We start from the raw sequence: 70,430 nt of genomic DNA on the forward strand, positions 1-70,430 counted from the left end.
ATCATGCATTTCACATTCCAAGAGCAATGAGGGCACAGTAAAGATGGATGGTGCAGTGGAAAACCACGTTGCTGCAAAAAACATGCCAATCTGACTTGCTACTGAGAATTAAAGGAACTATTCGTTTTGCCAAATATTCCCACTCCAGAAGAATTCCTTTCTTAGTGCACACTAGAGACAGAAAGTCTTTGGTTCAGCCTGATGTTGATGAAAGAGGGAAGATAGGAAAATCCATCTCCTCTCCTTGCTCTGTTTGACAAAAACCGGCCTTCTAAGCCAGCTTCTTCTGATATTTTCTGGTTTGTGTTGTTCCTGATATTTTCCTTGGTAAAGTGAAGACATCACCATAACGGCTTTGTCCTTAACCTCCAGAACAAATGTCTGAAAGGTTGAAAATCCCAATTCTATCCCCATTGCCTAGGGAATTCTAGTCCTATTGTCAGGTGCTCTGCTTTTTGTACCACTTTTCAGTGTATCGGTTCATGATATAGCTATTGTTTGGTATTGGCAAAACCTATTTGCTGAGCCTTTGCAAATTCTCTGGTGATCTCAGCAGAAAGATTCTTTTAGAATTCTAGAATCTCAGATTTAGCAGGAACTCTTAGAGTCCAACTGTTCCCATGACACAAAATCCTTCCTATAGCATCCCATGAGGTAGTCTAACTTCTTCTTGGATAGTGAAGTTGTAGGTGTTGATCAGAATTGCCCAAATGCCTAAAGGAAAATGTAACAAGAAATAATAATTGTTATTATGTGCTGTCAACTCAATTCTGACTCATAGCGACCCTGTAGGACAGAGTAGAAATGCCCTACAGGGTTTCCTAGGCTGGAATCTTTACGGGAGCAGATCACTAGGTCTTTTCTCCTGCAGAGTGGCTGGTGGGTTTGAACCACCGACCTTTGTTTAGCAACCAGATGCTTAACAGTTGTGTCACGAGGGCTTTTGCAATAATAATAGGCACCATTATCTGTGATAAGAGTTTTAGATTTATTATCTTTAATCCTGACAACATTCCTACGGATATGATTTTACATCCTGTTTCACTGATGAGGAAACCTAGACTCAGAGATGCTAAATGACTTGCACAAGGATATATTGTTGTTGCTGGGTGCAGTCCAGTCGATTCTGACTCCATGCGACAGAGTAGAACTGCCCTGTAGGGTTTTCTTGGCTGTAATCTTTACGGAAGCAGATCACCAGGTCTTTCTCCCACAGAGCCACTGGGTGGGTTCAGAGCAGCTGAGTGCTTAACCGTTGCACTACCAGGGCTTCTTCAAGAATATATATGTAGTTGTAATACAAGCAACAGTTCTTTACTCCTCCTTGGAAAGTTCTCCAGGGAGAAATGAAAATGTGAATGAGCTTTTTACCTCCTTAGCTGTTGCCAATCCGTTCATACCTAAGAAGCACCTGCAATTTTGTTTTTTTTTTTTTTTGCTGCTATTTAATTTATCAGTCTACCCAGAATGCTTCTGAAACCCAATTAAGCGTCATTTCTCTGAGTGGCAGAAGGGCCAACTAGTGGCTAAAGCGGGTGCCTCCAGACTGTGTGGTGGCTGGTGATATACAGTGAAAAGATCATTTCCACTGTTCTTTTCTGGGACCCTTTGTCTAAGGATCCCTGTTTGTGTTTCATGCTTTAAGCAACACGTTCTGTTTCCTTTTGCTTAGTGCCCCATGTGCTTAGTTTAAATTGTCAGGAGCTCAGACATGACAGGAAATCTTTGAGTTAATATTAATTGGAGGGGAGGGGTCACTGGAGAGATGACTAACTACCATATTTTTGAAATTGCCAATATCAGGTAATCTGTGGAAGGATTACCAAGGAGAGATGAAGAGCTGTAACCTTAACTTTCTTCTGAGCGAAGGATGTTGTCAAGTAGAGCCAAGGTTATTATCCATACACTGGAGACAACTTAGCCACTTAGGAAATTCAGACCTTTGAGGTATAAGCTTTTTTAAAAAATTTGACAGTCTGTCTTTCCTGGAAATACATATTATTTGAGTATTTATTAATGGGGAAAATTTAAACATATCCAAACCAAAGTGTCATTCCTGTTTTTTGGTAAAATCTTGAGAGCTGGACAGGTTAGCATTGTCCTGGCATTTGTTAAGATTTCCATATTTTTGGCCAGGCGTATTTTATCAGATTGTCTAACCAGAACACAAATGAGGTTATAGGTCCTGGTGATGTAAACTCAGCCAACAAAGACTGAAACTTTCATTTTCTCAGCAAGTAGTCTGAGGCACAGCTTTAAAGCATATACAGAAGCCTTTCCCTTAACCCAAGAAACAAATGAGTCTCCCAGACCTCATTTCATTGAAAAGTGAGGACGGTGGATAAAGTCAAGCATAAGGTTTAGCCCAAACCTTCATATGATAAATGTTCACCTGTAGAAGAACAAATGAATGAATAACTTCATGTCCAATTGAATTTGTCAAGCCTGTTCAAGGTAGAATTGACAAAAGAGCAAAGAAACCTTAAACTGTTAGGTGCAAAAGGGGATGTATTGGCTAATATAAACCATGAGTATAGAAGGAGAGCCTAATTTCATGTACAGATGGCTCCAGGGGTTCCAGTGAGGTCATGAGAATTAGTCTCCACCCCTTTTCTGCTTTTCTCTGGGAAGCTCACTCTCAGGCAGTTTCTTTCTTCATGGAAACAAGATGGCTGTTTGAGGATTCCGTTGTATCCTCTAGAAACCCCAGTGGAAAGAGCTGCTTTTTTTCCAGTAGTCCCAGAAGTAGCCTGAGGTTCAAATTCACATGACTGATTTGGCTCATATGTTGATACCCTAAACCAATTGGCTGTGTCCAGGCCTGTGAGTTGGGGTGCAGGATGGGGGGTGGTGAAGCATATGAACTGAGGTGGGAATAGGAGTGGTTCCTCAAGGAAAATATAGGCTCTATTACCAGAAAAAAGAGCAAGGGTATTGGGAATGCAAAACAACAAATGTCCACTAAAACAAGTAAAAAAGAAAATTAAACACAACTCTTGGAAGACCAAAATTCACATAGTCTGTAATGCTTAGGATAACCGCAACTGTCCCTAGCATACAACCCCCCCTCCCAAATGTACATACACACAGACACAGACACAAACACACACACAGACACACACACTCCCCCCCCCACACACACACCCCCTCTGCCTCCTCCTCCTGGTCAGTGAATTGTGGCCAAGCTTCTTGTCAGTTTCTCTGGCTATCACATGATACCATGAATGGAGAAAATATAAAACAGGCTTCCACACAGCAGACTAGACAACCTTTACTCCCGTTTCCTGATCTATTTCCTATTAACAACATTTTTAAAAATTTATTTTGTTGTTGTTGACAATATACGCAGCAAAATATACACACATACACCAATTCATCAGTTTCTACACGCACAATTCAGTGACATTGGTTACATTCCTATTAACAACGTTCTGATTTCAGGGGCGCCGGTGTGTATTGAAAGACTGTTGCAAAATTCTCGACAACACAGTATTACCGCCAGAAACTGTGGTGCCACCATTCACTGTCTTCTCAGGCTGCCCAGGTAACTTTGGATGTTGAGTATTTTTATTTTAACCTCTTTAAAACTCAAGGTTATTTTCCATCACAAAAGTAATACATGATTCTGTCTCTAATAATATGTTGGTCTAGCTAACTTAAATATTCTCTTGCTAAAAAGTACCTAGAAATGCTATCTAAAATATAACAAACATGTGTTAAAAAGCATAATTGGAGTCACAAGAAAGTTACTAAGAGTCAAAAAAAAAAAGAGAGGGAACAAGCTGTAAGCATGCCTGGGTGATGCCATCTTTATGATAGGGTGGTTTAGGTTTGATACTCATGTGGGGGTGGGAGGTAAAGCCTTGGACCCACACATGGCAGGCAGTTGAAATGAGATCCTCAAATACAGCTAGTAGCCTTTGAAGACCCCAATAAAAGGTTAACGTAGAACAAATCTGCCCACCAGCACAGGGAAAGTGCAAAGAAGCTTATCTCCCTTGGCCTGGGCTCTGGGTGGAAAAATAAAAAATCTGTCTAGAGAATTCTAGCTATGGACTTTCTCTCACATTGGACAAGGAATCCCCAAATTGAAAAGCAAACATAAAAGATGGTTTGAGACTAATAATTCACCTGGGACACCTGACAGAAGCAAATACATTGCATCTCGACCCTGGCTGACAGAATGTCCATAGATAAAGCTTCTCAACTCCATGCCCCTACTTCCCACCTCAGAGCTCCAAATTACAAAACTTCTGAGGAAACAAAAGTAATACATGCTCATCCCAGAAAACTTGGGAAACCCTAAAAAGCAGAAGGAAGAAGAAAATCCCACATTCTACACGCCCAGCCCAGGACATCCACTGCTACTGTCTGGCTCATTTTTCTTAACAGTCTCTTTTCTTCTACGTATTGTTTTACACAGTTGAAATCATGTAGCATGTACAGAGTCACATTCACAAACTCACAGATGGAGGATGATATGAAGAGAGAGATTTGATAGATTTGATATGACAGCTACCATTGGGTGGTTTAATTGTTTTTTCAATTAAAAAATCTAATCACTCAGATCATTGAATTTGAGTTGCAAAGATGTACAAACTCATTACTCACATTTTTTTGTAATTGCGTTTTAAGTGAAAGTTTACAGTTCAGGTTATTTTCTCATACAAAAATTTATGCACACATTTTTATGTGATCCTCATTGCTGTCCCTATAATGTGACAGCACACTCCTCCTTTCTTCCCCAGGTTTCCTGTGTCCATTCAACCAGCTCCTGTCCCTTTTTGCCTTCTCATCTCACCTCCGGACAGGAGCTGTCCATTGAGTCTTGTATATCTACTTGAGCTAAGAAGCATACTCTTCACGAGTATCATTTTATGTCTTATAGTCCATTCTGGTCTTTGTCTGAAGAGTTGGCTTTGGGAATGTTTTCAGTTCTGAGCTAACAGAGAGTCCGGGGGCTATGTCTTCCCGGGTCCCTCCAGTCTCAGTCAGACCATTAAGTCTGGTCTTTTTACTAGAATTTGAGTTCTGCACCCCACTTTACTCCTGCTCCATCAGGGACTGTCTGTTGTGTTCCCTGTCAGGGCGGTCATTGGAGGTAGCCAGGCACCATCTAGTTCTTCTGGTCTCAGGCTGATGCAGTCTCTGGTTTATGTGGCCCTTTCTGTCTCTTGGGCTAATATTTTCCTTGTGTCTTTGGTGTTCTTCATTCTCCTTTGCTCCAGGTAGGTTGGGACCAGTTGAAGTGTCTTAGATGGCCGCTCACTAGCTTTTAAGACCCCAGACGCCACTCACCAAAGTGGGATGCAGAACATTTTCTTAATAAAGTTTGTTATGCCAGTCGACCTAGATGTCCCCTGAAACCATGGTCCCCAGACCTCTGCCCCTGCTGCTCTGTCCCTCAGAGTGTTTGGTTGTATTCAGAAAACTTTTCAGCTTTTGGTTTAGTCCAGTTGTGCTAACTTCCCCTGTATTGTGTGTTGTCCTTCCCTTCACCTACGATAATTCTTATCTGCTATCTAGTTGGTTAATACCCCTCTCCCTCCCTCCCCACCCTGGTAACCATCAAAGAATGTTTTCTTCTGTGTTTAAACCTCTTCTTGAGTTCTTATAATAGTGGTCTCATACAATATTTGTTCTTTTGGGACTGACTAATTTCACTTAGCATAATGCCTTCCAGATTCATCCATGTTGTAAGATGTTTTGTGGATTCATAGTTGTTCTTTATCGTTGCGTAGTATTCCATTGTGTGAATATACCATAGTTTTTTTATCCATTTGTCTGTTGATGGGCAGCTAGGTTGTTTCCATCTTTATACTATTGTGAACAGTGCTGCAATGAACATATATCTATTCATGTGATGGCTCTTATTTCTCTAGGATATATTCCAAGGAGTGGGATTGCTGGATTGTATGATACTTCTATTTGTAGCTTTTTAAGGAAGCGCCAAATCAGTTTCCAAAGTGGTTGTACCATTTTACGTTCCCACCAGCAGTGTCTAAGTGTTCCAATCTCCCCACAGCCTTGCCAACATTTATTATTTTGTGTTTTTTGGATTAATGCTAGTCTTGTTGAGGTGAGATGGTATCTCATTGTAGTTTTGATATGTGTTTCTGTAATGGCTAATGTTTACGAGCATTTTCTCATGTATCTGTTAGCTGGCAGCTGCCTGAATGTCTTCTTTGGTGAAGTGCCTGTTTGTATCCTTTGCCCATTTTTTAATTGGGTTATTTGTCTTTTTGTTGTTGAGGTTTTGCAGTATCTTGTAGATTTTAGAGATTAGACCCTGATCGGATTTGTTGTCGCCAAAAATTTTTTCCCAGTCAGTAGGTTGTCTTTTTACTCTTTTAGTGAGTCTTTTGATGAGCACAAGTGTTTGGTTTTTAGGAGCTCCCGGTTATCTAGTTTCCCTCCTGGTGTTTGTGCATTGTCAGTTATGTTTTGCATTCTGTTTATGCCATGTATGAGGGCTCCTAGCACTATCCCTATTTTTTCTTCCATGATCGTTATCATTTTAGATTTTATATTTAGGTCTTTGATCCATTTTGAGTTAGTTTTTGTGCATGGTGTGAGGTATGGGTCTTGTTTCAGTCTTTTGTAGATGGATATCAAGTTATGCCAGCACCATTTGTTAAAGAGACTGTCTTTTCCCCAGTTAATGGACTTCGGGTCTTTGTCAAATATCAGCTGCTCATAGGTGGATGGATTTACGTGTGGATTCTCAATTCTGTTCCATTGGTCTATGTATCTGTTGTTGTACCAGTAGCAGGCTGTTTTGACTACCATGGTGGTATAATAGGTTCTAAAATCAGGTAGTGTGAGGCCTCCCACTTTGTTCTTCTTCTTCAGTAATGCTTTGCTTATCCGGGGCCTCTTCCCTTTGTATATGAAGTTGGTGATTTGTTTCTCCAGCTCCTTAAAAAATGCCATTGGAATTTGGATCGGGATTGCATTGTATCTGTAGGTCACTTTGGGTAGAATAGACATTTTCACAGTGTTGAGTCTTCCTATACGTGAGCAAGGTATGTTTTTCCACTTACTTAGGTCTCTTTTGGTTTCTTCTGGTAGTGTCTTGTAGTTTTCTTTGTATAGGTCTTTTACATCTCTGGTTAGATTTATTCCTAAGTATTTTATCTTCTTGTCATTACTCAAATTCTTTAGGGAGGAAATTGGCCATTGTGTTGTTTCATGTATCTGTGCTTTTGCAGAAAGGAAGAAGAGACTTATGTTTAGTAATTCTCCAGTTGTTGTTTGTTGTTGTGATTGTGTGCTGTCAAATCGCTTCTGACTCCCAGTGACCCTATATGACAGAGTAGAACTGCCCCATAGGGTTTCCTAGGCTGTAAATCTTTATGGACCAGATTGCCAGGTCTTTTCTCCTGCGGAGCACTGGTGGGTTCAAACCACTGACCTTTCAGTTAGCAGTCGAGTGCTTAACCACTGTGCCACCAGAGCTCCTAATTCTCCCCCTACTGGGTTCCAACTATGGAAAAGTTTAGCTGTTCTTAGCAAGTGCTGGACCAGAACAGTCCCAGCAATTGTTTTAAGTGATTGTCAGACAAGCATCAGATCTGAGGTGAGAAGGATATTGCCAGAGAAGTATCTCAGTTGTCTGTTAGAAACTTATTCAAGTTCATTAGAACCAATGGTTGTTGAGCGTTGACGACAGAAGGCAGGGAAGCACAACTTGTTTTTTTCAAACCAAATGAACGCTGTTTTGGAGGTTATGATGGAGAATTCAAGTTGCATGAGTGAGGAAGCTGAGGCCTAGAGAGGTTAGGTTGTCAGAGGTGGCAGAAAGTGGGAAAGCGTTAAGTAGCACGTAAGACTCCTTATTGTTTAGTGTCCAGTGCTTTTTCACTTCCCACGTGCCAGGATATTTCCCATGTTTATGTTATGTAGTTTTACAAACAAATGCTAACCATCTGGATACTGCTATTGGCAATCCCCATCTTTCAATACAGAGACATAGGGTTGCAGGAAAACTGGCACATTTTGGGAAGGCAACACCGCATGAAATCGAGTCATCGAACAAAATGAAAGACAAACCATCCGGAAAGAATCTGGGTCAGGAGCCAAAAACTCAGATGCCTACAGGAGCCAGGCAGATAATGTGAATAACTGAAGTAGTAGATGTCATAGCTGTCTAAGAATGCAGGCCTAATATTTTGAGATCTTCTGATATTTTAAGAGGAACTAAAAATCTGAATTTTTATGTGAAATCTCAGAGCTTCTAAATGTTGGCTACTATTTTTAAAACCACATTAAATACTATGCAGACCCAATATATGTTTGCAGGGCTAACATGGGCAGCTAATTTGCAAAGGGTGCCTGTAAGAATTTTGTATTTTTTTAGACTATTTTTTCTATCTTGTCATATATGCTGTATGTATGTATATGAAAGTATAGGAGTGTGTGTATATAATATGGATATATGAAGAGTTGATACCTATATATCTATACTACTCTCTAAACTGTTATAGAACTTGCTTTGTTCACCTAACAACATGTCTTGGACATTTTTTCTTATCAGTATATAGATAGTCACTCCATTCCTTTTAATGGTTACATGTTTTTTTTTGTTTTTTTTGCAAAGTGAAAGCCATTCTTATTATTAATAGAAAGCAAACAATAAACACTAACAACAGATTTTCAAAACAAGAACCACTTGCCCTTCCCAGCATTACCCATGTCCATTCGTATGTCACTGGGCAGGCACACCATGGATCAGGTCACATGCTGGGTTCATGTCACCATGGCCTCCAGCTACTGCCACGTGGCTCAGGGGGCCTGCACAGTTCCCAAGGCTTCTGCCATGCTACCCAGGCCTGTGGGGATCTCTTGCTACCACACTACCCGGGGAGGAGGCATGCAACCCCTGCACAAGGCAGACTCAGGCCTCTCTTGCCCTGCACAAGCGTTACAGCTCTTTTAGCTCCGCTGGCAAGCATCCTGCCCAGAGGAGCCTGTAGGAATATGTAGTCCTGCCGTAGGAAGACCCCTGCACAAGATCCTCCGAGGCAACCCCTGCACAGGGCACACTCAGGCCTCTGCGCTGTATAGGCGAGTGTTACAGCTCTTGTAGCTCTACTGGCAAGCCTCCTGCTCAAAGACGCTCAGCTCTTACCCTGTGAGCTGGCAAGCTGACCGCCATTGTCTCTCACCATCTTGTACCATCTTCAGTGTTACAGCTCTCTTCTGGGCCTAGGAGGTTCTCAGCACAGGGACCCCAGGTCCAAAGGATGTGCTCTGCTCCAGACTCTTCTTAATGGTAGTGAGGTCCCCCTGAACCTCTGTGGGATTGGCCCTTATATAAGTTTACTTCTTGTCAATTTAAAGGCATGATGCTCCCAGCAGGACCACAAACTGACCAATCACCTCAACAGACATAAAACCCAGAAAACGAAATCTGTTGCCAGTGGTCCATTCTAACTCATAGCAACTCTATAGGACAGAGTAGAATTACCCCATAGGGTTTCCAAGGAGCAACTGGTAGATGCGAACTGCTGACCTTTTGGTTAGCAGCCAAACAATTGGCTGTGCCACCAGCGCTCCCAATAGACCATAAGTCACTCAATCTGCATAGTCCCAGCCAATGATTTTGTGGGAGTTATAAAATCATGGCTAGAAAGGCCATATAAAAAGATTCATTGCACTTCATGTAGTTTGGTGGCTTTTCCTGGGTTCATCAAAATCTGGTTGCCATCCAGTTGATTTCGATTCATGGTAATCCCATGAGTGTCAGAGTAGAACTGTGGTCCATAGGGTTATCTTTCTTTCTTTTTTTTCATAATACTTTATTATGTTTTTGGTGAAGGTTTACACAGCAGTTTAGATTCCCATTCAAAAATTTCTACACAAATTATTCAATGACATTGATTACGTTCTTCACAGTGGGTAAACATTCTCATTTCTGTTCTCATTATATGTTTTTCATTGCATTGCATAAATGTACCACAGTGTATCTAATTAGTCCCCTAGTATGATCCAAAAAACAAACCCATTACCATTGAGTTGATTTCAGCTGATAGTGACCCTATAGGACAGAGTAGACCTGCCCCATAGGGTTTCCACAGAGCAGCTGGTGGATTCAAACTGCTGACCTTTTGGTTAACAGCCGTAGCTCTTAACCACTGCACCACCAGGGCCCCCCTAGTATAACAGATCATTATTGTACTTTGTCACCATTAGACTCTTTGCTGCATTGAACACTCTTATACACATATCTTTGTGCAATTGAGCAAGATTACCTGTAGGATAAGTTCTTAGAAGTTGTATTGTCAGGTCCCAGCATAATGAACTTCTAATTTTTTGCTAGATACATTAAAACCCGTGAAAGTTGGAACCTATGTAAGGCGGAAGCTTGTCAGAGAAGGAAAACCCAAATATTTTCCACTAATAGAAAGTGATAGCAAAGTGGTAAGACTGCACCCTGTCAAAGGCAGAAAACTTTCGAGACCTGGAAAAACAAGGCAGTCCTGTTGAGTTCCACCTCTCACAGGTTTCACAGTATTTCTAAATTGCCCTTCAAAAAGGTGGTATGAGCGAACACTCTCACCAGTAGTGTATGAGAGTGCCTTATCCCCTGAGATTATTAAATATAATTGCCCCATCTTTTGTCTTTCATTATGACATTTCTGTCCTGCTCTCTTCCATGATTTGTCTGTATCTAACGTATTTGGGCATTGGATTCAGCTTTGTTGCATGGACAGCAGGGCAGTTTTTTACCCCACGGGCACTCTCACTTTGACTCGCTCAGTAGATATCACACCAGAATCCTGGGAGTGGACAAGTCTTCTCTGGAACAGCCTTGGATATAGTGAGAGATGCGCAACTCTTCGGATCATGTAATACTATACTGACCTCTCTTATCTGGAGTATAATTTTCATTTCGAAAACTGTATTATTTGTTTCACACACACAATCACATCATCAAGAAGATATGGTCAGTGGAATACTCTATTAGTACTGAATATGGATAACCTAGCATTTAGAGACTCATGACTAAAGAAAACGGCGTTTTAGGGGTTTAAACAGAAATCAGAGCTGTAAGCCTTCCATGGCTCCACTTGGTTGACCAGGTCTTTCTTTCCCCAGGACTCTTCTCAGGGGAGCTCCCGGAGTGTACCCAGGAGCTGATGATTGACGTCACCAAGAGCTACTACCAGAAGTTTTTGCCCCTGACACAAGTCTAGTGTCTCTGCCCCGTGTCTTGAATTTGCCTGAGCTCTAAGATGAACTTGGGGATACAGTGAGCCCATCGTCACTTACAAAGAGCTCTTATGTGTTTGACACCTCCCACCCACCCTCTTTTTTTTTTTTTTTCTTAATTCTTCAGAGTTTTTCAATCCTTCAAGGCTCTAAGCTCTTAAAAATTTAGTAACAGAACATCTGGAGGCATTGTCTCCAAATGCTCTGCTTAAACTTTATTAACTTGATACTGTTATCTTCGGAACAAAGAACCATCTGTTCCCGATGCCCTGGCCTGGTGGTCCTGTGGCTGGATAGATCTTGCCTGAAACAGGCCACCCGAGCAGGAGCACTTTATCAGAGCAGGGAGGTTATGTAGCGGGTGTGCTGTCATGGCCTTCAGGCTGCCCACAGTGAGCTCACACTCACACGGATCACTCTCAGCTTCCCTGCTGCTAACACATTGGCTGGTGGCCACATTGCTCATAATTCTGGAAAAATGTGTTCGTGAATCTTCAGAACCTAGATTCCTGAAGGGCACTAAAACTTGAAGGGAGGGGTGCTTAGTGTTTCTTTTCTTCCCAGAATGACCTTTGCTGTCCCCAGGGTGGTTAGTAAGAGACTTTCTAGCATTCCATTGTACGGTCTTTGGCCTTCACTAAAAGGAGGGACCTTAGCACCCTAGATTCTGTGTTGCAAAGTCCCAGGTTTGAGTCTCCCATGTAGATAGGCTAGTTTGGCAGTCACTCCTTATCTGAAGATATTTTGGGGCAATGATAAACTATGCCTTATCCCATTGTAGACATAGCATTCGTGATACTTGCTGTTTGGCTAGAACCATTCAGCCCACCCTGTAAAGGCCATAAAACCCACATAGTTCAGACCAAAATATCTGTACTTGGACTCAATCACATATGTTCTTGTGGGGCTGTTAGAACTGTCTTGTGGGCACAAGACCCCAAGGATTCAGTGAAGTCACCAATGCCATTCTTACCACCTCCTTCTGGTCATACAGCCCTTCCTGATTCTGCTCTGACCTTGGCTTAAGAAGGAAGATTTAGTAGTGAGGGGCTGAGGAGGTTGACCTTGCTTAATGTCTGGTTCTGCTGTAAACAAATAGGGTAGATGCCTTCAACCTTGAAGGTTAGAATCTTGCAGGAGCCTTCTTGACTTAATATCCGGCTGTAGGGTTTGCAAATACAGCTGTATGTAATCATCGCTGCTAGTTCAGTGTAAAACTGCTTTCTGGTTTGTCACTTTTTTTGTGTTTGTACATTAAAAGAGCCATCCATGAAAGAAGTCGTGTGAAGGTATTACTTCTCTTCCTCAAGCAGGTTAATATGTGCCAGGGGCTGGGCTGTGCATTCTACATTCTCAAGATTGCTTATTTCTCATGACAACTCAGTAAGGTGGATGTCATTCCCATTTTATAGATGAGAAAACAAACTCCAGACATTAGGTAACTTGCTTTAAATCAGTCATCGGAGAAGTGACTGACCAGGGAGTCACACCCATGTCTGTCTGGCTCCATGGCCTGTGCTCTTCAGCTCTGTCTTGGAAAGACGTATCTGCTTGTGTCCCATCTGACACCAGCAGTCTGTTAATGGCTGCAAGTGTTTTTGTCTTATTCTGGCATCTTCCCCCAACTCCCTTCTCCTTTTGTGCCATCAGAAATTGGCAAAGCTTAGATGCTCCCTAGGCTAACCTCTTGCTTACTGCAGAACTCTTCTGAGACATGTCTAATTACCATCCAGCCTGTATTTGAACATCTCCAAAAGGAAGCTTGCCATGTTAGGTGACTGACTGCCCAGTTTGTTGGTAAACAACCAAAATCAAGAAAAAATGTGTAAGTGTGTGTGTGTGTGTGTGTGTGTGTGTGTGTTGTTGTTGTTTTAGCCTCTTACAACAAACATGATTTTAAAATCTTTAAGTATTCCAAGCACAGGGCTTCAAATATCCAATCCAAATAGTGGAGAAGGAGAAGGATATATATAATGAAGTAGATCTTCCCCATCCAGAATTCTAGTCCCACGTTCTACTTCCCAGAGACAACCACTCTGAACAGGTTTTGGTCCTACCAGAGATGGTGTGTGTGTCTGTGTGTGTGTGTGTGTGTGTGTCTGTGTGTGTGTCTGTGTGTGTGTCTGTGTGTGTGTGTGTCAACCTCTGTTTTTATTCACACAAATGGGAGCATGCTATTTGTGCTATTCTATACCTTGCTTCTTTTATTTAATAATATATCTTGGCGATTGTGCCATATTAGCACATACAGGGGATAATAGCAATTGTTAACATCGAGTGTCTTCCATGTACCAGGTACTATTCTGAACTGCTTACTGATTCCTTTAATCTCAGTAACTGTAAGGTACAGTTATTGTTCCCAAGGTACACAGGCTAAATTAATTGCCCAAAATGCTACAGCTAATACAATGGTGAATCTAGGCATTCTGGCTCCAGAGTCCATATTTTCAATCACTATGTTGTAATTTCTCTATGTTGTAACACTTTTCATTGCCCAAAATTGTGTCATCTGGCCAGCCCTTGCTTTACAGAAAGCTAAGAAAGTGAGTACTTTGCTTTGCTAGGCAGGCAAGAAAAAGGGATATTGGGAATGGGCATTGGATGAATCAGCGTGTCTGCCGTGGCAGGAAGCCTAGTGTCCCCTCTGAGGAGACTGTCTCCTTGCAGTGTGCCCTGTTGTTCTTGCAGCCACATTTGTGGCCTGACTAGTTAAATGGGAGCAGGTTACTTGGGAGAATTTTCCTGCGTGCAGTCATTAAATGGTGTCTTAAACTTCTGTACAATGCAGTTGGCACTCTACAAAGGAATATGCAAAGTAGATTAGACAAAAATCCAGTTAGAACGCTTTGTTGCAAGTGACAGAAATCCAACTTGAACCAATTTAAGCAAAAAAAGGGGTTTTACTGGCTTATACAACAAATGGAAAGGACTAGTTTGAGATGCAATGTAATGGGTAATGGGCCAGTTCCTTAATCTCTCTGCTCTGGTGTCCTAATCTGTATAGTGTGAATAACAGTAGCAGTAACCTCATAGCATTGGTGTGGATTAGATAAGTTACTATATGTGAACATTAAGGACAGTTCTTGTCACTTAGAAAGTACTCCATAAGTAATAGCTATTATCATTGCAGGGACAGCTACATCCAGGGATTTAAACCCCATCAGGGCACATTGTTTTTTATGTCTTCACCTGCATGTTAGTAAAGGTAGTGACGCGGTAACAAAGAGATCACCAAGATACAGTGGCTCAGACACCACGGAAGTTTATTTCTCTCTCACCCAACAGTGCAGAGGTAGGCAGGTGGTCCAGGGCAGGTACGTGGCTGGGCTCCACAGTGTCATCTAAGCACCTAGGTTCTTACTGTCTTGTCATGTGGCAACACTTAGCTACAGGGGAGGCTGTGCATTTAGTCTCTAGCTGGGCAGCCATGTGCCCAGCCAAAACTCTGAAGAAGGAGGTTCTAGTATTAAAAAAGAGAAGAGAGAATGGATATTGGGAGAGCAGCAAGCAGGCTTCCTTTTCTCCTCCTGCAAATGGACTTTCTCTTTGCTTTGGGGAACATGGAATGACAGCTCCAGACTTAGATCCTCCTAACTTGGTGACCCTGAAAGAAAGGTTTTTTCCCTTCCAGTTTTAATTTGGAAAATCCCGAAGAAAGGTTCTCCATGGCTTGTCACAAGTCACATGCCATCTTGGCTCAATCAGTGGCCACGGGTATGCAGTCCTATGATTAACGCAATCTGGGTCATAGCCTTTCCTCCATCCCCCCATGGTGGGAAAAGAGCAGTCTGTTACCAGAAACAAGGTGCTGGGCAGACAAAAACAATAGCTACTACAAACAGTGAGGGAGTCTGTCATTGTGTGCTGGTATTGTTTAAAGGTGTGTTGACAATTGCGGGTGTATGTCCTAGGAAAGGCCAGCTGGACTCTGTCTCCATGGTGGCTCTTACCCCTGGGACAGTCTGTCACCAGACCAATTACTTTTATAACCCCAGGGAAAGTCTCTTTGTCCCTAGAATGCTCCCAGAAGAACAGGCAAATAGGAGATACTTTGGTTGGGACTCTTCCCGGTTGGCTTAGGGCAAGAAGGGATTTATTGGCTCATGCAGCTGAAAAGGCCAGGGCTAGACCCGGCTTCAGGCTGGATCCCAGGACTCAAAGCAGTGTCGTGAGGAATCTCTCTCTCTTCATCTCTTGGCTCTGCCTTTCTTTGAGTTGGCTTCATTCTCAGGTTTCACCACATGACCTTTCAGTTCTAGTTATTGGTAGAAAGAGCACCCCTTCCCTAACAAAACCCCTGGGCCTGGGTCTCATTGGCCCAAACCAGGGAATATATCCAAGCCTCAAATAATGACTGTGGGCAGGAAAGTGGAATATGCTGATTAGCTCTGTCTGGAGCATATACTCACATGGACCGAGAGTTGGTGGCTAGCAGGGCAGACGAGTGATGTTACCAGAAGAAGGGATGACTGGATGCTAGGCAGGAAAACTCATTAGGCGTCCAGTACAGGCCTCTTCCCTTTCCCCTGATATCTTCACTTTCCTCTGTTTTCCTGCTCACCCGTACCTCTTGTCCAGTCTCATTACTGTTACACTCTGATTTTTTTTTTCTCCCTTTGGGATAACTGGGGTGTTCCATAAAGAGCCATTTGGAGGATGCTCTTCTGTCTGGAAGTGCTTCCTTGTGGACCCCATAGCACTTGATGGAGGGCCCTTGTCCAGGTCTGGGTAGAATTCTGGTTATGTGCCTGTGTTTGTGTGTGAGCCCACACTGGCTGTGAGCTCCTGAGGAGTCAAGCGTGAGCCTGTGGGTATCCAGTGCACACTTAATGAAGTCACTGCCTGTATGTGAGCCCTCCCAGCCCAAGTCCAGATAAGCCTCACTATGCAGGACTTCTGGTGCAGGGAACAAGGTTGAATGTTTGACTTGTGAGCTTCCTGTTGACCGGTTTTGTTCCTCTTGGCTACATAGGCTCCTCTTGTGGTTGGTTGGGGTCTGAGGTGGCTCTGAATTAATTACTTGAGCATGAGACAGTTTACTCAAAGCCTGAGGGCACAGTTCTTTTCTTAGTGTCTCTGACCCATCTGGGGGATGGTAGACTTGAAATGAATCAGACAAACATTGCTCCCGTTAAACACACCCTCGGAAGTTTCTCTGCAACAAAGGAGTCTTGGCCAGGAGGGCCTTTCTCGGCATTCTGATCTGGTTGAGGAGAGCCCAGAGGGTGCTCCTAGCCATGTCCTGGCTGGCCCTCAGCCATTCTCCAGGGCAGATTGGCATCAGACAAACTCGAGTGGTTGCTATGGGTGGCCAGGTCCAGCTGGCTGATCTCTTAGGGATGGCGACTGCATTCTGTGGCACTGCAAGGACCCTGAAATGAAAGTAGCAGTGCTGGGACCGTGTGTCCAGAAGCCTGTTTATTTCAGAACTTGTGTCAGCAAAATGTCCTGCTAGTTTGGACCAGTTCCCATAAGTCCATGGTCAGTGAAGCATTTCTGGAGCCTCCAGTGACAAGGTTGTGCCTTTGTAGAACTTAAATTGCAGTTCTTTTGGGGTAGGAAGGTGGGGCCTTGCCCATGCTACAGAGAGAAAGGAGGTACCATTCACTCATTTATTCATATAACAAATAATTACTGGGCCACTGTTGGATACCAGGCACTGGCCTAGGTTCTAGGGATACAGTGGAAAATAAGAGCCAGTTTTTGCCATAGAGATCTTACAGCTGAGTGGGGAGAAAGCTAAGGAAACAGAACATAGAGTTCTCTGATGGAGGCCTGAGGTGCTGGTCTTGAAAGTCACCATAGTGGTGAAGAGTGTGGGGCCTGGTCTTAGGCGGATCAAGTCCCAGCCCTGCCATTTACCAGTCTTGTGACTTTGGGCAAGTTAGCTCACCTCATGGAATCTCAGATTTGTTATCCATAAAATGGGGAAGGGACTGTTATGGTGATCTAAATGCATTCATACATGTAAAGCATGGGTATAGTGTCTGGTTCAGGGTAAGCACTCAATAAATGGTAGTTACAATTACTGTTGATATTGGGAGATGATACATCTTGAACAAAAACCCCTTATAGGACAGCATTCTTATATATTTTCAAAATTTTTTTCTTAATTTTGTTGAAAATATACCCAGCAGAACATACACCCATTCATCAGTTTCTGCATACATATTTCAGTAACGTTGGTTACATTCTTCACATTGTGTCACCATTCTTGCTGTCTCTACCCATATTATTTCACCAACATTGAGTTACACTCACTACCCCCTAAACTTCTCATTTATGCTTCAGAGTTACTGCTGGCGGTTTGATCTCATATAAATAATTCTTTAAAAAAGCACAGTGCTTATGGCGAATATTCTTTACTCATTTAGCAAAACAGTTGTTTAGTTTAAAGATGACTTCAAAGGATAATTTTGGTTCCTAGTTTGAAGATTTTCTCAGAGTGCTAGATTCGGGGTTTCCTCCAGTCTTAATGAGCCCAGTGAGTCTGGCTTCTTATAAGACTATACAGTTCTGTTCCACATTTTCCCCCCTTTTGATCAAGATTCAGCTCTTGATTCCTTGATCAAAACGTTCAATAACGGCAGCCAGCACCATCCAGTTCTTCTGGTCTCATGACTAAGGAGGCAGTAGTTCATGGAGGCAGACCTGCAGTTGAGTTCCTTCTCTGATTCCTGGGTCCCCTTCTCCCTCTGCTGCTCCATTTTTTAAAAATTTTAAAGTAAAATTAAGAACATCTTGCCCTTTATAATTGGTCTACTACAAAGAAGAGTTGGGGAAAAGAACTCATCCTTCCTTGTTTTGCATCTACAGAGTGCCAGGCACTTAATACAAAACACTTAATCCTCCCAACTTTTAAGACAGTAGAGGTTTTTGCAACCCATTTTACAGAGGAGGAAGCTGACGTTCAGAGAGGTTAAGTAAATTTGCCCAGCATCACACAGTTGATAAATGGCTGAGTTGGAATCAAAGCCAAGTCTTACTGGCCTCAAAGTCCATGTTTCATGCAGCTTCTCTGATACCCTGGGCCTCCAAAGCAGTTGGTTCTGAGGACTACACTTACTGCCCAGTTGATGAACCCTTTGCTTTCCTTAAGTTTTAGCTGGTGGGTTGTCTCCACCTTATGTACTCTGACCCGAATCCTGAAGTGAGAAGAGTTGGCACAGGGCATCTTGCTTCCTTTAGGAGAGCGAATGAGCTTATTCTGGATCTCCCAGTTCACTGGACATTAGGAAAATAGGGCATGCAGATGAAAATCCTTCAAGAAAAGAGACACAGGAATGGAATCCATGTCCTCTCTAGCTTTCAAACCTTGGGGCTGAACATTAGCCCATGGATTTTCTTAGTCCTACCAACTTGACTTTTTTCAGCTATAGTTATCTCAACCTTTGGTGTCTGCTGAGTGTTCTTGATTTCCCACGGGAGCAGCAAGAGCCTGAGGTAGCAGTAGGGACAGAAGGAGAGGGGGAGAATAAGGAAATATGAGAGGCCTAGGAACTGCCCTGGTGGTGCAGTCGGTACAGGGTTTATTTTAATTTGCACCAAAAGGCATAACTGAGATCAGTACTGCAGGTTGGTCTCACCCTGAAGCACGGGGTCCCACTGATAATAATTTTGCTGTAAAGAAACCTTGGCCAAAGGCCAAGGGGGTGTACTGTGCAGAAAAGAGTTAACACAGCAGGCCTGAGACTGCTAGCCTCAGAAAGGCCTGTTCGCAAGGTTGGCCCCTGGCTGGCATCTGGGAACTTGGATTTCAGGAGGGTTCTCACAGTTCACTAAGTAATAAGGATGGCTCACTGTGCCTAAACTGTTTGGACAAACAACATGTTTTATGCTGAACACCTGCTTTCTTTCTGGGAGTCTGGAATTTTGATATGTACTAGGCAGAGGGTGTCCATGTGACCAACCCCCAGTAAAAACCCCAGACACTGAGTCTCTAATGAACTTCCCTGGTAGACATTTCACACGTGTTGTCACAACTTATTGCTGGAAGAAGTAAGTGCATCCTGTGGGACTCCACAGGGAGAGGACTGGGAAGTTTGCACCTGGTTTCCTTTGGGCTTTGCCCCATGCGCCTTTTCCCTTTGCTGATTTTGCTTCACATCCTCTTGCTGTAATAAATCACAGCCATGAATACAACTACATGCCGAGTCCTGTGAGTCTCCTAGCGAATCATCAACTGGGAGTGGCTTTGAGGACCCCCAACACAGGGCATGAGGGGGGCTTCTGGGGTGTTGGTAATGTTCTCTTTCTCCATCTGGTTGCAGTTTACATAGGGTGCGTTCAATTTGTGAAACCTGTAAGTTGTGATATGTGCTCTTTTCTATGAACATATTAAACTTTCACCCCGAGCATTATGATGGGAGCAAGACATGGGGCAGCAAAGACAGCATCATTGTCATCATTATCTCCTAGTTTGAGAGGCAGGTAAAGAGGTGCTTAGAATATGGTTGATTCTTGCAGACTCTATCAAGGACATCAGAGGATGCTAAGGGGCCACAGAGAAGGGGCTTCTAACGTGGGTATTTTGCCATTCCGGGGTTGCCGCTCACGTACCTACAGAAGCCAGACAGGCAAAGGGGCAAAGGGGGAGAGGTGGAAACTGGCAAACTGGGAAGACATTTCGGCTTACTGTTGCTTAACTTCTGATTTTTTTTCGGGAAAAGCCACAAATGTGATTTTTAAAGATGTGAGCTCTCTTGATTTTTAAATGCTGTAAATGAATTCAGTTTTTAAAAAGTGGGGAAGCCAATTTGCTCGGCATTCATCCCATCAGCCATTCCTCCCTCTGACCAACAAATTGATCATCCACGTTTTTTAGGCATTGGGTTAGCAGTGAGCAAGCCAAACAGCTTTCTTGCATAGTGGGTATCGGGCTTCTCAAACTTCAGTGTGTGTAGGAATCACCTGGGCAATCTTGTTGAAAGGCGGATTCTGACTCAGGAAGTCTGGGATGGGGCCTTTCCACCAGGGCCACAGGTGATGGTGATGCTGGGTCCCTGGACCATACTTTGAATAGCCTTGATCTGCAATACAGAGGGGCTTAGGAGCAGCTGTTTATTTGAAGGAGGGGTCCTAGGGGACTTGCTGTGAAGGTGCAGTTGCCTGGCAAGCATACTGTTTTTACGTAGTTTATTTGGGGTGGCTTGGTAGAGAGCTGATGACAACGGAGGTGGGTGCCAAGCCTCTCCCAAACTACGCCTTGGCGCTGCCAGGTCTCTACTCTCATAGGGCTTACGTTGTAGTAGGCGGGGTGGGAATGGAGGACGGTGGTGGAGAAAAGTGTTAGGAAAAGCTTCTTGGACAGGGTGCATGTGAATTGCAGGAGCTCCCCCAGCTGCCCGCGAAAGGGAGACACCCTGAACTCCACTCCCTAGGTATGGGTCACGGCGTTCCCAAGCCGAGTTTCCTAGGCATTCCACGTGTGTGCTGTCCGCGCGTCCCCGCCAATCAAGTTTCTTTCCCTGCTGGGTGCGGGTTTAAAGGCGGCTGCTTTGCAGAGTGCTCCCATGGTGCCGCGCGGCGAGCGGGTTTGGATTTTAAATCCCCGCGGCCAATCAGTGGCGCGCAGGGTTTTGTAACGTTCCCGGCGCCGCGTTTGAATTCGAGGAGGAGCGGAGCGGTGCAGAGAGTCTGCCCAGACCCTGCTAAGTCCGCTGAGCAACTCCGAGAGCATGAGTGCGGCAGTGACGGCAGGGAAGCTGGCGCGGGCACCGGCCGAGACGGGGAAGACCGGGGCCCCGGGAATTGCAGTTCCCGGGGCTACGGCGGCCGCCCCGCCGGCGAAAGAGATCCCGGAGGTCCTAGTGGACCCGCGCAGCCGGCGGCGCTATCTGCGCGGTCGCTTCCTGGGCAAGGGAGGCTTTGCCAAGTGCTTCGAGATCTCGGACGCGGAGACCAAGGAGGTGTTCGCCGGCAAGATCGTGCCTAAATCGCTGTTGCTCAAGCCGCACCAGAAGGAGAAGATGTCCATGGAAATATCTATTCACCGTAGCCTTGCCCACCAGCACGTCGTCGGCTTCCACGGCTTTTTCGAGGACAGCGACTTCGTGTTCGTGGTGCTGGAGCTCTGCCGCCGGAGGGTGAGGGTCTCTGCTTGGAGGATTGCAGCTGCCTGGGGCCCGGGGTTGGGGCGCTGGGGACCCGGAGCTGCTGGGAAGGGCTTCCTGGGGAAGGAGCGCCCGGCATCCGTAGCTGCTAGGGAAAGGTTGCTCGGAAACTCTAGGTAGGGCAGGGGAAGGTCTCAGGTAGCGGGTGCTTGGCACTTGAAGCTGCTTAGGGAGAGGGTTAAGTGGAGCCTGAGTCTTGTTGCTGCTAGGGAAGGCGGCTCCTGGACGCTGGGTGATTGGAGAGGGGAGAACTCTGGAAGTGGATGCTAGGACCTCCAGAGTTGCAATGGGGGGAGCCCCGGGTAAAGGGTGCTGGGGACCTGGAGCTTCCGGAGTGGGGCTGGTGGGGGAGCTGGAGCTAGACTTCGGAACTTCCAGGGAAGAGAGAGGTCAGGAAAGGGTACTGGGGACTCTGAGCTTCGTGAGTAGGGCTGGGAGAGGGGTCCCAGATAAGGATCTTGGGAGAAAAGTACTATTAGGGGGAGTGCTGTGAGCTGTTGTAGCCAGGGTTAGGGCAAGGGTCCAGCTTGCGGTTTGTCCTGGAGAAGGAATGGAAGAGGGGATAGGAAGGGGGAAGAACCTGCCAAGATCCCTCCTCATATCCCTTTGCCTGTCCCTGGGGGTCTAGGATCCAGTCCTGGGCTGCCTTTTCCTAGAAACCCCACATCCCCAACACCGCCTCTCCACTCCTTCTCCTACTCCGACCTAGTCCCTCCTGGAGTTGCACAAGCGGAGGAAAGCGTTGACGGAGCCTGAGGCACGTTACTACCTGCGGCAGATAGTCCTTGGCTGCCAGTACTTGCACCGAAACCGCGTCATTCACCGGGACCTCAAGCTGGGCAACCTCTTTCTGAACGAAGATCTGGAGGTCAAAATAGGTGAGGTGCTGGTCCTGCAGGGGTGACCTACACCACTAGAAGCGGGGAAGAACGAGGAGGAAGTGGAGGGAGGGAGGGAATAGGAAGAAGGGAAGGGAGAAAGTGGAAGATGGGAAGTCTGGGCTGTTGATTGCCTCTAGAGCCCCTCTTTAGTCCAGAAATCTGAAACAAAGGGCCCACAAGCCAGTATCTTGCCTGCAAATGCATTTTGTACCCCTTCACTGTATTTTTTTTTTTTTTTAAGAAGAATTAGTTTCTATTTTTTCACTTGGGAGGCTTGACATAAATATTTGGATTTGGCGCTCCTTTAAACGATTAGGAACCCTGGCAACACAGGGACAGCATTCCCTCAGGGCTGTCCTTTGCTAGGCTGAGAGCATCTGACCCCTTTAGACTCCCTCTGGTTTGCCACAGCCCCCACCCCTCCCTATTACTGCTTCAAACTTGCCAAGCATCAGTCATGAGGTTACTTGCTTGATCCCTGTAGGTGTTTGGGTTTTGCTGTTCCTACCTTGTTCCCTTTTAGAAGCATAGCCCTCCTTTTTATGGGGGGCTGGGGGGGCATGGGAAGCATCACTCTGGGGTCAGCAGGTGGGAGGATTCCTGGGCAAGCCTCCCCGGGTGCAAGGAGTAGAGACTTGTGGGAACAGATGACTGTAGGGTTGGATGGCTGAACCTGAAACAGCTGTCTGCATTGACAGCTGGCAGAGACTGGCATCTGAGCACCCCCTCTTCCTCCTTCTGTCCCAGGGGATTTTGGACTGGCCACCAAAGTTGAATATGACGGGGAGCGGAAGAAGACCTTGTGTGGGACTCCTAATTACATTGCTCCTGAGGTGCTGAGCAAGAAAGGGCACAGTTTCGAGGTGGATGTATGGTCCATTGGGTGCATCATGTAAGTTGGGAGCTGTCTCAGGACCCATCTGGCCTCAGTAGGGGCCCTTTTTGGGCATCTCATCTGGCTGCCCTTCTCCTGGGGACATTTGTGTTCATGGAAAGGCTGCTCCAAAGGACAGATGGTCCAGAAACAAAGCCTAATTTCCCTATCTTTTCTTGTCACTCTGTAGTATCCTGTAAGATTCCTGCAGTGTGAGCCATGGGTCCAGGAAGGAGGAAGGAGCACCAGTTGGCATGTTTCCATAACCTTGCTCTAGACTGTCACTACTCAAAGTGGGGTCCACAGACAACAGCATCACCTGGAAGTTGTTAGAAATGGCAGACTGTCAGGCCTCAGATCTACTGGGTCAGAATCTAGAGTTTAACAAGATCCTTGGTTGATTTCTATGCACAATAAAGTTTTAGGAACACTGGGTGGGAGGAATCAGGCCAGGTGTTAGGGCTGGTAGGAGGGGTTCCTGTAGTCTGTCTGGATCAAGACCATCAGAGGAGGTTAGGTGGTGGGCAGAGGCGTGGACCTTTTTAGGTGTTACTTTGTTGTTATTGTTGGCCTGGGTACTGGAGAGTTAGAAATGAGTCATAGCAATGGCTTTCATACTTTGCAATAGAGCTTTTTTTCCAAATGAAAATGTCAAGCCTTCTCTTAAGTGTAGAACTACTAAACATGGAGCTGCTTCTGTAGGAGTTGGGAGCTCACCTACTTTAACCTGCTTTGTACAGCTGGCAGCCTCTGAGGCCCTTCCACAGAGTCCTATGTTACTACTGCAAGCTGGAGTTGAAAAATTGTTGCCTCGTAAGAACCCTGGTCTTATCCTTTGTATTCTACTGAGAGCTCACCCCAGCCAGTGTCCTGGCTCCTGGGGCAGCTGAGTGGACTTGGGGATTGACTTCAGGGACCCTAGACCCAGAAGATGCCTGGGCACTCCATTCTGGCCCTGAAATGGGGCCTTCTGCATCTAGATTTTGCCTGGGAGCATTGAGCCAAATCCCACCTTGTACTTACAGGTATACGTTGTTAGTGGGCAAGCCACCTTTTGAGACTTCCTGCCTAAAAGAGACCTACCTCCGGATCAAGAAGAATGAATACAGTATTCCCAAGGTGACTAACAATGTTTTAAGTTAAAATTTATTGTTTAGTTTTCCCTAAAGCTATTTACTGAGTCTAGCTGTAACCTGGGATCAGCGATAGGTCAGCCTCAGCTCACGGGTAGCCACAGGGCATTCGAGGATCTATGCCTGAAATTGCATACAGAACTTCGTGCATCTGTGCACGTAGGCAATTTTTCTTTGGAGAGACAGTTTGTACTTTCTCAAAGGGATGTGTGACCCAACAGATATGTAAAAGGCAAAAACAAAACAAAAACCAGGAAGGGAGTAGGAGGCAGAAGTGTTTAAGCTTTGGCAGTGGAGTGTCTTGATTCAGATTGGCTCCGTCACTTAGGAGCCAGGTGGATCACCTTGAACAAATGGCCTGAATCTTCTGAGCCATAGTTTCTCATCTGTAAAATGGACTGCCTCTAGAGTACCTTGCATACAGTAAGCACTTGCAGAATTGTCAACCACTGTGAATCCAATGGCAAAGTGGTATCCATTTGTACAACCACTAGGGTAAACATGCATGTTCCTGCAGAAGCCTGGCTCATGGCCACTTTCTAGTTGCTGTCCTTGACATGTGTAGCCAGGAGCCACGTCTTCTCATAAAGGACAGAAGGACTGAATCTCTGCCACCAAGAGTCAGTTAACTCTGTTTAGTGGTTCAGAGTGTGAGTGCTCGAGTCAACTAGACTCCTTGGTTGTGGATGCTGGCACCACCACTCATTAGGTATGTGTTCTTAGGCAAGGACTTGTCTTAGTCATCTAGTGCTGCTATAACAGAAATACCACAAGTGGATGGCTTTAACAGACAGATTTATTGTCTCACAGTTGAGGAGGCTAGACGTCCGAATTCAGGGTGCCAACTCCCGGGGAGTGCTTTCTCTGTTGGCTCTGGGGGAAGGTCGTTGTCATCAATCTTCCCCCTGGATCTAGGAGTTTCTTGGCGCAGGGACCCTGGGTCCAAAGGACGTGCTCCACTCCCAGCTCTTCTTTCTTGGTGGTAGGAGGTCCCTCTTTCTGCTAGTCTGTCTCCTTTTATCTCTTGTAAGATAAAAGGTGATGCAGGCCACCCCCAGAGAAACTCCCCTTAGATCAGATCAGGGCTGTGAGTAAGGGTGTTCCATCCCACCCTAATCCTCATCAACATGACCTAATCCTGTCTCATTAATATCAGACAGCTCACTCCCAGATGGGGCCATAACCACAGGCATGCAGGCTAGGATTTACAACACATCACAAAATGGTGGATAATGGATCACAAAATGGAGGACAACCACACAATACTGGGGATCATGGCCTAGCCAAAGTTGACATATATTTTGACGGGACACAATTCAATCCAAGACAGCACTTAACCTCTTGATGCCTGTTTCCTCATTGCAAAAGAGGGATGATAATAGAGGGCCGCCATCCCACAGATGTTTTTGTGGGGGTTAAATACTTAGTGCTTAGAATTTTCCTGGCACATAGTAAGCATGTAGTTGATGCTAGGCTGTAATTGTGCCCTAGCCCTGTGCTAGATTATAGCTCATTGAATCTTCTCAACAGTTCTTCAAGATTGGTGCTATATGCCCCTTTTACAGATGATGATACAAAGGCCCTAGAAAGTCTGGTTTCTTGTCATAAAGTTTCACAGTTAGTATTAAAGAGCAGAGCTGAGATTTGAACCCAGATCTTTGATCTCAAAGCCTGTGTTCTCAAGTGCTACTGTAGGGGTGAGCAACTTTAATTATGCAAAGGTAAATTCAGGGGAAAAAAATTCCCCGTTTCAAAATAAAATTAATCTTGAGTCTCAAGAGGAAGGGAAAATAATCATTCTCACAACTTAGGTTGACACTTGTTGACTCAGTAAAGCTGATGGTGGGGAAATTGGCATTATTTGTAGCAACTGAGCTGTGGCATATTTGAGACCATGGGCTGAGGCCCACAGGACCTTACAGTTGTGCTATGCTTGGGGTCCCTTGTCACATCCTGTTTATGGCTTTCCTCTCTGCTCCAGCACATCAACCCCCTGGCTGCCTCCCTCATACAGAAAATGCTTCAGACGGATCCCACTGCCCGCCCAACCATTAGTGAGCTGCTCAACGATGAGTTCTTTACTTCTGGTTACATCCCCGCCCGTCTCCCCATCACCTGCCTCACCATTCCACCTAGGTTTTCAATTGCTCCCAGCAGCCTGGACCCCAGCAACCGGAAGCCTCTCACAGTCCTCAATAAAGGTAAAATAGGGATCTGGGTAGACAGCAGACCCCCCCAGAGAAGGCCCAGGCTTTAGGTGTGGAGGTGGCTTGCTCCCTGCCACCAGAGCTCAGGTGTGGAATAGGATAGTGTCCTGTCCCTGAGGCCATGGCCACCCTTTCCAACTGGCCTTGTCAGCAAAGACAGACCTGACCACAGCTGGAACAGACCCCTTGGGCCCAAGTAGAAGAGAGTGGATCTTGACTCCAAGCCTAAAAAATTATTTTTGATCATTTAAAACAATTGCTAACACAACTCTCACATGGTTCATTGAAAAAATATGAACATTTTCGAATATACACATTGAACATAATACATTGGACCCCAGCCACTGAACCGATTATCAGCGATGAAGATGTGGTCACATTTACTTCATCTATCCCCTCTCCCCTTTTTTGTTTTTTCTTTTTTGCTCCTTTTTTGAAGTATTTTTAAAGTTAATCCTAGACATCTTTTCTCCTCTATAAACTTCAGTCTGCATCTCATTAAAACATGGACATTTTCTAAAACCACATACTCTCACTTAGATTCTTGTTGCTTCTAAGTCTCTTCAAAGGTCAGAATTAGGAAATATATTTGGGAGGGGAAGCTTGAGTATATTAATATTCCTGATTCATATTTTTAAAACATTTTATCTTGATACTATTTCAAACTCATGAAAAGTTGCAAGAACAGACATTTAACCCAGAACCATGAATTAACATTTTTCTTCACATTTGCTTTGTCAGTCTCTTTTCTGAATCATTTAAGGGTAAGCTGTATACATCCTTGCCCTTTACTGCTTAATACTTCTGAGTATATTTCCTAAGAACCAAGATTTTTATACAGAACCACAGTGCATAACACAGTTATCAACGTTAGGAAATTTAACATTGATGCAATATTGTCTTATAGCATTTTCCCCTCAATGTGGAGTTACTGTTTTTCATTTTGGTAATTGTCTGATTCAAAGATAATACAGGACTTTTAGTTTATTTTTCAACATATATAAAGTAGTTCCTGTTGTTAAATGACATTTTATTTTCTTGCCGTTCCATTTGTCCTTAGACTATAGTCCATTAAGGACATATAGTACAAAGAATAAGTTGCTTAAAATACGTTCTTTTCCCCTCTGTATAGATATGTCACCAATTTGATATACAACTTAATTTGTTTCCGTTAGTTTTCGATTTTTAGGGATTACTTTTTTTAACTTAGTTTTGAAGTAATTTTAGACTTATACAGAAAAGTAGCAAAAATAGTATAGAGAGTTCCCATGTACCTGTCATCCAAATCCCCCAATGTTAACCACAAAACAATTATCAAAACTAAGAAAATAACCTTGGGACAATACTCTTGACTAAACTACTGTCTCTATTTGGATTTCACCTGTTTTTTCCACTAATGCGTTTTTTCTGTTCCAGGATCTAGATCCAATCCAGGATCCCATGTTGCATTTAGTTGACATGTCTCCTTAGTCTCCACCAACCTTTAACAGTTCCTCAGTTTTCCGTTGTCTTTGATGAAACCTTGACCCTTTTGAAGAGCACTACTCAGTTATTTTGTAGAATGCTTCTCAGTGGGCTTTGATGTTTTCTCATGGTTAGATTGAGGTTATGCATTCTTGGCAAGAATAGCACAGAGGAGAGAGGAGTACCCATCTCAGTGCATTGTACAGGGGGTACATGATGATACTTTTTTTTTTTTTTTTACTGGTGATGTTAGCCTTGATCACTTGGTTAAGGTGGTGTCTGCTGGGTTTCTCTACTGCAAAGTTAAGATTTTTCCCTTTATAATTAATATATATCTTGGTAAGGTACTTTGAGACGATCCTGTTTGTTCTCAAACTTTTACCCACTAATGTTAGCATCCATGGGTGAGTCCTGCAGCTGTTATTACTGTAATGCTCTCATGGGGATTTTCCTCTCCCTTGCCTCCATTTATTAATTGAAATTCTTCTGTAAGGAAGAGCTGTTGCTTCTCCCCCATCTGCTCATTTATTTATTTGGTCATGTATCAGTAGGGATGGACTCATGGATATTTATTTTATTCTTTGGGTTATAATCTAATGCTGTTAAGATTTTTTTTTTCTCCTTTTGGTTTTAATTTTTAAACATCTCACATTTAAAAACAAACCTATTATGGAAATTTTCAAACTTATCCAAAAATAGAGCAGACTGTGTGATGAATTTCTATGAACTCATCATCCATTTTCAATAGTTATCAACATTTGGCTGTATTTGCTTTATCTATTCCATCTTTTTATTGCAATCGTATTTTAAAGCAAATCCAAGCATTTTATTTCACACTTAAATCCTTGTCACAGCATAGTTGTTCTTTTTTTTTTTTTAATTTGAAAACTCTGATCTTGAAATGTTTTAAGAAAAGTTTCATATTACACAAGAAAAGCACATGTTGGTGGGGGAAAAAAACTAAACACTTCAGCATAAAGAAAATAAAAATTATCTGTTCCTACCACTCAGATATAATCAGTGTTAAAAATTTCGGTGTGTATCTTTTCAGACTCTTTTTGGTCACATATAAGCACATAAAGTGAATTTTAGGGTGGGAAATCTCTTCTAATTCCCTTTGTACATTTCCATTTTTAAAAAAAAACAAACCCCTTGCCATCGAGTCAGTTCTGACTCAGTGACCCCAAAGAACAGTAGAACTGCCCCATGGGTTCTCCAGGGCTATAATTCTTTATGGAAGCAGACTGCCACACCCTTCTCCTGTAGAGTGGCTGGTGGGTTTGAATCTCCAACCTTTTGGTTAGCAGCCAAGCACTTAACCACTGTGCCATCAAGTCTGCTATTTTCATTTAAAGGCCTGCTGAATCCATCCTGCTGGTGAGCTCTGATTTACTGAGTCCTCCCATCTTCTTGGATGCAGAAGATGCTTTTAGTTCTTTGCTTGAAGCCCAGCAGCTCCAAGCACCTGGTCCTTCATGCTGTCTTCCTGAGTGGCATACGGTGTCCATAGGGCTACACCATTGGGTCAGAGGCCTGAGCTTCTGAAGCTCTGGGGCTGTGTGTGGCCGTGGTGCCTTCATAGAGGCCTTTGCTTGGCTCTGGAGGTACTAGTGAGTACCATCTGCCTGCCATGGGAACATGGCAGCTGCTGCTTTGATAACCTGGCACTGACTCAGTTTCCCCAAAGCAATGACAGTTGAAAGAGCATTTCTCTGGGGAGAGCACCAGCCGTGGCAGCAGGTCCTGTGCATGACTGTGCCTCATCTTCTTCCTAGGCATGGAGAACCCTGTGCCTGAGCGTCCCCGGGAAAAAGAGGAGCCAGTAGTTCAGGAGACGAGTGAGGCAGTCGACTGCCACCTTGGTGAAATGCTGCAGCAGCTACACAGTGTCAATGCTGCCAAGCCCTCAGAGCGGGGGCTGGTGAGGCAAGGTGAGCACTGTGTGGCCTGGCAAGGGGAGGTTTTCCGGGGTATCTGGAGAGGGCAGGGCAGTCCCAGCCAGGAGACTGTTAGTACCTTGTGCAGGCCCATCACCATAATATGTTTGGTTCCCTCACTTTCTATAAATTCAAATGAGTTAGCTTGACATTCCAAGGCCCTCTTTCTTTTTTGATTCATCTGCTCTTACCGCAGAAATGCCCCATCTTCCAGCCACCTCAGATTACTGGCTGTCCTCTAAATATGTTACCTGGATATAGTTTACACAGGCTGTTTCTTCTGCTCTGTGAACTCCTAGTTGTCCTTTGAGAGAGTTGAAAGAACAGACCCAGACATGCTGCGGTCTGGGGCGTTTGCACTTACCGTTCCCTCCTGGAGTGCACTTCCGCCAGCATCTGCATGGCTCTTGATCGCACCTCCTTCAAGTGCCTGCTTCAGTGGCACCTCCGTGACCATTTCCCTGCCCCCCACTCCTTCCCTGCCCTGCCTGGTATAGATTTCTCCATAGCACGTCTCACCTAACTTTCTAAAGTTCCCACATTTGTTTATTGTGTTTAAATAAGGGGTTTCTTGCATGCTCTGAACATAGCATTTTGATGTGTTTGGAATTGTCCTTTCACAATTTTTTCTAATTGTTGTGAAAAATATAGATAGCACCACATTTGCCAAGTCACCATCTTTCATGTATGCAATTCACTGAGATCAGTTACATCAGTCTTGTTGTGCAACCATCACCACTGTCCTTTGCCAAAGTTTCCATCCCCATAAAGAAAAACTCAGTGCTTCCTAAATAATAATTCCCCTCAGTCCCCCTCCTTTCCACCCCTGGTAACCACTGTTAAACTTTGATCTCTATATACTCTCATAATTTTTTAATCACTCAAAACTGGAAAACTAGATAATGTGCCAGCCACTGACTCTTACCATGAATGAAGTAACTTACGTATTTTATCCATGTTTATTTATTTTTATTGTGATACATAGCAGAACATTTGCCATTTCAACATTTTTCTACATGTACAATTCACTGACGCTAATTATGTTCATCATGTTGTGCATCCATCACCAGTATCTGTTTCCAGATTTTTCCATCACCCTTAACAGAAGTTCAGTGCCCCCTAAGCAATGGTGTCCTCTTACCCATATTTATTTTAATTAGCCTTTGTCCCTGCAACCAGGGCGCAAGCTCCAGGTAGGCTGAGTCTTTTGTCTCTTGTTCACTGTGCCCACAACAGTACCTAGCACACATTAGGCCTTCAATAAATGGGTCGATTGAATGCTTGAGTGGAACTTGGTATACAGTGCTGTAACTTTCTGCTTAAAAGTCTGTCCTGCTGTTTGTCTGTGCTTATTGGTGGTAGAGGCCATGCTTGCTCTTCTCTGGGGCCCCAGGCCTGGCTTACAGTAGGTGTCTCCTCTTCTCTGCCTCTTGACTGAACCCAGGTGAGGTGCCTGGCAGGTTTCCCTGGTGTGGGCCACATGAGTGAACCAGAGGGGAAGAAGCTGGTCCTGACCAATCACCTGTCTGTTTCTGTCTCAGAGGAGGCCGAGGATCCCGCCTGCATTCCCATCTTCTGGATCAGCAAATGGGTGGACTATTCAGACAAGTATGGCCTTGGTAGGTTTCTTTTAGAATGGGTGGGTGGCTTACATACCACCAGGTGACCCTTTGAGTTGTTATCGGCTCTTGTCTTTTTTGCTCCCAAGTCCCCTTGTCTCAACACTCTCCTATCTGTATCCCAGGACTCCCAGTTTCAGCTCCCGATGTCCCCCTGTCCCCCGTTCCCTATTTCTGAGGTCTCTCCCCACCTACCGCTAGGGTATCAGCTGTGTGACAATAGCGTGGGGGTGCTCTTCAATGACTCGACTCGCCTCATCCTCTACAACGATGGTGAGAGCCTGCAGTACATTGAGCGTGATGGCACAGAGTCCTACCTCACCGTCAGCTCCCATCCCAACTCCTTGATGAAGAAGGTGAGTGCTGGCCAGCCCGTGGGCTTAATGTGTCAGGGTGGGGGTTAGACAAGGTCAGGCTATAACTCTGGGCCGCCTCCCCAACTTTCCAACCAGATCACACTCCTGAAGTATTTCCGGAATTACATGAGTGAACACTTGCTGAAGGCTGGTGCCAATATCACGCCACGGGAAGGTGATGAGCTAGCCCGGCTACCGTACCTGCGTACCTGGTTCCGCACCCGCAGCGCCATCATCCTACACCTCAGCAATGGCTGTGTGCAGATCAACTTCTTCCAGGTGAGCTGAGTGAAGGTGGGGCAGGGCAGAGTTGGGGGTGGGTATCTGTGCCTGGCAGTGGGCCCACAGGAGTGGGGTGGGTATCTGTGCCTGGCAGTGGGCCCACAGGAGTGGGGTGGGTATCTGTGCCTGGCAGTGGGCCCACAGGAGTGGGGTGGGTATCTGTGCCTGGCAGTGGGCCCACAGGAGTGGGGTGGGTATCTGTGCCTGGCGGTGGGCCCACAGGAGTTGGGTGGGTTGTGTGTCTCTACAGTGGAGGCTACCTGTCCTTGGCAGCAGCAGTAAGAAGGGAGTGAAGTGGGATGGGGACTCCCTGTTCATCGGCTGGAATATCTTCCTCCACTCCCATAAAATACCCATTGCCATAGAATTGATTCTGACTCATAGTGACCCTATAGGACCGAGTAGAACTGCCCCATAGGGTTTCCAAGGCTGTAATCTTTACGGAGGCAGACTGCCACATCTTCCTCCCGCAGAGCAGCTAGTAGGTTCAAACTGCTGACCTTTCAGTTAGCAGCTAAGCGCTTAACCGCTGTGCCACCAGGGCTCCTGACTCCTCCCCTCCACTCCCTGCAAATACACTAGCAGCTGGGATCTTCAACCTACTGATAACCTCCATCTGTCCATCCCCCTCCCCTTCTAGGACCATACCAAACTCATCCTGTGCCCACTGATGGCAGCCGTGACTTACATCAACGAGAAGCGGGACTTCCGCACGTACCGCCTGAGCCTCCTCGAGGAGCATGGCTGCTCCAAGGAGCTGGCCAGCCGTCTCCGCTATGCCCGCACCATGGTGGACAAGCTGCTGAGCTCACGCTCTGCCTCCAACCGCCTCAAGGCCTCCTCGTAGGCCTCCCTCCCTCTGGACTGGTGCCCCTCTTCACTCCCACAAGCACCTAGGGCCTACACTGGTTAGCCCGCGGCCTTGTTTCTCTTCATGTGCCTCCCAGCCCTGGGGGCGGGGAAGGAGCTACACCATCCTTGCAGGTGGGGGTTGCTATGTAAGTTATTTTTTTACATGTTTGGGTATGGGTCCTGAAGCCCCTTCCCCTTCCCTCAACCCCACCATATGAATTGTACAGATTATTTCTATTGAATTTTGAACTGTCCTATCCTTGGCTTTATGCACATTAAACATATGTAAGTCTTCTTTTTCTTCTTGGATTCCCTTTGCTCTGGGACCCCCAGGCTGCCAGGCCTCTGCCGGTCTCTTCTGACACTGAGGCCAGCCTCAGCCACAGGGCCAACTCCCCAGCAGGCCTTGGTAGAGGCCTCTCTGTGGCTCTCAGCTCCCAGCAGCCTCTGGGCATGGCTCCCTGGCCCCTGAGGCTGGCGGGTAATAGGGCAGGAAGAGGCTTTCCGAGGCACAGCTCCTCATGGCGTGGTACGTGTGGAGGAGCAGCCGTGGGAAGCGGTTTGTGAAGTATTGGACAAAGCTGTCAGGGACTTGGCCTAGCGCCTGCCGAACTTCAACCGGGAGCTCCCTGTAGTGGTGCTTCTGGAGGAGGGCAGAGCAGAGAACCCCTGGTTCAGCTGTGGCTGGGCCTTCCTTCCCTAGAGACAAGCCTCACCCTAGCCCTGCAGCCACACCTTGTTCCTCATGGCACGGAGCAGGTCTCGCACTGATGTTCCCTTATATGACCGGAACCTTCTCAGATCTGTGGGCAGGAAAAGCATTGGCAAAGCTGCCCCCACTGAGACTCCCATCGGCCTCCCAGGCCACCCTGAGTCTGACCCTCTACCTGTCTGCAGTGGCACCGAGATGTGCTTGTGCCAGTTGCCTCGGACTGCCACATGGCCTCCCGCCTCCAGCGCCATCACCAGGGGTTCCTGCTCAGCCTCCTTCTCCAGCCAGTCACTGACGTCCTAGGACCCAGAACTCCTGAGCCTCATGACCAGTATCAGAGGCCACAGGCCAGGGCAGTTGTACGAGTAAGGGGAGCAAAGTAGCAAAGGCTTTGTGGTTTAGGGTATAAGGACCATTGTCTCTTGTTGAGTGCCGCTTCTCTGTGCCATATGTACCCCCATGTAATCCCACCAGGTCTTCACCATAAACCTATGAGGTAGGTACTATTGTCCCCAGTTTACAGATGAGAAAACAGGCTCAGAGGCACAAGATCCCTTGCTCTAGGTCACAAAGGTGGAATGAACTCTCTGGGCATGAGTATAGCATGAGCGACAACTCGGGCTGAAAGGAATAGGGTATATTCTGGCACAGAGTACAACTGTGGCTGGGAAAGCTGGTAATGAGTGGGCAGTGGAATGACAAGATGGCAAAGCTTAGGAGCCTGGGCATCATTCCAGTTTGGAGTAAGGAGCCAGGCCACCAGCTAAGTCTTCCCCAGCTAATTTGGCTTCCCCTTTCTTGTTGCTCAGGCCCCAAACTTGCAGCTTTCTGGGGCCATTCCCAAGATTTCCCTCTGACCTGGAAAAACTGAAGCTGCTTGGCTCTGCTCCAGAAGAAAGGGTGGGCCAGCACCTGGTGAGCACAGGGCCTTGCCTGTGGCTGTGTGCTCAGCATGGCCGCTACCAGGTCCCGGGCAGCCACCTTGTCTATGGGGTGGAAGAGAAGGAGTAACTTCAGGCCTGCACAGCCTCCCACCCTTCCCTTCCTCCTCCTCTGCCGCCCAGTTTCCCTCACCATGGACCTCCTCCTCCAGGTGAGCCAGACAGGGAGCCCCTCCAAGGATGTTGGCCTGGCGATAAAGACTCTCTCCAAAGGGGTGGCTGCCGCCAGAAAGCACATAGTAGAACACGCAGCCAGCCGAGAAGATGTCCACCGCGCTGGTCTGGGGGCCAGAGAGATGCAGATAAGTTTGCTTTAAGGAAGCCAGCCTGACCAGGGGCTGATATGGTAGTCAGGGGTTTGGCTCAGACCAGAACTCCAGGATGCTTCCTGGGAGGCAGCTCCTTGCTGCTAGATCCCATTCCCTCTGCACGCACCAACGACTCCCAGATCTATAATCCTGGGGATCCAAACTCAAGTGCCTACCAGAGGCAGCCTATGCTCTAAAAACTCATTGTCGTTGAGTCTATTCCAACTCATAGTGACCCTATAGGACAGAACACAATGCCCCACAGGGTTTCCAAGGAGCGGCTGGTAGATTCGAACTGCTGAGCTTTTGGTTAGCAGCCAAACATTTGGGCTCCTCTGCTATAGATAAACCAAAAAAACCCGTTGCCGTCGAGTCGATTCCAACTCTGCCCCATAGAGTTTCCCAGGAGCGCCTGGTGGATTTGAACTGTCGACCTTTGGGTTAGCAGCTATAGCTGTTAACCACTGCACCACCAGGATTTCCTATGCTATAGATAAGAAGGGCTAAATTATCTCCACTTTACAGATGAAGAACCATTGGCCAGGAGGAGTCACCCAAGGTGGAACAGGGACAGACTTCAAGCCTCAAGTGCTGCGTGGTTCCCCAGGACAGGGTGGGACCCCTAAGGCCATGACAGGTGTCTGCCAGGTGGGAAGACTCACAGGGCTGTCTGGGGGCTGGAGCTGAAGGAGTTCGGGTGCCATCCAGCCTTCCGTGCCGGGGATGCCTGAGCGGAGGCTGAAGCTCCGGCGGCCGGCAGGCAGCTTCTTGCAGAGGCCGAAGTCCGAGAGGACCACCCTGCCTCTGCCCTGGGTGTCGGGCTCTGTGATGAGAATGTTCCCAGGCTTCAAGTCCCGGTGCACTGTGGGAGCAGAGAGGGTGCTGGACTAGGGGTGGGGAAGGGAAGGGGTGGAGAATGGGGAGGGGGAGGCAGCCGGTTGGTACCTATGTGCAAGGAATGCAGGTGGGCCAGGCCAGACATCAGCTGATGGAGTACCGCCTTGGGCTCCAGGCCCCAGAGATCCAGGTCGGGGGTTTCCACATACTGAGGGGTAGCAAGGGGCAAACCTCACCATGCAGCCAGGGACCTCCAGGCCACCCCACTGCACCTCCCTGAGCACTGACCTCACCTCCTGCAATGAGGCCCGGCAGAGCTCCAGGGCGATGTAGTGGAACTGGGGCCCCCGCTCTGTACAGAAGTAGCGGAGCACGTTGGGGTGCCTGTCAGACTCCTGCAGCAGCTGCACCTCGCGCCGAACAAGCCCGAAGCATTCACGAAGGAGCCGTTTGACAGCCACTGCCCGCCCCTCAAACTGTCCCCTGGGAGGTGGGTGAGCAGGAAAAGGTGAAGAACTAGTGCGTGAAGTACCAACTTGTTCCCACCTCGGGGGGTCCTTGGAGAAAACGCTCCCCAAGGTTGTGAGCGCCATATCTCTCTCCAGCCTGGCTCCTGGATACCACTCACCGGAACACGAAAGTCCCGCCTGCCCCACGGCCCAGCACATCCTTGGGGTTGAAGGAAATCTTTCCCACCACGGTGAGCTGCTCAGCTAGGGGGAGAGAGGAGGGTGGTGTCTCAGGGAGCCACACCTCTGGTGGCATCTGCTTGCTGGCCACACGGCCACCTCTTCTCTGCCCACCATCTGCCCCTTCTTCCCCCATCCATACCTCTGTCCAGTGCAGACCCACCCCCTGCCATCTCGACCTTTCTCCTGACATCCACCCTCACACGCCCAGCTTGTTGCAGCTGTGCCAGGCAGCCTGGGCCCAATGCCTGCCGCTGCTGTCTACTCTGTGTGACCCTGGGCAAGTGACTTAACCCTTCTGCCTTTGGTTTTCTCATCTGTAAAGCAGGGATAATGTTAATGCTCTCTCCCAGTAGCATTGTGAGGCTTAAATGAGTGTATAGAAAGAAGGGAGAATGGTGACATTTGCTATACTATCCTTTTATCTCTTCCTCTTTCAGCATCTTCTAGCCAGCTTTCTTTCCTTCCTCTGTCACTCTCCTCACCTCCACCATTTATAACTGAGTGCTTCTAACTGAAGTTGAAAGGCGCCCCGATGGCGCAGTGGTTAAGCGCTCAGCTGCTAAACAAAAGGTTGGCAGTATGAACCCATCAATGGCTGCTTGACGGGAGAAAGATGTGGCAGTCAGCTGCCCTAAAGATTTACAGCCTTGGAAACCCTATGGGGGCAGTTCTACTCTGTGCTATAGGGTCGCTATGAGTCAGAATTGACTAAACAGCAATGGGTTTGGTTTGGTTTTTAATTGAGATTGAAAGGTCCCCGGGTGGTGCAAATGATTTGTGCTTGACTACTAATCGAAAGGTTAGCAGTTCAAACCCATGCAGTGGGGCTGTGGAGATCTGCTTCCGTAAAGTTTACAGCCAAGAAAACCCTATGGAACTCAGTTCCACTCTGTACCAAACAGGGTCACCATGAGTCGAAATTGACTCAACAACAACAGCTTTTTAAAATTGAGGTTGAATCTGCTTCATGTAAGAAGGTGAATTGGCAGCTGGAAATGTGGTGAGAATGAGTGTGGTCCTGGACACACTCCAGGAGACTGTCCTGAACAGGAGGGGGCAGCAATGAGCATCTGAATACCAAGTTGCCTCAGAGTTAGTTCTAGGGTATCAGAGAACCCTCTGGAAGGCCTTGGTTTCCCATTAGGATGTGTGAGAGTCCTAAATTTTGGGGGGTGCTTGACGGTGAAGACTGCTAGCCTAGATTTAGGATCAATAATTTACTGCTTTTGTTAACTTGTAACCTTTAAATAAGACTTAATCTGGTATCTAAGGAAATGTTTCTTTGTAACCGAGCTACGCAAGCCACTCCAAAGAACCACATTATACAATTAAGCTAAATTAGCAGAAAAGAATGTCCTGTGATTGCTTTGTAACCTCCCCAAGCCCCCTTATAGTCACCAAGTGGTAACGTAATCAACAAAGACTCTTTAAACCAATCACTGTAGACCCCCCTCTTTTGTTAACCTCTCTTTGACTTTTACAAATCACTGGTAAGCCAATCAGAATATTATGCTGTTAGTTCTTGGTTTAACAGTATAAATATTGCCTGGATGCTTATAACTGTTTGGAGTGCATGGTTTCACTTTGTGGACACTGCATGTCCCCAGTTTAAACTGTATCTTGCCCTCAATAAATCTCCCTGCTTTTATTTTAACAGCACAGGTTTTTACTTTTTGACAGACGGAAGGGGTTGGCTCAGGTGGGCAGCAGCCTGGAGGCTTGCACAGTTTCTGCTCTTCCCTTTGGGTGGTCTGCGAGAGACCCCTCACTCTGACATAGGTGCATCTGGATAGGCTGCACCCTGCCCAGCTCCAAGGGGCACCATGCATGCAGCTGCACATGTATGGCACCCCTAGAGTTGGGCAGTGCAGTGGCCCAGAGAAGATCCCACTTAGGAACAGCTGCTGGCTGCAGTCTCTGCAATTGGCTTTAGGAGAAGCAAATGAAATCAGGGTTAGGGATTAGTGAGAAAAGAACCAAACTGTACCTCAGCATTGCTCTGGATTAGCTGCTTAAATGTTTGCAGGCAGGCAGTGACCTAAATTAGTGTAAAGTCAACTCTAAGGAGTGGGTGCGATGATTTAGAGCCTTGCCGGAAGCATAGTACCCAAGGGTAAGAGTGGGCCTCACTGTCTCTCTGCTAGCTCAGAAAGTAGGGACAGAGTTGCTGAAGCCCATATGAACAAGACCTGCTCATCTGATTCCAGGTGAGGGTCACAGGTCCATCCAGATGAACTTCATCACTCCTCCCTTTGAGCCTTCTTGGCCTGTCTTTTGTACCACCCACTTGGTTCTGCAGAGTTTCTCATTTTTTGCATGTCTGCCTTTCCCGCTTTTGGCACTCTCTGCATGGGGTAAACACCCCTAAGTACTTGCTGAGTGTGAGAGTTAATTTTATGTGTCAACTTGGCTAGGCTATGGTTCCCAGTTGTTTGGGCAAACACTAGTCTAGTTGCTGTCATGGAGTAGTCACATGTGATTAAATGAGCCTTAGGTAGAGCAGATTACCTTCCATTATGTAATGTAATGCAATGTAATGTAATGACGTTCCATAATGTAATGTAATATAATCAACTTCCCTAACACAATCTAAGGTAATATGATCAATCAGTTGAGGTCATACCAGTGTAGGGTGGATCCTAAACATAATCACTTCTGAGTTATAAAAAGACCAGAATAGTCACATACTCCATGTGAGGATTGTCTACAAGCCAAGGAACACACAGGGCTACCAACAAGGAAGGAATCAACATGACCAAGACGCTAATTTGAATGTTTAGCCTCCAGAACTGCGAGAAAATAAGTTTCTGTTCTTTAAAGCTGCCCACTTGTGGTATTTGTGTTCCAGCAGCATGAGGAAATTAAGACACTAGGTTAGATGTTCAGGAGGCCAGACTTACAGCCAGGAAGGCCTTGAATGCAGGAAAAAAAAAAAAAAAGCTGGGGGAGGCTGTCTGCTCTCATGGATATTTGCCATCACTGTGCTCAGCCTTCTGCATCATTATAGTGGAGAAGCAGCTAATGTAGGGTGAGGTTTGAAAGTAATCACAAGTTGTTATGTGAGGCAGAAATGGGTATAGTCAGAATTACCTCTGAAAATTCTGAGTACACATGGTGCATTTTGCTGCTGCTTTTATAGAGGCTAAACCTTTTGCCATTGAGTCAATTCCAACTCATAGCAACCCTGTAGGACAGAGTAGAACTGCCCCATAGGGTTTCCAAGGCTGTAAATCTTTATGGGAGCAGACTGCCACATCTTTCTTCCAATGAAGGAATGGGTAGGTTCAAGCTGCCAACATTTCCATTAGCAGCCAAGTGCTTAACCACCGTGCCACCAGGGCTCCTTTGTTTCCATGTGTGTTCACCAATGTGCGCAAAGAGGCACCACACACAAAAGTTAAGAGCGCAGATGCTGGAGCCAGCTTCCCTGGGTTTGAATCCTGGAGCTGCCAGGATTTGTGAGCCAAGGTGGGGGACAGGGGAGCTTGTCACTAAACCTTTCTGCCTCCATTTCCTCTTCTGTAAAATTGGCATTAAAATTGTATCCACCTCACAAGAATGTTGTGAATATCATCTGAGTTAGTACATGCAAAGCATGGCCAGCACACTGTAGGTGCTATATAAATATCAGCTCTGCTTCAGGCTTGATTGTGTCCACTTGCCAGTTAATATTTGATGCAGCTGGCAGTCCTGAAGGATGCCCAAGCAAGCACATGTAGATTAATTTGGATAAATTCAATGAGAGTAGGATCTGTAGTTTTTGTGAATGGTAAAATGTCCATGGATATCCATGGAACCAGGGATATCATTGCTGATGTCAGATGGATCCTGGCTGAAAGCAGAGAATACCAGAAAGATGTTTATCTGTGTTTTATTGACTATATAAAGGCATTCAACTGTGTGGATCATAACAATTTATGGATAACATTGCAAAGAATGGGAATTCCCGAACACTTGATTGTGCTCATGAGGAACCTGTACATAGATCAAGAGGGAGTTGTTCAGACAGAACAAGGGGATACTGCGTGGTTTAAAGTCAGGGAAGGTGTGCGTTAGGGTTGTATCCTTTCACCATACCTATCCAATCTGTATGCTGAGCAAATAATCCGAGAAGCTGGACTATATGAAGAACGGGGCATCAGGATTGGAGGAAGACTCATTAATAGCCTGTGTTATGCAAATGACACAACCTTCCTTGCTGAAAGTGAAGAGGACTTGAAGCACTTACTGATGAAGACCAAAGACCACAGCCTTCAGTATGGATTACACCTCAACATCAAGAAAACAAAAGTCCTCACAAGTGGACCAATAAGCAACATCATGATAAACGGAGAAAAGATTGAAGTTGTCAAAGATTTCATTTTGCTTAGATCCACAATCACTGCCCATGGAAGCAGCAGTCAGGAAATCAAACAACGTATTGCATTGGGCGTATCTGCTGCAAAAGACCTCTTCAAAGTGTTGAAAAGCAAAGATGTTAACTTTGAGGACTAAGGTGCGCCTGCCCCAAGCCATGATGTTTTCAATCGCCTCATATGCGTGCGAAAGCTGAACAATGAATAAAGGAAGACCAAAGAAGAATTGATGCCTTTGAATTGTAGTGTTGACGAAGAATATTGAATATACTATGGACTGCCAAGAGAACGAAAAAATCTGTCTTGGAAGAAGTATAACCAGAATGCTCCTTAGAAGCAAGGATGGCGAGACTACGTCTTACATACTTTGGACATGTTGTCAGGATGGATCAGTCCCTGGAGAAGGACTTCATGCTTGGTAAAGTAGAGGGTCAGCAAAAAAGAGGAAGACCTTCGATGAGATGGATTGACACAGTGGCTGCAACAATGGGCTTAAGCATAACAACGATAGTGAGGATGGCGCAGGACCAGGCAATGTTTCATTCTGTAGTACACAGGGTCACTATGGGTGGGAACCGACTCAACGGCACCTAACAACAACAATAACAACAACAAAAGGTCCGTGAGGAGGATCCGCCTCCTCTGCCCAGACAGGAGGACCAGGATTCCCAAGGGCTGGGTTCTTGATCTGAGCAGATGTCTTAAGAATAGGTTAGCACTTGAGACTGGAGGACTCCCCAGGGTTATAGCCCTGAGAGACTCTTGAAACCTTGAACTGAAACTAACCCCCAAGGTCACCTTGTTGCTAAATAACAAATTGGCCCAAAAAATCATGAATGTCACCCATAACTACTGTTCTCCTTTAAAAAATCACCTGCATGAAACCAAACGATCAACAATTACTTTAAGACAAAGATGAGAAAGTAAGGGGGTAAGGAAGCTAGATTAATGGAAACGGAAGAACCAGAGTGGAAATAATGAGAATGTTCACACATTGTGAAGAACGTAACCAATGTCAATGAACAACTTGTGTAGAAATTGTTGAATGGGATCCTAAACTGCCGTGTAAACCTTCACCGAAACCACAACGAAATTTTATTTAAAAAAAGAGTAGGTTAGGGGTGGCCACAAGGTGCTGGTGCTGGAGGGTTTTTTGAAGAGTGGTTCTTGACCACTTTTCTGCCAGCACCCACATTCCCTTATTTGATTCTGGCAGGGTTAAACCAGTATTTTGATTCACAGGACTGTAAATAATTGCACCTCAGATGGGCAAGACCCAGCTGTTAATTGTAATGCTGCCTTTCCCTCGCACCTGCTCATCACATATTCATTCCACATGTATTTATTGAGTTGGGAAGTGCTGTTTTAGAATCTCCAGTATCCAACATCAGTCGTTGATTCAGCAGCTGTTCACTGAGCCTAGCTCTGCACCAAGGGACTGAGCAGGGTGCTGGGAATGTGGCAGTAAGCAAGACAGGCACAGCCACTGCAGCTTAGACAGGGCAGCTGTTGTCCAGTTTGCCACAGTCCCAACCACTCTCCATTGTCTCTCCCACATGGCTGCTTCACTCATCTACTTTACCCACCTGGCCTCTCCATGAGCCTGCATTTGCAAGCTCACTTTCAGTTTCCAGAATGTGTATCCTGCTTTCTCTCGTCTCTGAACTTTGGCATGTGCTGTTTCTGCCACCTGGAATGTTTCTTCGCCTTTCCTCCCTGCTCAGTTGGGTAATTCCTTCTTATCCTTTGGATCTCAGCTTAGACATCACTTCTAAGACACTTCCTATCTCCCCAGGTCTGGTCACATGCCCTTCCTCTGCATTCCCATTGCTCCCTGTCTGACCATCACAGCATTTATCACACCATAATAATTGCCTGTTTTCTTGTCTCCTCTCACCCCACCCCACTGCTAGCAGCAAGGCTTTGCCTAGATGACATGAAAAGTGCCAAAGTAAAGAGTTTATTACCTTAAACAGAGAAAGTGAAAGAAATAGAAAGATTTTCTTTACATTACAGAGGAAATCCAGTATTATAGAGAGATTGTTACCAGTTAAATGTAGAAACAAAGGTTCCAGGCTCTACGTGGGTGTTATGTTTTCTTGGACTCTTGTCACAACACATACATATCACTCTGCTTCCTTTTTTATAGTGGGTAAAGAATTTTTGGTATTTTATGCAACAAGGTGTCCTAGCTAGGCCAGAGCTGGGATTTAACATCCCTTTTCTCGTCCTTCATAATCTCCCCTGAGGATTATTGATATCCACTGACTTAGATGGGAATTGAGGTGACTTCTGGAGAAGGAATTCAAGTCATGTCAGTGACTGGGGTCTAGTGAACTATGGGAGTGAGGGGCAATAGAAGAAAAAAAAGCAAGGAGGGGCTGTAGAGTTCTTTGATGAGAACCACCCTGGGAAAAGCTGGGGCTGGGTCATCTGGGGAAAGACAAGCCAGACTCAGCTCCAGAGTCAGAAGGTCCAAGGAGATGAGTGTTTCAGGGTGCAGTAGGGTGGCTATTACTTAGACCCACTATCAGCCAGTAAAATGACAAGAGCTGCAACACCTCAGGGCTCAGGCAACTTTGCTGTGGAGCCCACTAAACGAGCTGACCCCAACTGAAAATGGAACAACCAGAACATAATTAAAGAGAATGCTGACACATTGTGAAAAACGTAACTAATGTCATTGAACAATTTGTGTAGAAATTGTCAAATGGAAACCTAATTTACTGTGTAAACTTTCACTGAAAACACAATAAAATATTATTAAAAAAAAAAAAAGAACTGACGCCAGAGGAAGGGGAGCTGTTTCTTTCTCAGCAGAAGAGAGGTGAAAACTGGTGGTTGGGAACAGCCCTGCAGCATCCAGCCAAGTGTGGGTGGACTGCAGCCTGAGTTAAAGCCACAGCAGGGCAGCTCCAAGGCACGAGGTAGTGGTCTGAACAGTGACCAAGGGGAGCCAGCAGCAAAGAGGAGCGAAGTCCTCAGCCTAGCCCAGAGCTGAAGAAGCTGGAGAAGTAGACTGGCCTGACCAGTGCAAGCAGGTGAAAGACCCCCTGGACTGTGAGCAGCCATATAAGATACGCCACTGGTCTCATCCCTTTGGGAGCAAGGGAGAATGAAGAAAACAAGATACAAGGGAAAGATTAGTCCAAAGGACTAATGGACCACATCTACCACAGCCTCCACCAGACTGAGTCCAGTAGAACTAGATGGTGCCTGGCTACCAACACTGACTGCTCTGATAGGAATCACAACAGAGGGTCCTGGACAGAGCTGGAGAAAAATGTAGAACAAAATTCTAACTCACAAAAAAAGACCAGACTTACTGGCCTGACAGAGACTGGAGAAACCCCAAGAGTATGGCCCCCAGACACCTTTTTAACTCAGTAATGAAATCACTCCTGAAGTTCACCATTCAGCCGAAGATTATACAGCCCCATAAAACAAAATGAGACTAATGGGGCACAGTCCAGGGACAAGGACTAGAAGGCAGGAGGGGACAGAAAAGCTGGTAATAGGGAACCTAAGGTTGAGAAGGGACAGTGTTGACATATCGTGGGGTTGCTAACCATTGTTATAAAACAATATGTGTGCTAACTGTTTAATGAGAAACTCTTTGTTCCGTAAACTTTCATCTAAAGTACAATAAAAAAAAAAAAAAGAAAGAAAGACACCCTGGAGCATCTGACAGGTACCAGAGAAATCTCGAAAAGGGCTTGCTTATAGGTAGGATTAAATTTAGAAAAGATGAAATGTTTTAAAAAAACTCAAAACAGGGGAAATGGTAACAAGTTGTACCAAGGTGATTTACTATTATTGTTACCAAATATGATATTATTTTAACACAATATTAATAACATTGCCTAGGTATGATTTAATAATAATAATAATGGCAACCTATCACAAAGAGGTGATGTAATGAGGTAGATGTTATTATTATTCCTATTTGACAGATGAGAAAACTGAAGCTCAGAGGAGTTAAGCAACTCATCAAAATTAACAGGTAACAGAATTAAGATTTAAATCCAATTCCATCTGCATCCAGAGTCTTTGAAAATAACAACAATAAACAATAACAGCAGACTCTTGCTCAATTACATACCAGGCACTGTTTAAAACACCCTCTATTAACTCATTTAGGCTTAACCACCCCACTGTATTGCTGTTATTGTTGTTAGCTGCCCTTGAGTTGGTCCTTGATTCATGGTGACCCCATGCACAACGGAATAAAACACTGCCAGGCCAGACCATTGTGATCTGTAGGGATTTCACTGGCTGATTTTCAGAAGTAGATCACCAGGCCTAGTGATCTACTAGTCCATCTTAGTCTGGAAGCTCTGCTGAAACCTGTTCAACATCATAGCAAGACACAAATCTTCACTGACAGATGGGTGGTGGTTGCACGTGAGGTACACTGGCCGGGAATGGAACCCAGGTCTCCTGTATGGAAGGTAAGAATGCTACCCCTGAACCACCAGTGCCTCCCACTATAGGGACTTCTAATAACCTGACTTTAAACTAAACCTGTTCCCTCTTTTTTCTGTCCCTGACTCTGCTGTTTCTTGTTCACTTAAGCTCACCTTCAGCGTCCTTGAGTGGTTGGGCTTGCTCTGAGGGGCTTTGAAGTCTCTTCTGGCCCTGTAGGGTGGTCCCCGAGGGCTGGGACTGAGCATCCTGTGGGATGTGAGAAGGACCTGCAGGTGCCTGGGTTGCCTGCTGCTGCTTCTCCGTCAGCTGCTGCTGCTTCTCCGTCAGCTGCTGCTGCTTCTCCGTCAGCTGCTGCTGCTGAGACATGAGGGCCTGAAAGGGCTCAGCCCTGGCCAGGCCCTGCCCGTGACGGGCCCAGCAGCTGTGCCTGCGATGGCCTCTCACTGGAGCGGAGACACAGAGCACAGTGGCAGGGCCTTGGGGAGCTGCTGGGAGGGCAGGTTGCACAATCAGAGCGGGGTGAGGGAGAAAGATGCCGAGTCCAGTCGTCTCAGAGGAGGAGTGGAGTCGGGGCCTACAAAGGTCCAAAGAGGGACCAGAGGTCAGGAGCAATGGCCTCACCTGCCTCATCAGGAAGAGAATCCACCCTCCTAGAAGGACAGCAGTGAGGCTGGCTGCCAACAGGTCTTGGGGACCCAGCTGTGGATACAAGTCTGGGGTTTTCTCTTCGGGATGCAGCTCCAGGTTCCAAAGTTCTTCCCGGTTTAGGCTCAGGAGCTGCAGACACAGAGGCTTTCACTCTTAGCACCCCCTCCCCACTGTGGGAGTCCAATCCATACAGAGCCTCGCTTAGCTGAAGGGGCACATGGTAGGAAACAGGACACTCTTCATGGTGCTGAAACATCATGGTGCCCCAGGAGAGTAGTGTTCCAAAACCAACTGATGACCGATATCTCCTGGGGTGTTACTAAAAAATACAGATGCCCACACTCCACCTCCAGAGATTCTGAATTCAGTGGTGGGGAGGGGGTGGGGTGCTGCACTGGGCTCCCAGGTGATTCTGATGAGTATCAGACTTAAGAATTACTGCTCCAGGTCAAGGTCACTCCTTCTAACTGTGAACCACTAGTGATTCTTGTCCAACTCTCTCCCAGGAGAACATACTTTTATAGATTTTCTCTGCTTTCATTTCCTCACTTGATGAAGATCTTGCAATTTTTATACCGCAGAGGAATAAAGAAAGCTGTGACTCGTGCTTCACAATTTAGACAGCTAAAAAAGTGTCTTTTTGACACTTTGGACATGTTTCTGACAATAATAAAATGTTCTTCTTCTGCGAAATCGTGTGGAGTCCACTGAACCACCTCCAGATGTTATGTCTAGCAGCCTGAGAAAAGGGTCCAAGGGCTTCCCACTCACCTTCTGGATCTCCCCCGCCCACGCCCCTTGCCTTTTGCGCTTACAGCACTGACCTCCAAGAAAAGGGATGGGGCCTGGGTGCTCTCTGGGGGTCTGGTCTTAGCAGTCCCACTTCCTGGGGTGGGATGGACCCTCAGCATGGTGGTGTGCAACACTGGGGGTGGCTCATGGTGTCCTAAGGGGCAGGGCAAAAGTCAGCAGGCTGCAGGTGAACTCAGCCTCCCAGCCCAAAAACTGGGCCCAAGGTCCTTTATCTTCATCTACTATGAGCCAGGGGACCTCACCAATGAGCAGCCACTGGCTAGGGAGGGCCACGCTGCCTGAGGGGTATCTGACAGCAGTGCTGGGTGAGCCCTCTCGCTCTCCTGAGACTTGGAGTGTCACCTCATCTGTGGTAGGGCCATCAGCGGGGGCCAGAGTTAGTCCACGAGGCTATGGCAGATGGAAAGCCATTAGTGAGGGAGGCTCCTCTCTTCTCCACCCCATCTTTCCATCCCACTCAGAAACCCCCTCTTACCACTAGGGCCACGCCTGTGTGGACGAGTGCTTTAGAGACATAGAAGCCGGCTTCATCTTTCCCCACATACAGCGTCATCCTGGGCAGGGAGAGAGAAAAAGGGGAGAAGGGTGAGTGATGGCGCTGGCTAGTTTCAGTTACCACTGTATCCATGTCCAGGTGTAGTCCCCTCCCAAACTGACTGTGGACTTTGCCATGTGACTTGCTTTGGCCAATGAGACAATCTCATTGGAACCCTGAAAACATCATGTGAGGAAGCCCAGGCTAGCTTTTGGGGGCATGACAGATCTTACGGAGTAGAGATGAGCCATTCTATCTGACACCCCTAGGCCAAAACAGTCTTCCAAATATGAGATAGGCGAGTGAGGCCATTCTAAATCATCCAGCCCCAGCCAAGCAGGCAGCTGCCTCAGTACCTAAGCCAGTCCAGATCAGAAAAACCACCCAGCTGACCCACAAACTCTTGGAAATTAATAAATGTTTGCTGTTTTAAGCTCTAAGCTTTGGGGTGGTTTGTTATGCAGCAAAAGCTAACTGATACGAACTGTATAATCATGATTTCTAAATCGATGTCTAGCCCAGACCTCTTTCCAAAGCTCAGTTTTCTAAATCTGAACTCATCACCTCATTCCCTCTTTCTCCTCTCCCTCCTCCTCTAGTGCTTCCTGCCTCTGAAAATGACAGTGCCTCTGTGTTTCTAGAAACCTGAGCATCACCCTGACTCCTTGCTCACAATACCAAACTTCCCAACCACCAAATTCTTACAAGTTTTTCCTCTCAATATCTCCTACCCTCCACTGATTTCCATTTCTAGTGTTTCCACCATAGTCCAAGGTATCTTTATCTCTGCCTGAATTAATGCAATATCCTACTAAATGTCCCCCCATTTCCTCCTCTGACCACTCTACGCTATTCTTCACACTGTAGCCAGAGCGGTTTTTCTATAATAAAATGTGATCAAATCACTTCATTGCTTAAAACCCTCCAGTGGCTCCTCCTTAGCCTTAGGAGAAAATGTCCAAACACTTTAACACAATTCTTCAAGGTCCCTGCTTAATTTATGGCCGCAGATCTTATTCTCTGCTCAGATCTATGCTCCAGCCTTATATAATTTCTTTGTGTTCCCTAGATGCCATTCTCTTGCCCTCTTATTCCTATTCATCCTTAGGTTTCAACTTAGGTGTCCCTGCTTCCAGGAAGCTTTCCATGACTGCATCCTATACCCAGTCTGGATTTAGGAACACTTCCTATATATTCCCATGGCACCCTATAATTCTCTTATCTCATACTTCATCACACTTATTAGACTCTCAGAGTCCTGTTGGAAGGACAATGACAGTATTATTTACTGTTGTACTCCCAGAGCCTAGTAAGTGGCAGATAGTAAGTGTTCAATTAATATTTCGGGAATAGACTGAATGAAAGGGCAAATGCTGACTTTCCCAGTATGTCTCCTGGTTCCCCAAGATGGAGACCATAAGGTATTATGTATTGCAGGGAAGGGTGATATTAAAAGTATTTAATAACCAAAAAGGCACAAACCAAAAAAACAAACAAACAAACAAACAAACAAACAAACAAACAAAAAATCTGTTACCGTCAAGTTGATTCTGACTCATAGCGACCCTATAGAGTTTCCAAGGGGCGGCTAGTGGTTTCAAACTGCTGATCTTTTGGTTAGCAGCTTGACCTTTTAACCACTGCACCACCAGGACTCCAAGAAGGCACAAGCACCTATCAATCAGAACAGGTGCCAGCCATCACCCTGGTGTCGAAACCTGGAGGCCCCCTCCTGGGCCAGATTTTATTCTATGTGGACAGCGGGGCTATCCAGGGGACACTGGGAGCACTTGCCGGGGCTCAGGGCATTGATTACTGACCAACTAGTGTGGAGGTACAGTGAAACCTGTGAGAGCCGGAACTCGACAGGACTGCCTTGTTCTGCCTTTGACAGGGTGCAGTCTTACCACTTTTCTATCCCTTGTTTTAGCGGAGGAAAACATTTGAATTTTCCTTTTCTGACAGGTTTCCACCCTACATAGGTTCTGGCTTTCACAGGTTTTACTGTATTTTAACATTTTGACACCTGGTTCAGCTGTTCAGGTGCGTCATGGCTGAATATCACCCCTGGGCATGGGGCCCAGGCTGCAACACTTCCAGGCATGGGCACCTACAGCAGCTGGGTGTCCAAGGCAGAGAAGTGGGTGGCCGTGCCCTGGGGGCCTGAGGCAGGCAGCCGGATGTGGCCCCAGCGGAGGGCAAGGAAGTGCAGGGTGTCCCGGGCAAGGGTGAGATGCGGCAGCTGGCGCAGGCCGTCCTGGTGCCAGGTGTAGATGCCCGTCACAGGCACGCCCAAGTCTTGTGTCCACAGCACCGCCCCGCTTCCTGGGTCCACGGTTAGCAGTAGGCCCATCCCACAGGAGGCCAGGTGGCTCATGTCTGCCAAGAAAGATGACTGGGGGGTGGAGTCAGGGAGCTCTGCCTGGGTACCTCGGAGCATCTAGCGGTGGGGGAGTTGCTTTGAGAGTGGGTGGTCTGGGGAAGGTCATTCAGCTGTGTGGAGGTCAGTGGAGGTCACCTGGAGGATTGATACGATGTGGGGAAGTCAGTCAGAATTCAATGGGTCATCTCCAATCTGAGGGAATCAGTCAGGGTCCCCTGGGGAGCTATGCAGGATTAGGGGTCCATCAAAATCATCCAAAGGTCACACAAGTGTGTGTGAGTTAGTACAGGTCACCAGAGAGAGGTCACTCAGGATGTACGGTGGTCAGATAAGGTCCTCTGATGGTCACCCAGAATGGAAGTCAGTCAGGGTGGCCTGGGTGCATGTGTGTTACTTGAGAGTCATTTAGGGTGTGAGGGAGTGAGTCAGGGGCCCCTGAGGCTGTCATTTGTGATGTGTCAGGGTTATCTGCGTGGGATCTCAAGCAGTATGAGGGAGTCAGGTAGTAAAGGGCTACTGAGGGACACCTGAGAGGTCACTCAGGCAGTTGGTAGAACAATCTTAATTGCAAGAGGGTGGTCAGGGTTACCTGGAGGGGTCAGTCTGGAGAAAAGTCATTTAGGGTCATCTGTCAGGGGACATTCAACATGTGGGGGGTAGTTAGGACATGTACGGATTGGTCAGGCTATGCGTGGGTTGCCTGGAGTAACTCAGAACATGAGGAATCATCTAGAGTTACCTGGTTGGGGTAATTTGGGGCATGGAAGTGTTAGGCCATCGAGGGATTGGTCAGAGCATGTGGGGGTCAGTCTGGGTGTTGAGGGGGGTCACTTAGGGTCATCTGTCAGTTGTGAGCCATTCAGTGTGTCAGGTCCCTGAGGAGGTTGGGTGGGTTGGTCAGAATGTGGGTGGGACTTGGTCATGGACGCCACTCAGATTGCCTGACTTGGGGACCTTGCTTTAGGATGAGGCCAGAGAAAGGGGCACTCACATTTCCCAGGTGAGCCATCTATGGGGAGTGCTGAGTAGCGGCGGTAGGTGGTGTTCCAGCGCAGTGCCGGGGTCCTTGGGTCATGCATGGTGACCGTGTACTCTGGGGATCACCAAAATCAAGGTTACCAGGGACACCCATGGGATGCTCCTCCCACCCTCATCCGCTCCAGCGGCCATTCATCTTGTAAGGGTGGGGCCTTCCCAAGCACTGAGCCTGGTGGCCTGGAAGTCTGTGAACAACACCAGGGCAGAAACCGTGGTTGTCTTGTTCACTGCTGTATCCCTAGATCCTTGTTCAGTGCTCAGTAAAATGTTTGTTGACTGACTGACTGGCCTGGATTTGACTTGGATAGCAATAGCCAGACTTGGACAGAGCAGAAGGGAGTGCTGCCCAGAGCTTGGTGGATAGCTCAGGCCTGACTCACGCGTCCGGCCGATGTAGAGGCGGGGGGTCGAGGGACCGTCTGTGGTCAGAGTCATCTGTGTCTCCCCTGACTCGGGGTCCACCACAAACCAGGCATCCTGCTTCCGGCCTGTGGAGGTGGAGAGTGTCCCAGCTTCAAGATGGCACAGGAGAGGGTGTGCATCCTGTTGGTCCTGTGCCCAAGCTGGCCCATCATGACCTAGGTCTCTGTTCCTCCAGCCCCACAGGCTGGAGAGATGCTCACCTGTGTAGAAGACCCCATCGGAGCTGCGGCATGGGGAGGCATGAACCAGCTCAGGGATGGTGAACGGCAGTTTCTAAGGAGAGGGAAACATTACCAGGAAGGAGTAAAAGTAGAAGCATAGCAGAGCACTCACTGTGCCAGGTCGCTAGGAGTTGGAATCGACTTGCTGGCTCACAACGACATTCATTAGGTGCACTGGTCGTTCAGTGGTAGAATTCTCACCTTTCATGTGGGAGATTCCCAGCCAATGAACCTCACGCGCAGCCATCACCTGTCTGTTGGTGGAGGCGTGCGTGTTGCTATGATGCTGAACAGGTTTCAGCAGAGTTTCCAGACTAAGACAGACTAGGAAGAAAGGCCTGGTGATCTACTTCTGAAAACCCCAGCCAATGAAAACCCTATAGACCACAACCGTCTGAGCCTGTTACGCATGGGGTCCCCATGAGTTGGGGGCTGACTTGACAGCAGCTACCACAACAACAGAGACATAGGTGGAAGAGCGTTCGGACTGAGGGGACAATTTGTGCAAAACCCCAGAGTTGTCACAGTCAGTTAATCGAAAGGCATAAAGCAGAGCATGAGCACAGCAGGGTGGGGTGGCAGGGTTGGTGTACATGCACGCATGTGCGTGCATGTGTGTGTGCCTGCGTGTAGTGAGAGATAAGGCTGGAGAGAAAGACAGCCCCAGATCATGCAGGGTCTTATATGCTTTGTCAAGGAGTTTGAACTTTGTCAAGGGTCACTGCTGAATGGGAAATGATGGACTGACCACCATCATGCCACACTGGAGGCCTGTGCTGGATGTGCGTGGAGACTACTCTTACCCTTCACCCTGCTCTCTGCCCCAACACTGACTTGTTTGGATGATATCAATGGGTGCTCCTGTGCTCTAGCTTCCACCTGAGTTTAGACAATGAGGAGAGGGTGAGATCAGGGTATGTCCTCCCCAGTTTCCTCTCAGAGTCATCATGAGCTGGCTGTATCCCTCCACCAGAGGCTTTAGCTCCCAGCAGGTGACCCTCTTGGTACAGCTCTGTCTCCAGGTTGTGGTAACTGCCCTCTTCTCTCACCTTCAGGCTTAAGGCTGATAATGGCACCCTACTGTCAGACACCACAGGATACTGCGCTATCATTTGTGGTTTCCTACACCCTGCCCATACTTTTGTGAAGAATCCCTTTAATAAACCCTCCTCAAATTATTCCATTCGTGTGTACCACCAGTTTCTTGCTGGAACCCCGTTTGATTCACATACTAATGTTCTTACCAATTCAGCTTCCTAAACCACATACTTAAGACCTTTCTGGCAGGCTTCCCAAGGCATAGTCAGAATTCTATGGATAAATCCAGTCATGTGTGCTAGCCCCTACCAGAGTCCTGGGTCACAAGCCTCTCAACTGACAGTTTGTGGGACATTACAACAATGGCCACAAATTTCTCCTCCCCTTGTATGTATACCCATTAGAGCTATGACTTCCCAGCTCCTCCCATAAAGAGGTGGAGTCTATTTCTTCACCCTTTGAATCTAGGCTTCACCATGAGACTTGCTTTGGCCAATGAGACATAAGCTGTTTCAATACTAGCAACAGCTTGAAAAGTGCTTGTGCTCCCGGGCTTGCCCTCTCTTGGCTGCTTTTGGATGCCTTGTTGACACCAGAGAACAAGCCCAGGGTTGCCTGCAAGAGGGTAAGAGACACATCACTCAGTTGCTCCTGTCAAAAGCCAGCTAACCACCAGCCAACTTTCAGAAACAGAACCATCAAGTTGACCAGTAGTTGGCCACAGATGCATGCAAGAGCGCAGCCAAGACCAGCAGAAGAGCCGCCAGCTGAGCACAGCCCAAATTGCTATCCTACAAAATTGTGAGTTAAATAACTGGTTTGTGTTTTTAGTCATTGAGTTTTGGGGTAACTTGTTATTTAGCTAAAGATAATCAATACAAGACTAAGGCAAACTAGAAAGAAAGGCCTGATGATCTACTTCCAAAATTCAGCCAATGAAAACCCTACAGATTGAAAACATGCTGAGTGAAATAAGTCAGTCGTAAAAGGACAAATACAGTATGATCTCATTTATAGAAATAAGCAAACATATAGAAACCAAAGATTATTAATGGTTACTAGGGGTGAGAGGGAAGGGGAAAGGGGAAGTTTTTGTTAGAGAGGGGCATTGACTTTATGTTAATGGTGGTGGAATATTTTGGAAAAGGATGGCAATAATGGTGGCCCAACATGAAAAATGTAATCAATGTCATGGAATTGTTAATGTGGAAGTTATTATGTTGGTGGATGTTTTGGTGTGTATATTTTCAAAACAATAAAAAAAGAGGGGAAAAAATAACCCAAAACAAAAACCCTATGGCTCACAACAGTCCGAACCACAAGACCGAGCAATGTTTCATTCCACTGTGCATGGAGTCACCATGAGTCAGTGGCTGACTTGACAGCAGCTAACAACAACAACTTGTACATAGTTTTCTCCTTAAAACCCTCATAGGCCTGGAGGAGAGGTCTCCATGCTACCATCAGAGGCCTGAGAGTCATCCTGTTCTGCAGACACAGCCAGAGTCGCTCCCTACCACTCTGACGGCCTTTCAAAAGGCCCCTCCGGACAGCCTTCCCATAATGCACTCAGAACCCTGACTTACAGCATCTGTCTGCAGGACACCAGGATTCTGACAACACCGCCCCCTTCACCCCCACAGGGTTCTGTCTGTCAGAAGCCCTGGCCCTCACCTGCCCCAAGCACTATAGGAAACACACCATTAATCCTTGTTGTTTCTGAGTCCCCAAGATATACAGGCTGCCATCAGCTGGGTCCGAGAGAAAGGCCATTCTGGGGAACAGAGGAATTGGGGGAAGGTTGGTGTATGACCGTTAGTTCCATGAAGGCCCCCATTCCCACCCACCCGCCCCTCAGCTAGGAGCTGCCCTTGTAGGAGACACCTGGGAGCTCCCAATTCTCTTCCCTATTTCCAACTTGCCTCCCGACTTCCTCCAGACAACCATTGCTCCCCCATCTCTCAGCTGCCCTCTCCTCGAAAGGCCCCAGGTTTACTTACTCTGTGACATACATTGGCCCTTGGATGATGGGATCTGCAGGAACAGGGACACAGAGCATGAGTAGCCCCCCTCCAGACTCCCCCCTGAAAATAGTAGCTCATATTCACTGAACGCTCACGTTACGCCAGACACCAAGCCAAACACCTGACGTGCATCACTTCATGTAATCCTCCCAAGGACTTTGTTAGGTTGAGTCATTTGCCCATTTTATAGGTGAGGACACTGAGGCTCAGAGAGGCAAAGTGACTTTTCCAAGGCCACACAGCTGGTAGGTGGTGAAGCTGCCTGCAGACACCGGTTTGTTGGATTCGAGAGCCCATGTTCTTATCCTCTATGCCACAGTGACACCCCCAATTCGGGGCCCAAGGAGGGAGGCGTGGCTGCCCCTTGCTCACCATCTTTCAGTGTCCACTTCAAGTCCCCTGTCTGCTTGCTCAGTGCGTGGAGACTTCCATCCAAGGTGGACACGAGCAGGAGGCTCTCCGGCCTGAGGCTCTGGACCTGCCGTGGGAAATAAAACCAGCTCCTTGCGAATCCTGGAACCACCCCTTGCTCTCACCCCGGAGCGGGACAGAGAAGGGAAGGGAGGATGATTGGGGAAGCTGCTGGTTCCACCCATCATCTCCTTGACCCTGGAGAGGGGTTACAGAGGAAGCTGGGGGCTCCAGCTCCACTATGTCTGCAAGTCCCATCTCCCTCCCTTCAATTCCTTCTCATTCTCCAAAGAAGACTGAGGCCTTTACAAAACTGCTTTGCTGACCCTTACAGCCTCCCTATGAAATTGTTATTATTATTCTCCCCACTTGTATAGGGTCGCTATGAGTCGGAATCGACTCGATGGCAACGGGTTCGGTTTTGGGGTTGTAAGGTAAGGGAAACTTAGGCCCAGGAAGGTTATGTAATTGGCCTAAAGCCTCACAGATAACTAATGGCAGAACTGGAAATTGAACACTATTGCTCGGATTCCAATGCCTAGTCTCTCTCTTCTTTGCTATCCTGCCTCTTTTAGGATGACCCCCACCCCCTTGCTTCTTGAAACCAGCCCTGCTACTTTTGCTGCCAGGCTCCAGTGGCCACCCTGAACCAAGGGTGGGGATGGCTGAGGGAGGGAGAGCTGGAACTGCCCTTACATCTGGCCCCCCACTGGGCTAACTCACTTGCTCTAGCCCTTCCCTGAGCAAACAGGGTGAGGCTGAGCTCACAGCAGGAACCCTGACATCCGGGTGGCCCAGCCGCACCCTGCAAAGGCCACATCCTGCTCTGGGACCCTCAGTTTTGGGGCTGAGCCAATGGTTTTTTGTGGAGAGTCAGGAAAGGGCCTTCTAGTCCCTCTCCTTCCTGGCCCTCAGTTTGCAACATGGCAGGAGACAGAATGATAGAGAGAAGCTGTAAACTGGTGGCCCACAGGTGACAGTTTGTTTGATCATCATGGTGTTTAAAATTTTGTTTTAATAAGCTGCCAGTTTAAAAACAAACAGACAAAAACAGAAGCTTTCACTTTATAAAATCCAGATTTCCAATAATTCTTGTTTTTTCTCCTGGAAACACCCAGTAGCCACACTGGCCTCACATTCCTGCATGGCACACATGGGATGGACCCAGAGCTGGAAGGGGCGCCTACCTCCACCATGGCCCCTGTGACTATTCTGGGGCTCCAGGCTAGACAACTAGATTCTAGGCTGGGTGTCTTTTGCCTTCTCCCTCAATTTCTGTAAGACCGGGTTCTTCCACTCTTGCAGGGCTGCACCGGATCCCCATGCCCTCAGGCTTATTTATCTCAGAGGCGCTTAAACCTGGTGTCCAGTCATGGGCAAAGGAGGCGCGTTGTAAGTCCCCTGAAACTGTCTGCAAAGCTGAGTGCGTAGGCGCATTTCTCAGAAGAGAGGGACCCTTAAGGTTATCATATTTTCAAAGGGACTCGGGGCTCCCAGAAGTTTAAGAGGCATGGGAGTAAACTCAGAGCCCCCTCCCCCTACTGCAGAAGGGGCGGGGTGTTCCGTCTACCTGCGCTTTACAGCGCTGGCAGGTCTCCTCAGCTAGGTGTTTGTGGGGGCAACTGGCAACTCCCCAGACCTAAGAGGTTTGCACTAGTGGGGGCCGCCTAGGGGCGACCCCGGCTGGAGGGAAGGCGAGACGCCCCCTGGTGCCCAGCTGCGCTCCCGTCCCGCGCACGCCCCAGCTCTCGAGCCCCGCGGCCCTGGCTCTGCAGGTGCCGCGTCCGCCCGCGGTTCTCACCTGTGGCCCCAGCGTTCCAAGCAGCGCCACTAGCCGAAGCAGGAGCGGAGGCCACGGCCCAGGCCCCGGGGCCTCGCTCGGCATCGCACCGTGGGCGGCCGCTCGCTGACGGGGCTCCTTGGTGCCTCCAGGGGACGGCACGGGCACCCGCCCGGCCCCGAGAAGACTCCGCCCCGGGCTGGGCCAGTTGAGTAAGCGAGTCTTGGGCGCAACCTCAACCTGTATTCCTTTCCGTCTCCTGCCCCCCCCATCACCCACCTGCATCCTTCACGCTGCGGTCTTCCACCCAGTCAGCCCAGAAGGAGTAGCTCTGAGCTTCCCTGGGAAAGGGATTTTACTAGCAGCCACTTGCCAAGTACTGTACCGAGTGCTTAACGTTCAGTATTAGCTCTTTTAGTCTTCACATAAGCAGCCCTGGGGGCGCAGTGGTTAAGGGCTCGGCTGCTAACCGAAAGGTTCAATCCACCAGCTGCTCTGCCAGAAGACGTGGCAGTCTTGTTCCGCAAAGATTACAGCCTTGGAAACCCTATGGGGGAGTTCTACTCTGTCCTATAGGGTCGCTGTGAGTCAGAATGGACTCGACGACAACGGATAGTCTTCACACTACGGACGGACGTAAGAGCTGAGGCCCAGCAACTTTAAGTGTTCCAAATGAGATTCAGACTCAGACCCAGCAATACAACAGAGAAAATGGAAATAGAAATGGGAAAAGTATTTCAATCATGATAGCAATAAAAGGAAAATACTTAGGAAATTTAACTAGAAACGTCAAAACCAAAAAACCAAACCCGTTGCCAACTCATAGTGACCCTATGGGACAGAGTAGAACTGCCCTATAGGGTTTCCAAGGAGCAGCTGGTGGATTCTAACTGGTCGACCTCTTGGTTAGTAGCTGAGCTCTTAACCACTGTGCCACCAGGGCTCCACTAGAAAGGCACAGGATCTATATGAAGAAAACCATAAAATCTTATGAAGGACACAAAACAGAATGTGAGTAAATGAAAAGATATGTCCCTTCGTGGGGAGACATCGTTGCTGTTGTTATGTGCCGTGGAGTCGGTTCTGACTCATAGCAACCCTATAGGACAGAGTAGAACAGCCCCATAGGGTTTCCGAGGCTGTAACCTTTATGGAAGCAGACTACCACATCGTTCTCCCACAGAGCAGCTGGTAGGTTCAAACTGCTGATCTTTTGGTTAGCAGCTGAGTGCTTAACCACTGTGCCACCAGTGATCCATGGGAAGACATAATATAGTTAAGAAGTCAATTCTCCCAAAACAAAAATGTAGGTGTAATGAAATTCTTATTATTAATCCAAAGGTTGTTTTTAATTGGCTAAAATAATCTTAAAGATCATATGTAAGAAAAATACCAGAGAATAGTCAAGAAAAGTGTGAAAATGAAGAATAGTGGAAGGGTCTTGTCTTACCAGATACCAAAGCATACTGTAAAACCACAATAGCAACACAATTTTAGCACTGGAAATGACAAATAGATAAATACATCAGTTAATACTGAATGGAGAATTCAGAGGTATTTATCAGTATGTGCGAGAAGTTATTAAATTACAAAGATGGTGTATTAATTCATTGGAATATTTAATAACTGACTTGGCACAATTGGAGCTCTGGTGGTTCAGTGGTTAAGAGCCACGGCTGCTAACCAAAAGATCAGCAGTTCGAATCCACCAGCTGCTCCTTGGAAACCCTATGGGGCAGTTCTACTCTGTCCTAAAGGGTTGCTGTGAGTCGGAATCAACTCAACGGCAATGGGTTTGGTTTGATCTGGCACAATTGGCTACTCCAAAACCCAAAACCCATTGCCATCAAATCAATTCTGACTCATAGCAACCCTACAGGACAGAGTAGAACAGCCCCATAGGGTTTCCGAGGCTGTAACCTTTATGGAAGCAGACTGCCACATCGTTCTCCCGCAGAGCAGCTGGTAGGTTCAAACTGCTGATCTTTTGGTTAGCAGCCGAGTGCTTAATCGCTGTGCCACCAGTGATCCATATTGGCTACGCATTAGGAAGAAAAAATTAGATCCCTTTCTTATACCATATATGTATTTGTTGTCTACTGCTCCATAGCATATTACCACAAAACTTACTGGCTTAAAACAAGTTAATATCTCCCAGTTTCTGTGGGTCAGGAATCCAGGCACAGTTTAGCTGGGTACTCTGCTTCAGAGTCTCTCACACGCTGCAATGCTGGTCTGTAAGGGCTGCAGTCACCTTAAGGCTCAACTGAGGAAGGATCCACTTCCAAGCTTGCTCATATGGTTGGACTAAGGCAAGATTCAGTTCCTTCTGGGCTGTTGGACTAAGGGCCCCAGTTCCTCATGAGCTGTTGGTTAGAGGCTGCCCTTGGTTCCTTGTGGCAAAGAGAAACTGATAGCAGGTATCTTGCTTTGATTGAAGTGTTTTCTTACTCACGAAACCAAATATTCACTCTAAGGAAGCCCCTGACCAAAATTAACCTGCCAGTGGCTTTTCTTTCACCCAAAGTTGCAAATCGTTTTGTTCCTGTTCCTGTTCAAAGCCAAACCAAAAAATCAAACCCTTTGGTTTGTCAAGTTGATTCTGATTCATAGTGACCCGATAGCACAGTGTTGAACTGTCAACCTTTCAGTTAGCAACCGAGCTCTTTAACCACTGAGCAAGCAGGGCTCCTTACTAAGTTTGAATTTCAAAAGATATGGCTGGGTGGAGGGCCAGAGACCATTCTGTGGCCTGATATCCGTTGATCTCAGTAAAAGGGGGAGGGCGGGGTTCAATCAGTCATGTTAAGGCAATAGTTGATCATCTGTATTTCTCCCTCCTTTTCTCTTTATGGAACCCTGGAGGCACAGTGGTTAAGAGCTTGGCTGCTAACCAAAAAGGTCAGCAGTTTGAATCCACCAGCCACTCCTTGGAAACCCTATAGGGCAGTTCTACTCTGTCCTATAGGGTTGCTATGAGTCGGAATGGACTCGATGGCAATTTTTTTTTCTTCTCTTTATAAGCCTCATTGTACCTAGCTTCTTTGAGCCATTTGCTTTTTCTGGAATCAGAACGGTCTCCCTATGTGCATATAAAATAACTGCTCAGAATAAACCTTATGTTCAAATTTCACTGAGTTTTGATTATTTTTAACACTTGCCATGTGGAAGGCTCCATGGGGTAGCTCACAACATGGCAGCTTGATTCATCAGAGTAAGCAAGCAAGGGGGAGAGGGAGAGAGAAGAGGCAGTCTCTTGTAACAATCTCAGAAGTGACATTCCATCTCCTTTGCCACATTCTGTTTGTTAGAAGCAAGTCACTAGGTTCAGCTTACATACACTAAGGGGGTGGAGATTACATAAAGTCATGAATATCAGGAGATGGGAATCACTGGGGGCCATCTTAGAAGCCTGCTGTCTTAGGCTGAGTTCTCTAGAGAAGCAAAACCAGTGAAGTGTCTATATATATATGTACATATATATATAGACAGAGAGAGAAAGATTTATATCAAGGAAATGGCTCACGTGATTGTAGAGGCTGGAAAGTCCCAAGTCTGTGGGTCAGGCTGGAGGCTTCTCCTGATTCACATAGCTGCAGGGGCTGGTGAACCCAAGATCCAGGTGGCAGAGGCTGACAAATCCCAAGCAGCAGGCAAGCTGCTAGCTCAAGTCCCAAGAACTGGAGGTCAGATGACCAGGAGGAGCCAGCTGTAGGATCCAGAGCGAGCAAAATCCAGCAAGCCTTGCTAGAAATTCCACCTATATTGTATGCAGGCCACACCCTCAAGGATACTCCTTTTCAACTGATTGGCTACTCACAGTAGATCCCATCATGGAGGTAATCACATTGTATCCAATCTCATCGTGGCAGTGATTACATCATCATACGACTGCCAAACTACATTATAACTGCCAAACCACTGAGAATCACGGCCCCACCAAGCTGACCCACAACCTTATGATCACACCTGCCTATCACAGTATACAAAATACATCTCTGGTGGATTGAAGGTAAATGTGAGCAATGTTGTTGTTTGGTGCCATCGAGTTGATTTTCAACTCATAGTGACTGCATGTGACAGAGTAGAACTGCTCTATAAGGTTTCCCAGGTTATAATCTTGATAGGAACAGATTGCCAGGTCTTTCTCCTGCAGAACTGCTGGGTGGTTTCGAACGGGCAGCCTTTTGGTAAGCAGCAAGCGCTTAACCATGTTGCCACCAGGGCTCCTTAATGTAAACAAAAAGACAATAATAAATAACATATATGACATAATATCTTTGGTACTATGTGAACTATCTAGGAGCTGGGAGGTGGGGAAATGTATTTTGTATTTTTTAATAAACTTTTTATTGATGTATATTATATCTACAGAAAAATGAACAAATCATAATTCACATAGTGAGCACCCCATGTAACCTGAATACAGATCAAGAAACAGAACATGTCGAGCTCCCCTAGAAGGTTCCTACTGTTGCCTTCCAAGAGTAGCCTCTACCCTGACTTCTAACATCATAGATTAGTTTGGTCTGTTTTTGATCTTTATATAAATGGAATCATATCGTATGTATTCTTTTGTGTCTAGCTTCCTTTTTGAATATTATTTTTGTGAGATTATTCATATCAGCAAGTGCAGTTGTAGTTCATTCTTATTGCTGTATTACACTGTACTGTATTATATTATTATTATTGTATTGTATTATATTATTGTCATGGTTTGAATTATGTCCCCCCAAAAATGTGTGTATCAATTTCGCTGCACCATGATTCCCGGAATTGTGTGGTTGGCCTCCATTTTGTGATTGTAATTTTATGTTAAAGAGGATTAGGGTGGGATTGTAACACCACCTTTACCCAGGTCACATCCCTGATCCAATGTAAAGCGAGTTTCCCTGGGGTGTGGCCTGCACCACCTTTTATCTCTCAAGACATAAAAGGAAGGGGAAGCAAGCAGAGAGTTGGGGACCTCATACCATCAAGAAAGCAGTGCTGGGAGCAGAGCGCGTCCTTTGGATAGGGATCCCTGCTCAGAGAAGCTCCTAGTCCTGGGGAACACCGAAGAGAAGAAGGCCAATGGAGAGAAAAAGCCTTCCCCTTGAGCTGATGCCCTAAATTTGGACGTTTAGCCTACTTTGACTGTGAGGAAATAAACTTCTCTTAGTTAAAACCATCTACTTGTGGTATTTCTGTTATGGCAGCACTAGATGACTAAGACAGAATTTGGTACCGAGAGAGTGGGGTGCTGCTCTAACAGATACCTAAAATGTGGAAGCGGTTTTAAAACTGTGAATGGATAGACGTGCAGCTGTGACAGAGGACCAGCAGCAGCAGAGAACCTGCAGCAGCAGAGAAACGGCAGTGGCAGAGAACCAACAGCAGCAGAACCAGAAGACCAGTGCGAGATGGTGCTGGAGCTGACCCACGGAGAGAGCTGAGTGCCTGTGAGCAGGAGGCTTCCTGGCGGAGTGGGGCGCCTCAGGGTACTTATCAGTGGAGCTAGGCTTGCCGACCCATGGAGCGAGAGAGCTGAGTGCCTGTGTGCACGAGGCTTTCTGACGGAGTGGGGTGTGTCTGGGCACTTACTGGTGGAGCTACAGAGCTTTGGAACACTTGCCCCAGCAGGGCAGATGTGGGTGTGAGGCCCGAGGAACCAAGAGGCCAAGAAACCAGAAAACAAGCTGAGGAGACAAGGGACACAAGAAGCTGAGCTGCCTCGGTCTCAAAAGGTATGGCCATGACCTCAGAGGTTTTAAAAGGTGGATCCATGGCCTCTGGTGTTTCTAAGGGTGGAGCTGTCACTCCAATGGGCTAGGAGAATGGTGCATCTATAAAGCCAAGGGAGCAGAGTTGCTGTCCCGGTGGGCCTGGAAGGCGGAGCTGAAGCCCAGGGCCGAGGGGCCTCCACTCAGAATCTGGAGAGTGTGGAAAATACCTAGAGTCTGGAGGGCAGGGCTATTGTGTAAATTGTCTCAGAGAACAGAGGATTATTTTCAAAGCCTTGAGGGCTAATGTAATGTGTTCTGCTGACTTGCTTGGTGCCTGTTGTCACTTCTTTTCCTCTAGTTTCTCCCATTTGTAATGGAAATGTCTAGCTTGTGCCTGTTCTGCCATTGTACTTTTGGAAGCAAATAACTTGTATTCTAGATTTCACAGATGAAGAGGAATTTTTGGATTTTAGACTTGGAGTTAAGACTTTTGCGATGATGTGATGGGGTGAATGTTTTCCATGTTGCAAGGATGTGATTTTTTGGGGGCCAAAGGGTAGAATGTCATGGTTTGAATTATGTCCCCCCAAAAATGCGTGTATCAGTTTGGCTGGGCGATGATTCCCAGAATTGTGTGGTTGGCCTCCATTTGGTGACTGTAATTTTATGTTAAAGAAGATTAGGGTGGGATTGTAACACCACCTTTACCCAGGTCACATCCCAGTGTAAAGGAAGTTTCCCTGGGGTGTGACCTGCACCACCCTTTATCTCTCAAGAGATAAAAGGAAAGGGAAGCAAGCAGAGAATTGGGGACCTCATACCATCAAGAAAGCAGTGCTGGGAGCAGAGCTCATCCTTTGGACCGGGGTCCCTGCGCAGAGAAGCTCCTAGTCCGGGGGAACACTGAAGAGAAGGCCGACAGAGAGAAAGAGCCTTCCCCTGGAGCTGACGCCCTGAATTTGGACTTTTAGCCTACTTTGACTGTGAGGAAATAAACTGCTCTTCGTTAAAGCCCTCTACTTGTGGTATTTCTGTTATAGCAGCACTAGATCACTAAGACAATTACGGTATTACACAGTATGAATATATCATAATTATCTCTCCGTTCTAATGTAGTGGGCATTAGGGTTCTTTTTTCCAGTTTGTGGCTATTAAGAGTAAGGAGCCCTGGTAGTGCAACAGTTAAGCACTCGGCTGCTAACTGAAAGGTTGGCAGTTCTAGCCTACCCAGCGGCTCCATGGGAGAAAGACCTGGTGATCTGCTTCTGCAAAGATTACGGCCAAGAGAACCCTATGGGGCAGTTCTACTCTGGGGTCCTACTCATGGGGTCACTATGAGTTGGAATCGACTCCATGGCACACAACAACAACAACGTGGTTATTGCTATGCATGTTCTAGTACATGTCTTTTGGTGAACACATCTGTGCACTTCTGTTAGGATTATACTTAAGAGTAGAATTGCTGGTTCATAGGATGTGCATATGTTCCATTCCATAGAGGCTGAGAAGATTTTGCCCAAAAGAAGTGGTTATACCGTTTACACTTGGTGGTGGTGGTGGTAGAGTTTCTCACCCAATACAGAAAATACAGAAGCTATAAAACAAAACAAAACAAAACAAAAAAGAACAACCCCAGATATATTTGAAATATATAAAAAATTAAAAACTTTCAAATGACAAGAGACACGATAAACAAACAACAGATTAGAAAAATATTGACATGGATTTTGTGGTAGGCCAGAGGGGGCATGTTATACTAATTAAAGGGTGAAAGCAGTTTAAAAAAAAAGCTGCTTAAAAAGTTACCCTCATAATGTTTCTAGCTCATTTATGTCAAGGTAGATGTATATATGTGGTGTGTATATGCATTAATCTCCAAATATGTCCTTGCCCAGATGAAACAGCCATTTATACTACAATGCAGAGAAGTTTTAACACTCATGTTTCCATATCCTGCCACTTCTGTGTGTAAGAAATTCAGCCCACTGGGAGTACTTCACAAACAAAATAGGAGTCTTCCTTTCATCCTCTCAGTACAAAAATACTCACTGATGAGAAAATATTAAGACTCTCTCCTTGCTTCACAAATATGATCCAACTTAAACTAATTTGCAAGCAAAGTTTTACTGTCCCCATTTTGCAGATAAGCAAACTGAGCTTCAGAGAGGTTAAGAAATTTGCCCAAGTTTACAGAGGTGGGAGTGGTAAGGCAGTGATTCAAATCTAGCTCTGCCTGACTCCCAAATCCTTGTACTTAACCCCTATTCTTTCCTTGATGTGTTTTTCCGTGGATTTACCTGTCTAGATAAGGGTAGTCCGATAAGGGGTAGGGCTTCAAATAAAAGATCAATTGAGGTAGCTGGGCTTCTTACTTGGTCAGAAGCAGCCCTCACTGCTCATTTAGGCCGTGCTAGCTCACTGGCAAATATTGAATGTACCATGGACTGCCAGAAGAATGAACAAATCTGTCTTGGAAGAAGTACAGCCAGAATGCTCTTTAGAAGCAAGGATGGCGAGACTTCGTCTCACATACTTTGGACATGATATCAGGAGGGGCCAGTCCCTGGAGAAGGACATAAGCGAAAAAGAGCAAGACCCTCCATGAGATGGGTTGACACTGTGGCTGCAACAATGAGCTCAAGCATAACAACGATTGTGAGGATGGCGCAGGACTGGGCAGTGTTTTGTTCTGTTGTACATGGGGTTGCTATGAGTCGGAACTGACTCGACAGCCCCTAACATAACAACAGCTCACTGGCAGACCACACTGGGGTTTCTCTGCCTAACCCCAGTTCCCAGATGTCCCACGGGGACCTTGTGGCCCCGTATCTTCCCAGGACTCACACATGCACAAATTCAGAGCCCAGCCATCTCTCTATCTTCTCCCACCCTGGGGTGTGAGTAACCAACAGCCCCTTTACATTAGATGGAAGTAAGTTCTCAGGGATTGGTTTTGGTAGGCAAAGTTCTGGTTTTCCCTCAGGAGAGGCCTCTAGTGGTAGCACTTCAAACTGCAGGCTCATTTGTATGGTGTACAAATTAATATGAAGGCAAACTAATTCATGCTATCAGAAGTCAGGGCACTGGTTACCCATGGTGGAGGGCAGGGGTGGATTAACCAGTAAGCATGATACGCACAGGTTTACTTGTGTTTACTTACTAATCTGTGGTGAACAGTTTCACATGGGTTTCACTACAGATTAGTAAATAAGCACAAGTAAGCCGCTGTGTACCTTATTTAGTGGGTAATCCGGCCCTGGGCGAGAGGGTGGGAAAGTGGGTGCGATGGGGTGGAGGGGGATATAGTGACCGGTGGAGGCTCAAGAGAGGCTTCTGGGGAGCTGGTCATGTTGCGTTTCTTGATGTGAGTGCTGATTGCTTGGGCCCTTTTTTTTTTCTTTCAGTAGTGTGCTGGAGCTGGTTCACGAGAGCCAATTATTAAATTTTCAGGAATTTGTGAGCTGTTAGTTAAACTCAGCCATCATTAAAGATTAAATTATATAAACTTACAATTAAATACATTAAAAACATAGGTAATAAATACTCAAAACTCACTACTTGCTAATTATTTTACTATTGTCTCTGCTCTTGAGGTTATTTACGTTTGTGGCATCTGTATAGTGGAGAAACTATATAAGCATGTGCTAATGCACAGTGTACCCCAACTGCATGCTCTGCGACATCATGTTGACAGCCTGAAATAGGCCATGGTGTGAGTACTTACACCACGGAAATCAGCAGATGCTAAAAATCAGGCTTGATGTATTATTTTTGTTGATTGCCTAGACTTAAAGTGATGAAGGAAATGTTAATGATGCAGACTGAACTTAAAAGTGTGTGGTGTCTGTGAATAGCATAAAAAGGGGAGGAAATAGTCTAGTATTTGAAAACTATTATCTGATTCGGCAAAAAAGTTGCTCACATCATTGAAGAATGAGTGGAGTTCCGTTATACATCTTCATTGCTATTTTCCTCTTCCTTGTTAATGTAAATGAAAATATCAACCAAGATGCACGTCAGATAAAATGATACTCTTGAAGAGGGTGCTTCTTAGCTCGAGTAGATACATGAGATAAATGGGCAGCTCCTGTCCAAAGGCAAGATGAGAAGGTAGAGAGGGTCAGGAGCTGGTTGAATGGACACAGGAAATCCAGGGTGGAAAGGAGTGGGCTGTCACCATATAGGGAGAGCAACTAGGGTCACATAACAATGTGTGTATACATTTTCATATGAGAAACTAACTTGAATTGTAAACTTTCACTTAAAAGCACAATTAAAAAAAAAAAGATGCATGTCAGAACTGCACTTGAAGGAAAGTTATTAGGCATTTACCAGCACACCACTGTGTTAAATATGATAGAGAAGGCTCATGGATCTATCTTATCATGGTCAAAGTATGATAGGGCGTATACATAATAGTGTAGTCCCTGGTGGTGCAAACGATGAACCCATTTGGCTGCTAACCAAAAGGTTGGAGGTTCGAGTCCACCCAGAGGTGCCTCAGAAGAAAAGCCTGGTGATCTACTTGCAAAAAACCAGCCATTGAAAATCCTACGGAGCAACGTTCTACTCTAACACACATGGAGTCCCATGAGTTGGGGTCAACTTGACAGCATCTGGTCTGGTATGGTATACATAGTTTTCTTTTAATTTTCTTAATCAAATCTAAGAACATTGTAAAAGAAAACCTCATTCTCAAAACAAACACGACTTTGCAATCTCAGCTTCAGGCTTGCTGACCAAACGTCCTGTTGAGCAGTATTTATCTGTAGGGTCAGGAGCGTCCCTGTGTGGTAATGCTGTGGTGTCCCACCCCCACTGCCCGGCTGGAGTGAGCATCCTTTTCTTGTTGTTAGGTGCCATCAAGTCGGTTCAGACTCAGCGTGGCCTTTTATGTACAACAGAATGAAACACTGCCCGGTTCTGTGCCATCCTCACAATCGTTGTTACGCTTGATGAAGTGTCCTAAGTAAGCAAGGTGAAGTCTTGCCATCTTCGCTTCTGTAATTGTCTTATTTAGGCTCTGGGTTTATCTTGGGCACATTGCCTAACCCTCTATCGTGAGCCTTGGTTGGATCCCATCAGAAAACAATTTGAAATGGGAACGAGACTGGAGTTGAGTTGTTGGCCGTGTGTCATACTGCAGCTCAAACTGAAGTAATGAGCTTACTCATTTTAGAAGTTCTCAGAAGCAACCGTAAAGAGGCACCTGTAAGGTCCTGAAGGGTCTGTGTGCAGGCTTCTCTCAGAGCTCAGTGGTAAACAGCTCTCTGGACTACAGCCAGAGAGTTCTTATACAGTGAAACCTGTGAGAGCTGGAACTCGACAGGACTGCTTTGCTTTTCCTGGTCTTACAAGTTTTCTGCCTTTGACGGGGTGCAGTCTTAACATTTTTCTATTGCTTGTTTCCAAAAAACCAACACCAAACCCGTTGCCACTGAGTCAATTCCAACTCATAGCGACCCTATAGGACAGGGTAGAACTGCCCCATAGGGTTTCCAAAGAGAGCCTGGTGGATTCAAACTGTCAACCTTTTCTGGCTTTTGCAGGTTTTACTGTATTTAACTTTTCTTACACCCCTGGTTGACAAGAGGTTTGGTTTTAAGTCTTTGAATACCTGGAGAAAGAATGACGATGGAATGTTGGTCTCTGGCGCAGGGACTTATCTAGAGAAAACAGCTCCTAGGGCAATTAGTGTTAAATTGCCTCATGATCTCTCAAAGCTGGCGATGGAAACCGTAATGGCCAACAGAAACTGCTCACTGACGCCACTAAGCGGAGCCCAGGGCACGCACACGGCGCCCAGGGCCCCGTGCCCTACCTGCTATACCCTGTTACGCCTTTGGTGAGGGAATTGAAGGCTTCTTTCCACGCCTGCCCTCTGGGATGGGGCATTCAGGCTGCTGGGGAAAAGTTCGGACTTTGGCCTGCCATTTTGCTTTCGCTTTTTCTCTTTCATAGTTTTGAATGGTTCCTCTCATCTCCCTTGAGGAGACAAATCTGGAGCTGCTTCCCGGTTTATGTGTGTGTGCGTGGTTTGGAAGAATTTGGTTCTACTAGATCTTTTATAAAAATCTCCCCTTCCCCCCCTCCCCTCCAGTTAATCTTTTCTCACTATTAAAATTATGAGCTCTAATCTAGGGGAAAACAGCCCTGGTGGCCCAATGGTTACGCGCTCGGCTGCTCACCAATAGGTTGTCGTTCAAAGACCCACCCAGAGGCTCCGCAGGAGAAAGTCCTGGCCATCTGCTCCTGTAAACATTACGCCCAGAAAACCCTGTGGGGCAGTTCTGCTCTGTCACACGGGGTCGCTGTGAGTCGAAATGGACTCCAGCAGCACCTAACAATCACCTTCTAGGGGAGGTTAAGGGTGGTTACAAAACCTACTTACAGCAGGGGGCAGTAGAGTGTAGTGGCTAAATACGTAGTTTTAGCCCTCCTAATTGAGTTTGAAACTGGCTTTAACCAGTGGTTCCGATACGTTTGTGAGTACACAACAGCTCTTTCAGTGAGAAAGTTTTTGAACATGCACCCTGAATACATGTGAAATTATTTATAAATTATATACATAAATTCCTGTCAATAATGTATATATTATAAAAGATAAAAATAGAAGAAAATGATGAAATTAACTTAAAAATGCTTTCCTGAGGTATAATTGACATGCAACACACTGCACATATTCAAAGTGCACAAAAGTTTTGACGTCTGTATACACTTGTGAACATACCCATCATGTCCCAGTTTCCTTGTGCCCCTTTGAGATTGCTTCTTCTCCCCTTTTCAGGCTCCCCCATCCTCAAGCACCCACTTCCTGTCACTATAAATTAGTTTGCATCTTAACCTGTCGCCATGGAGCCTATTCTGACTCATAGAGACCCTATAGGACAGAGTAGAACTGCCCCAAAGTAGAACTGCCTCAGAGCAGAACTACACCATAGGGTTTCCAAGGAGCAGGTGGTGGATTTGAACTGCCACCTGTTGGTTAACAGCTGAACCCTTAACCACTGCGCCACCAGGGCTCCAGTTTGCATTTTAGGAAGAGTTTTATATCAATGGCATCAAATACGATGTACCCTTTTTTCATCTGGCCTTTATTCACTCAGCATAATTGAGATTCCAGATAATTGCAGATGAAAAAATTAAGGATGAAATTAACTTTTAAAACTATATTTTATTTTATTTATTGATGGCAAAATCACTTTTGCTGTCACATTGGATGGCCTTGGGGTGGTTAGAGGAAGATTGTTGATGCTTCACACGAACTGGAGTGGACTAGTGTGGGGAACTCTGTAGTAGCAAGGTGGTGAGCCCAGAGAGCAACAGGACTCAACCAACAACCCCAAGGTGATTTGAGGGAACTTTCCTTGGAGAGGAGGCACAGTGGTTAAGAGCTCAGCGGCTGATTAAAAGGTTGCAGTTCGAATCCACCAGCCACTACTTGGAAGCCCTATGGGACAGTTCTACTTTGTCCCACAGGGTCGCTATGAGTCAGAATCAACTCGACGGCAACAGGTTTGGTTTTTGGTTTTTTTCTTGGAGAGGGGAGGTCCCTTCCGTAGGGATGCACTTCTGGACACTCTCCACCACCTCCCACCCATGGCTAGCTCTAATCTCCCAGTCATACACTCTCATAGTATTCCGTCCTTCTATGTATTACTTATAACTCTGTGTCGTAGGCAGAATAATGGCCTTCTAAAGCTGTCCATGTCCTAATCCCTGGAACCTGTGAATATGTTATCTTACATGGCAAAAGGGACTTTGCAGATGTGACTGAGTTAAGGATCTGGAGACGGGGAGATTATTCTGGATTATCCAGGTAGGCTCCATGTAATCACAAGGGTCCATATAAATGAAGAGGGAGGCACAAGAATTCAAGTCAGGGAAGGACCTGTTGACAATGGAGATAGAAACTAGAGTGATCTGATTGGGAGCTTTAAAGATGGAAGGGAGCCATGGGCCAAGGAATGCAGACAGCCTATGGAAGCTGAAAAAGACAAGGAAACAAATTCTCCCCTAGAGCTTCTAAAAGGGACCAGCTCTGTCTGACACCTTGATTTTTGCTTAGTGAGACCCATGTTGGACTTCTGACCAACAGAGTAGTAAGATAATAAATCTGTGCTGTCTTAAGCCCTGTTTGTGATGATTTGTTATAGCAGCTGTAGGAAACTAATACACTCTACAAAACTGATTATTTGTGTATCTCA

The 70,430-nt window shown here is 46.4% G+C and overlaps 3 protein-coding genes across 4 annotated transcripts in view; 2 read left to right on the top strand and 1 right to left on the bottom strand.

Moving 5' to 3' along the window:
• DCTN5 (dynactin subunit 5) overlaps nt 1-13,178 on the top strand; it is a 25,993-nt gene extending 12,815 nt beyond the window's left edge. The window contains exons 5-6 of the mRNA XM_004373338.2: nt 3,442-3,544; nt 11,101-13,178. Of these exons, the coding sequence (XP_004373395.1) occupies nt 3,442-3,544; nt 11,101-11,198 (201 nt within the window). The 3' untranslated portion in view covers nt 11,199-13,178. The remainder of the gene's footprint in view (nt 1-3,441; nt 3,545-11,100) is intronic.
• A 7,548-nt stretch (nt 13,179-20,726) lies between these two features.
• On the top strand, nt 20,727-33,226 carry PLK1 (polo like kinase 1). Its single transcript, XM_004373339.3, has 10 exons — nt 20,727-21,299; nt 22,036-22,204; nt 22,955-23,099; nt 24,107-24,200; nt 26,196-26,415; nt 29,661-29,816; nt 31,364-31,441; nt 31,643-31,797; nt 31,894-32,076; nt 32,720-33,226. The coding sequence occupies exons 1-10, from the start codon at nt 20,892-20,894 to the stop codon at nt 32,924-32,926; spliced, it is 1,815 nt and encodes a 604-aa protein (XP_004373396.1). The 5' UTR covers nt 20,727-20,891; the 3' UTR covers nt 32,927-33,226.
• Nucleotides 33,227-33,295: 69 nt separating this feature from the next.
• Nucleotides 33,296-56,636, bottom strand: ERN2 (endoplasmic reticulum to nucleus signaling 2). Of its 2 annotated transcripts, XM_023728528.1 has the most exons (22): nt 56,540-56,636; nt 54,700-54,805; nt 54,304-54,337; nt 54,005-54,077; nt 51,245-51,317; nt 51,002-51,109; nt 50,575-50,676; nt 49,315-49,579; nt 47,141-47,219; nt 46,908-47,055; nt 46,677-46,798; nt 45,826-45,981; nt 45,357-45,522; nt 36,358-36,442; nt 36,023-36,212; nt 35,838-35,937; nt 35,555-35,754; nt 34,718-34,865; nt 34,502-34,629; nt 33,819-33,942; nt 33,667-33,734; nt 33,296-33,574 (listed from the first exon to the last, which is right to left on the bottom strand). In XM_023728528.1, the coding sequence occupies exons 1-22, from the start codon at nt 56,621-56,623 to the stop codon at nt 33,362-33,364; spliced, it is 2,772 nt and encodes a 923-aa protein (XP_023584296.1). In that variant the 5' UTR covers nt 56,624-56,636; the 3' UTR covers nt 33,296-33,361. The 2 variants fall into 2 exon arrangements, with proteins under 2 accessions (XP_023584296.1, XP_023584297.1); XM_023728529.1 differs by lacking the exon at nt 45,826-45,981 and having other exon boundaries at nt 33,309-33,574.
• Between the last annotated feature and the right edge of the window lie 13,794 nt (nt 56,637-70,430).

The sequence above is a fragment of the Trichechus manatus genome, unplaced genomic scaffold (genome assembly GCF_000243295.1).
Source record: "Trichechus manatus latirostris isolate Lorelei unplaced genomic scaffold, TriManLat1.0 scaffold00024, whole genome shotgun sequence".
In the NCBI taxonomy this organism is placed as follows: domain Eukaryota; kingdom Metazoa; phylum Chordata; class Mammalia; order Sirenia; family Trichechidae; genus Trichechus; species Trichechus manatus.

Bases quoted from the DNA above. Each gene is read 5' to 3' on its own strand.
- ERN2 (XM_023728528.1), bottom strand. From the start codon at position 56,623: ATGCCGAGCGAGGCCCCGGGGCCTGGGCCGTGGCCTCCGCTCCTGCTT. The intron at 54,806-56,539 runs GTGAGAACCGCG...TTCCCACGGCAG, and splicing joins TTGGAACGCTGGGGCCACAG to GTCCAGAGCCTCAGGCCGGA. The intron at 47,056-47,140 runs GTAAGAGGGGGT...CATCTGCCATAG, and splicing joins ACACAGGCGTGGCCCTAGTG to CCTCGTGGACTAACTCTGGC.
- PLK1 (XM_004373339.3), top strand. From the start codon at position 20,892: ATGAGTGCGGCAGTGACGGCAGGGAAGCTGGCGCGGGCACCGGCCGAG. The intron at 26,416-29,660 runs GTAAAATAGGGA...TCTTCTTCCTAG, and splicing joins TCTCACAGTCCTCAATAAAG to GCATGGAGAACCCTGTGCCT. The intron at 32,077-32,719 runs GTGAGCTGAGTG...CTCCCCTTCTAG, and splicing joins TGCAGATCAACTTCTTCCAG to GACCATACCAAACTCATCCT.